At 26.8% G+C, this 72,089-nt stretch overlaps 3 protein-coding genes across 5 annotated transcripts in view; 2 read left to right on the top strand and 1 right to left on the bottom strand.

Annotated features, from left to right (window-relative positions):
• Nucleotides 1–9,782, top strand: part of LOC107440514 (hemocyanin A chain) — a 12,976-nt gene extending 3,194 nt beyond the window's left edge. Inside the window, exons 2-9 of the mRNA XM_043047556.3 lie at nt 434–657; nt 2,075–2,283; nt 3,449–3,845; nt 3,951–4,079; nt 5,124–5,258; nt 6,691–6,877; nt 8,007–8,230; nt 9,433–9,782. Of these exons, the coding sequence (XP_042903490.1) occupies nt 434–657; nt 2,075–2,283; nt 3,449–3,845; nt 3,951–4,079; nt 5,124–5,258; nt 6,691–6,877; nt 8,007–8,230; nt 9,433–9,621 (1,694 nt within the window). The 3' untranslated portion in view covers nt 9,622–9,782. The remainder of the gene's footprint in view (nt 1–433; nt 658–2,074; nt 2,284–3,448; nt 3,846–3,950; nt 4,080–5,123; nt 5,259–6,690; nt 6,878–8,006; nt 8,231–9,432) is intronic.
• An 8,530-nt stretch (nt 9,783–18,312) lies between these two features.
• On the bottom strand, nt 18,313–53,055 carry Atg16 (Autophagy-related 16). The gene is made up of 16 exons (XM_016053462.5): nt 52,898–53,055; nt 50,103–50,217; nt 46,868–46,958; nt 44,172–44,245; nt 42,672–42,762; nt 39,397–39,557; nt 31,438–31,509; nt 30,360–30,414; nt 28,594–28,699; nt 27,684–27,754; nt 27,297–27,368; nt 26,382–26,502; nt 24,827–24,997; nt 22,872–22,956; nt 20,826–20,972; nt 18,313–18,710 (listed from the first exon to the last, which is right to left on the bottom strand). The coding sequence occupies exons 1-16, from the start codon at nt 53,001–53,003 to the stop codon at nt 18,617–18,619; spliced, it is 1,632 nt and encodes a 543-aa protein (XP_015908948.1). The 5' UTR covers nt 53,004–53,055; the 3' UTR covers nt 18,313–18,616.
• A 5,349-nt stretch (nt 53,056–58,404) lies between these two features.
• Nucleotides 58,405–71,886, top strand: mRpL23 (mitochondrial ribosomal protein L23). Of its 3 annotated transcripts, none has more exons than XM_087156149.1 (4): nt 58,405–58,518; nt 61,340–61,462; nt 65,962–66,115; nt 71,626–71,886. In XM_087156149.1, the coding sequence occupies exons 2-4, from the start codon at nt 61,398–61,400 to the stop codon at nt 71,779–71,781; spliced, it is 375 nt and encodes a 124-aa protein (XP_087012275.1). In that variant the 5' UTR covers nt 58,405–58,518; nt 61,340–61,397; the 3' UTR covers nt 71,782–71,886. The 3 variants fall into 3 exon arrangements, with proteins under 3 accessions (XP_087012275.1, XP_087012274.1, XP_087012276.1); XM_087156148.1 differs by having other exon boundaries at nt 58,408–58,738; XM_087156150.1 differs by lacking the exon at nt 58,405–58,518 and adding an exon at nt 58,718–58,920.
• The last annotated feature ends 203 nt before the right edge of the window (nt 71,887–72,089 follow it).

Genomic DNA, 72,089 nt, shown 5'->3' with positions numbered 1-72,089 from the left:
ATAATAAACAATTTTGACCACAATAAACCATATTAACCATAATACAGTGTATTAATCATCAATAATCATGTTAACAATATTAAACATATTAAAATGAAACAAAATTTCATTTACTTGAAGTACATGTAATCAAAATAAGTTATTTTCGATATTCGATATAGTTCACCCCTTTTATATGAAGTTTAAGGTAAAATGGATTTTACAGATTATGCTCCCAAAGTGCCAGTACTTTTGACTCTTGATTCAATTTGCCTCTGACAAATATTTATATCAAAATTTTGGTCTGTATAGGCTGAGAGAAGGTTGTTACTCTGAAATAACTGAATTCAGACCCGAATCACCAGTCTCAGAAGCTTTCCATATATCCCTTAAGCTATCCCTATTAAATTTTAATTGTTATTAATAATTTTAATTAACCATGTTTTATTTTCAGGTGCAAAAGACTTTGATGATTTCGTTCTGTTGGCTGAACAAGCCCGTACATTTGTAAACTCAACTTTGTTTGCATATGCTGCTGAGGTAGCCATCTTGCACCGACTTGATAGTAGAGGAGTCATTGTTCCACCCATTCAGGAAGTATTCGCCGATAGGTTTGTACCAGCTGATACTCTCCTCAGAGCATTCTCCATTGCTACAACCAAGCCAGTTGGAGATGAGGTACGATATCAAAACAATATTTTGCTTCATGGTTTTTAAGATAGTAGTTTTACGGCTCAATACTTATGTTATGTTATATCACTTAAGTTTTCAAATTGAAACTTAAAAATTCTTAGATTTATATACAAAAATTATAAATATTAAGGATCACTCATACCATTGGAGTCTAAAAAGTAGGCTAATTTTACTATTTTTTCTATACAAAAGAAAGATTAAGGGTTGCTCGAACCATTGGAATCTGAAAAGTAGACTATTTTTACAATTTTTATTTACTCAGAAGTTAGGGCGCTAAAATTTATTTTAAAAAAAATTAGAAATGCGGACTGCAAGTATAAGCTTTTTTGGAATGTTTCTTAATAAATAAATAATTCTAAAAAAAATCACAATACATCAAAGGGTCGCTTTTACTATTAAAGTAAAAAAGCAATCTATTTTATTTTATTTTTATTTATTTATTTTGCTCCGAAAGTATAGAGTAAAAAATGCATACATATGATTCTTTAAAAAGAAGTTGAAATCATGGATAAATTAGGAATTTTTTACAATATAATCATATTTAAAAAAATACATCAAATTAAGATAATGTGCCTAATATATTTAAATCTTTTAGAAAGAAGGCTAAAAATTTAATTTTTAGCATACTGATGTTTTCAAAACTTGATTTCTCTTAATTCTTAAACCAATTTATGTATTAAAAAATAAAAAAGAGTGGGATAAATTCAAATTGCATATCAAAAATTATTTGATCTTTAATGTATACTACAATATAATAGATCGAAATCTGAAAAACAATTCGGAGGAAATATGTTATCTGTAGGCAATCATTGCTGTATAGAAGCTTAAACGTCTTTAAAACTTTATCTTACAATTAAAGAGTTCGATGGAATATTTCAGTGATTTTTGAAAATCCGATTTAGGATGTATAGAAGCATCAAGAAACTATTAACCGGAAGCATACGTTTTCATTTGAAACCAAACTACTTCAAAACTTATTAGAATAAATTCATCTTCTGCATTTATTGCCAGCAATATTAAAGGTGGTGATTACATGACACCCTAAACATTCACTGCTTTTTAAATAGAATGTTTGTTTGTTTTTTTGACTAAAATTGACGCTGCATTTTAAAATATGTTTTTCTCGAAAATATCAATCTAGAATAACGTCATCGTTGATGTTCATGCAATCCTTAACGTTTTGGATCCAGAATACAAGATTGCATATCACAGAGTAGATATTGGAGCCAATGCTCACCATTGACATTGACACGTTGTTCCCTGTTTTTAAATGGAACACGTTGACAGGAATAGCACGCTGTTCCCTGTTTTAAACATTCCCTATTCTCTTAAATGTAATGTTTTTTGTTTAAAAATACATTCTGTATTTTAAAATATGTTTTCCTTAAAAATATCAATTTAGAGTGACGTCATCGTTGATGTTCATGCAACCGGTAACGTTTTGGATCCAGAATACAAGCTTGCATATTACAGAGAAGATATTGGAGTCAATGCTCACCATTGGCATTGGCACGTTGTTTATCCATCCGTCTATGATGTCAAATTCTTTGGAAAACCAAAAGACAGAAAAGGAGAACTTTTCTACTACATGCATCAACAAATGTGTGCCAGGTATGAAACAACTAGACAAAATTTATCAACATAATTTTTTTCCCTTAAAAATTCAACAAGTGAGACGTTTGGTTCCAAAACCAGTCAAACTCAATTTTTTGAATCAAAAACGCTTAACTTCGCAACTAAGAAAAAAAAACTGAAAACTTTTAAATTGATTCAGAAAATTTTTGAAAAAAATTTTTTCTTTTTGATTTTCGAAAGAAATAAAGCCATTTTTTTGAAATTTAAATCAATTTGAAAAACTAATAATTTTTATATAGGATTTATTCTTTTACCCTTTTATTTTAACCAACTTTATATAAATTATTTTTACTTACTTAAAAATTAGCTTTAGATCTATTTTTATATAAATTAACCAAGGCTATTTTAAATTAATTCAATAAAATCAAAACATTTTTATTTTAACCATTTTATCCTTTTATATAATATAAAAGCACGTAAATAAATAAATGCTGAAAAATTAAAAATTTCAAAATTATTAATTTTGTCTTTTATTACTAGATGAACACCACCTAATTTGTTTCAAAAGTAGTTCACTATTTAATTATTATAAAAACTGATATCTTTCATGAAGATATCTAAGAATACTTATAAATGCTTTTCTATTCATAAACACCTATCAAAGTTTAAAAGTATTTATCACTGATAATTTTTGTTCCCTTATAAAATTTCTGAAAATGAACTGAGAGAGGCTTTCAAATAAAACATCTGAGATAAAAATGTTACAGGACTACAAAACAAAAAAATTATGCTTCAAAAGTGAATCTAATTACCATCAATATGTTACATATAAATATTAAATAATATTCATAACACCTACTAAAGTATAAAAGCAATGGTGATTGATAATTTTTGTCTACCTTATAAAATTTCTGAAAATTAACTGAGAAGGTTTTCAAACAAAACTTCTGAGATGAAAATGTTACAGGACTACGAAACAAAAAATTTATGCTTCAAAATTGAATCCAATTATATCAATATGTTACATACAATAATATAATAATTATTATAATATAATGAAAATGTTACAGGACTACAAAACAAAAAATTTATGATTCAAAATTGAATCAAATTATATCAATATGCTACATACAATAATATAATAATTATAATAATTATTATAATATAATAATTACTATAATATATTAATTATCATTTTTAGGTACGATTGCGAACGTTTCTCTAACGGTCTGAACCGAATGGTACCCTTCCATAACTTTGAAGAACCCCTCGAAGGTTATGCTGCCCATCTTACCCATATTGCCAGTGGACGTCACTATGCTCCACGTCCAAGTGGTTTGGCCATGCACGACATGAGACAAGTAGATGTCCAGGACATGCAGAGATGGACCGAACGTATTTTGGAAGCCATCCATCTTGGAAAGGTAATTGATGCTGAGGGAAATGATATCGCTCTTGATGAGGAACATGGTGCAGACATCATTGGCTCTTTAATTGAGTCTAGCTACGACTCCAAGAACAGGCACTTCTATGGCAACTTGCACAACTGGGGACACGTCATGATGGCTTACATCCATGATCCTGATGGTCGATTCAGGGTAAGATTTTCGAAATCAGTCTTAAATAAGCATTAAAAAGTGAGCACTTGATATATAACTAAGAAACCTTGCTTTAAATTAAATGTCATGAAATATTTTTCTTAGGAAACACCAGGTGTCATGAATGACACAGCTACCAGCTTGAGAGATCCTATTTTCTACCGATTCCACAGATTCATTGACAATGTCTTCCAAGAATACAAGAAAACTTTGCCTGTTTATGACAAGGATAACGTAAGTTATGTATTTATGATAAATCTTTGAATTACATAATTTTCCGGATCTGTTGTAAAAGTATCCAAGAAAATTTTATTTAAATCAGAAGTACTTACTTAAGACATGAAAAGAGTCTTAAGACTTAACTAACCGTACTTACAATAATGAGAAATGTCTTAACTAGCGCCAATGTTCAATTACTATCGCCAAGCTATAAGCTCTATCGCCAAAGAAAGTTTAAAAAAAAACATAATTTAAGTGCCTTACACTTGAAACAATGCGAGGAATTTAAACTATATACATATAATCTTACCCAGACGAATTATCTGAGCTTTAGAACAGACAAATAACTTAAATATTTTAGAAGTTATTAAACTTTTTTAAAAATCGCCAATTTGGTGATATTTTTCCACCTAACTTCCCTGCTATCCAGGAAAGAAACTGGCTCACAAGTGTTGAAAATAAAAAGCAGTAGTAGAGTGGCAGAAAATAAAAGCAGTGGAGTAGAATTTAAAAGAAGGCACTGGCTCACTCTGGGCTGTCTAGCCAAATAGGATGATATATATATATATATATTTAAATTTTTAGTGAGTAAATTTACAAGTCACTTAAAATATGATAGCGTTTTCTTATAAGTTTACGGATTATCTAAGATTCTAGTCAAAACAATTTTCTACCTAAATAAAAGTCAGAGTTTGGCTGCGGAGAATATTTTTGTGTGAATCAACTTGCTTTTAAATCAAATATTAATCAGATTTTTTAGAGTATATTAATTTTTTTATAGTTTTATAATGGTGATTTTACTTGCCTTTTAATCAAATATTAGTTTATACATTCAAAAAAATGTCTTAAATTATTTTGCAGACATTAGAAATAGTTTAAATACCATTATTAAAAGAATAGATCTTAAAATTTGTCTTCTATAACACTAGCTACAATTCTTTGACATAAACAATTTGACAAAGGTTTTCTATTTCATATTTACTCAACATTTTGACAGCTTAAAAGTTTAGCTGTGCTATATTAAATAATAAAATGAAATTTTGACTTCAATCAATCTAGCTGAACTTCCCAGACGTCTCCGTCACTGATGTCACTGTTAATGCTAAGATCCAGAATGTTATCCACACTTTCATGAGAGAAGATGAGTTGGAACTTTCTCACTGCTTCCAATTTGGAACACCAGCTTCAGTCAGAGTAAGTATCATGCGAATGTTTAATCCAAATAATCGATCTCGAAATATTTATATCGATCTTGAATATTCTATATCGATCTTAAAAGTTCTATATTTATACAAGCAACTACTCTCATGGAAAAATTTAAACTATAATATCGCTTCCAATTTGAAACACAGTACTTGGAACTTTAATATCATACAAATTTCTACAATTTAATTAAAGGGTATAATGAATCATGTTTCAGTTTTGATAAACCATTTATAAAAACGAAAGACGTATTAATCTGCATAATAATATGGTTCATTTTACTAAAGTTGCATAAAGTTTGCTCTAATATTTTTGATAATGTAATTTATACTTTTTGACTGAAATAATTTAATATGTGAAGGCAATTGAAAAAAACACTAAGGTACAACGCTTTCTTTCTGGTGCAAAGTATTTTAGTTAAGTCTAGAAGTCTAAGTCTATTATTATATATAAGTCTAAGTCTTGAAGCGTTTGACTACTCAAACAATAATTGTTAAAATATTTATCTAATTTCTTTATTAATATTTTCCTATACGATATCTTCTTGATTTCAAAGTAATAGTTACTAATTTGCTATTATTTTTCCCATTTATTTAATAATAACGTAAAGAAAAAGTATTTACGTTTATATTAATTACAAAAACAACTAATACTGTTATTTTTATTTATACAATTTATTAAATATTTAAAACATTTAACAGAAACAATTAAAAACAACTAGAAAAATAGAACAACTAATAGAAACAATGGTAACTACAAATATAAGCCATCTTTGGCCTTGCTGCAACTTCATTATTTTTTATTTTCCTCGTTTGTGTCGACTAATTTTCACTTCCTATATTTCTTTTTGTTTTGAAAGCTATTAATGCTATAGTGCTCTGAAATAGTCCGACTGAGTTTAATTTTTATTTCATTTTATAACCGTCGTTGAACAGCCGACCCAATTTTTTTGGGTTTAGGACTACTAATGTTCACCTACGTATCCTTGTAATTAAAAACCCAATCCAGAAGACAAGGGAACTCAAGGGATCAAGTATTAGGAGAAATATGTCTTCGTGGTGGACTTTTTGATGGAATTAACCTGCATTTGCTTTACATGGAGAGAAAAACCTCGAAAACCTCCCACGATTAGCCTAGCGAAAAGGGGACTCTAATCCATGATCCGTCAACCACTGAGGATCTTTTACGTCAGCACTGTGGTCGGAGCAAGCCGGATGTGGAATTCGTATAGACCAGTCATCGCTGGGATTCGAAGTTTAATTTTCGATTTTTTTTAAAAATAACTTTAAACAATATTTGGTTTTGAATTTAGCATGCATTGTTAATGGAAATAAATCGCTTTAATTCTCCCACAAACCGTATAATTAATTCCACAAAATGTTTTTTATGCTACAGCAAATAACAACATTTTCGTTTAAACTAGGCAAGGTACCACCATCTTGACCACGAATCTTTCTCTTACATTATCTCTGCTAACAATGCCAGCAATGCTGAAAAATCTGCAACTGTAAGGATTTTCCTTGCTCCAGAATACGATGAACTTGGCAACGTCATCCCATTGGACGATCAAAGGAGATTGTTCATCGAAATGGACAAATTCCACACTGAATGTAAGCATAAATTTCAATATTTTAATTATATAAATTATAATTTTCATAAAATAAAAGCAGTAATTAAATGCCAACTTCATGTCAAAATAAAAAAAATATATTTTCTGCTCCATTTTAATTAATCTGTTACAGTTTTAGTTCAAGATTCGCAATTTACAGTGGACATAATTTGATTGTTGGTAATTAACGATTATTGAAAATATAAAGAGTTTGTGTTAAGACAGGGTGTATCGAAATCCCCACCTTTAGTATCTATTTCTAAAACCACCGTCAAAAATAAAATGAAAAATAAATACGCATTGGAAGTTGAATATCACCCTTATTGACTATGATTTGTCCGTTTTAAATAACATTTTTTCACCGCTTATACATTCATTTGTGATCCCTAATGTATATACCTTTTTACTTCAGTTTTGACAATATTGTAAAGAAAGTGATTACAGAAAGGCCTGTATAATTTTGAAGTAGTATAAGAATTCTTATCTAATGAGGATTTTTGAATTTTTAAAAATATTAGAAGAAAAAGGATATTTGATGTATATTTAATAAAACGCATTGCAACATCAAAACGACACGATATTCTGGCAAAAAAAGACGGTTGCCTTGCTTTAAAGAGATCATCGATACAACGGGAAAATTTTGAAAAAACGGTTAATTTAATACTTAAAAGTTGATTTATCGCTTAAAAGTTTATATAAAACCTTATTATTATGAGCATAATCAGATTTAACGAAGAAATTTTCCTAAACTTCTTTAAAATTGCAGGTCCATAAACAATGTAAGTTAAAGAAACAATTAAACCACCGCCATCTTCATCCGAAAACACAGTGATAAACGAGATATTGCAAATTTTTCTAGAACCAATAAGTATTAATGATAATGTATATTGTATGTACCATGCATGTATATTACGTCGAATAATTGCCGAGGCTTGATCACAAAACGATACTAACGATATTCAACAACAAACAGTGGAAATAATAAAAAATAATAAAAATAAGCCATTTTTTTAACAATATATCTTTTATTTTTGATGATGTCGGCTGACTAGGGTCCTGTTTGAATTAGTGCATCATCACTGACCCTACGTTCTACTATTTTTCTTTAATGAATATATTTTTACTTGCAGTGCGACCAGGAAAGAACACAATTGTAAGGAGCTCAACCGATTCTAGCGTGACTATCTCATCAACCTACACCTTCAAAGAGCTTTTGCACGGAGAAGATTTGCAAGAAAATCGTACTGAATTCTGCAGCTGTGGATGGCCCCAACATTTGTTGGTACCCAAGGGTAACGACAAGGGCATGGTTTTCGATCTCTTTGTTATGATTTCTGATGGAGAAAAGGATAAGGTAAAAAAATATTTTTTATATATTTTGAAACTTTTATTGCCTCAATAATTTGAAGTAGTTAAAATAAAAAAGAAAATGGCTAAAAGATAATTTTAGCTTTATAGCAAAAAATATTTTTCTTAAAAGATGTTAAGCCGACAATATAGAGGTCTGGTAACAGTTGTTATGAACCTTTTCCGAGAATTCTATATATTTTGAAGCTGATTTTCGCTCCAAAATTATTAAAAAAAACGCTTTACATGTTTTAACAGAATGACTTACTGCAAGAATAAATGGAAAACTAATTTATTAAGTCAACTCTTTCAATCAGACTGTAAAAATGTTGTAAACCTTTTTTTGGAGATTCTATGCATAAGAAAACTGGTTTTCTCATCAAATTCCCTTACATGCCGCTCAACAAGTTTCAACAATATATTATGATCCACACTGCAAGAATAGAAGATTTATTTATTGAGTTAAATCTTTCAATAACACTGATTAAAATAAAATTTTGTAAAAATCTTACTAAAAAATGTATACATTCAATAAGTGATTCTTCCACTAAGTACACTAAAATGTAAATTAGCATATTTTTTATTCATCTCTTTAATTATTCGTTAATTAAACATAATATTAATGTTTTCATGTATTTTACGCATTGGACTAACAATTAACCTATAAGGAAATGATAAGAAAATGAGAAATCGCAATTTACGAATTGTAAAGATTCGATACATTTTACAGGTGACTTCCCCACCAAGCTCATTAAAAAGTAGCTTTGCATATTTTTTACTCATCTATTTAACTATTCATTAATTAAACATAATAATGTTCATGTTTTTATGTATTTTATGCATTGAAATTGCAATTTTACCAGTAAGGCAATGAAAAGAAAACGAGAAATTATAGTTTACGAATGTAACATCATGTTTAACATGATGATGTTAATTCCGATTTGCCCTTGCTATCTAACATGCTTCAATAATATAATTATAATCGATTCCAAGAATAGAAGATTAATTTATTCAGTTAACTCTTTCAATAACACTGTTTTAACAAACGAAAATGTTATTTCTAAAGATTGTATACATTCTACAGATGATTTCTTCACCAAGTTCACAGAAATTCAGTTTAGCATCTTTGTTACTCACCTCTTCAATTATTGATTAATTAAAAGTTAATTCCTGATTTAAAAAATTCACTTTATGTATTTTTGCTTTCAGGTCGCTGCAACCAGCACTGAAAAACTCTGCAATGATGCCCTGAGTTATTGCGGTGTTATGGATGAGAAATATCCAGACAAACGAGCAATGGGATATCCATTCGACAGAACCATCACTGCTGAAACCCATGCTGAATTCCTTCAACCTAACATGAAACTCACTCACATCACAGTTCGATTCCAGGATTAAACATACAATAAAAACTGTCTTCTCCTGCATAATTTAAGCAATATTTTAAGCATTGGACTTGTAATTTAACCAATAAGGCGATGAAAAGAAAATGAGAAATTGTAATTTACGAATTGTAACTAATTATCTTGAAAACATTAAAGTTCGAAACCCATAAAAAAGTTGTGTTGCGTTTTTTTTTAACTTACCATTTGAAATTTAAGCTATTAACTGCATTTTAAAAAACATGAAAGCTAGTTTCAACTTGGAAAATGTTAAGTTAATTTACTCTTTACATTTGAGAACAACGGTCAAGAGTTGGCAATATCTTGTAACCAAAACTACATGTTAGCAATTACTTCTGATTCAAGATTACATGTAATCAATTCGCAAGAGTAATCAGTTACTTGTAATCAAAGCTAAGTATAACCAACTATGATTAAATTATAACATAAAATTGCAAAATACTGGGCTGTAGTGCTGCTGAAGAAGAATGTGCCTATGTTTATTTTTAAATTTATTTAAAAAAAATTTAAAATATACAATATTCAGAACTGTGAAACACCTTATAATAAAATAGCAAAACTTTTGGAAAACGAAAAAAAAAAAATTATGAATCAAACATTTATTTTTCATAACAATTGTTGTACAAAGATAAAATTTGCAACAATTTTAGAGAAGTAATTTTCAAACAGGAAATTTTTCTTCTGTTTTTATAATATTAACATTAGATATGTTGGTAGAATTACAGATAAATAATTCAAATAAGCATATAAGAGAAAAGCAAATATTTAAAATGACTTTTAAGATAGTGTTACTATTTTTTTTTAACTTTTAAACATCAATTATTAAATTTATCACAGTATAACTTGGAGGGTATAATCAGTTTTAAAAAAAAAATATATGTATATAAGAGAGCAGTGACATAAATTACACAAGATTTAAAGGGTTTGTTAGCAATGAAATTTATACAGCCAAGTTATGCATTCAATAATTTTTACTCTTAGATGTATACTACTTAAAGAACAAACACAACATTAGGGAGGAACTATTATTATTTTTATGTTGAAGTTACAGAAACAATTTAATTTTTTTGTATCAAAAGATACAAGGCTGGTGAAACACTTTTTCAAAAAATACAATCCAAAATAACATGAAAATGGGGCATAATGTTAACAGAAAAAAAAATCTATGCACACATTAAATAAAGAAGTCTTGTGATAAACATATAAAAATCTATTTGTTCGTAATATTTTGCTGTTATTTAAGCATTTGAAAAAGTAAAAGAAATAATTAAAGTTTATAAACATAGTATGCTACACAACAAAGAAAACTGAAGTTAATGCTGAAAAATTAAACAGTTTTCTACTTTTCATATAGAAAAATATTGGTTAAAGCTATATGCTGATATTATTTTAGATCATTTGTTTTAAAGATGACTTTACTTTAACTTTAGGAAAAACTTTAGGAAAAAGGAGAAGTGCATTTGTGTAAGTATAATGGTTCTGAAAAAATTAAGATAGATTACTTTAAAATAATGATTCGTAACATAACCTTAAACGATAATTATTTTACGATGAATTCATTTTAGTTATGACAAAAAATTTTTAAAAAAAGGAAGTATTTTGGTTTTAGTTTGCTTAAAGCCGTCAGCTGCCATACTACTTGGGAAAATCAGTAAAAAGTTTTTCCATTGAATAATTTGTGGGGAATGGCCCTGGTTTTCCACGCATGAAAGCAACCAGGTTAGACCCCAAAACGAGTTTGAATTACACATTTAATAAGAACAAATTATAACTCGTTAAATGATTCAATAAAAATCTAATTTTTTAAACAGGATATGATTTTTTTTTAAAAAGTACAACTTTATACGCAGACAATTTAAAATCGTTTACCCATTAATGCATAGCAACTAATTTTAAGGAAAATTTTAAAATATGCATCATAAGTATATTTGCTTGGTAACTTTAATCTGCAAATAAAAAAAAAATTATTTGCATTCAACAAATATTTTGGTTAAAAACAATTCTACTTTTTTCTTTTAATCTTACATAATTTTAAGTTTTGAGAATTATTTTGGTATTTTACATTGTGTAGCTAAGTTTTATAAATTATATATCATTTTCAAAAAATGAAAAAAAAAAGCTATCAAATAGTTATTTTTAATATTCCAGTTGATTTTACAACATCTGATTTGAATATACTGAATATTATTTAAAAATTATGACATGAGCAGAAACAAAATAATCTTTTTTTTTTTTACATTATGTTTACATTTTCAGATTTCTTTTAAAATGAACGAAAAAAGATATTAAAACAAAAGCAAACTAAACTGAAATATATATATTGAATAGGCTTTGAAATATTATACTGCTAAACATAAACTATAACTCAAAAGGAATTATTTTCAGTGTAAAATATTTTTAACTTTATTGACTCAAACTATAGAAAATTATTTTAATAATATAACTTGTTAAACACTTATATAGTTGTTTCAGCAGTTATATACTTAAGATATCATTTTATTTGAATCAGAATTACTTCATATGAACTTAAAGCTGTAGTTTTAGGGTCTAATATTTTATAATTGTAAAACAATGCATTAAATTTTAAAGCAAAATTTATAAAATGAATAGTCTCTTTAATTACTTCAAAAGACAACCAAACAAGAGTTTAAAGCATAAAGCTTTTCTATATAATGTCACGTGAAGTCAAAATAGAAAACTATTTTGTTATCAGAACAAATGATGTGTTGTATAATTTGCCAGGTTAAAGAAAGAATTTACAATAAAATTTTCACAGACTTAAACTTACTCTAGTTATTATTTCTTACAACAACTTCTTGCTACATAAAACACATTTGTGAAGAATTTAAGTCATACAAATAAAAAAAAACTAATCTATACAAATTAATAAAATATTTTCTTTTATTTCTCATACACATGGAAAAAGCATAACCTAATTACTCATTTTAAATTATATATCTCAATAACACACACTCTATCCAGAATAACTTATTTCTTGGCTTTATTCTGGTTAGCTTTGATTTTTAATATTTAAATAATATACTGAAAAAGCATAGCCAAATTATTCATTTTAATAACTTGGATTACAATAACACAAGAATTGTTAGGAATAACTTATTTTCTGGTTTTATTCTGGTTAACTTTGATTTTAATATATAAATAACACACTATCACAATGTTTAAACTTAAATCAAATTCTTATACACAATTTTTTCCTAAAAACTAGTACTAATTAAAATAAAACTACTCTATGGCTAGATTCTGAAAAATTCACATTCTAAATAGTATATAAACAGAACAGAGATTTACTTTAATAAATCAAAATTATTTTACACCAAATTAATGTGAACAAATATCTTAAGTAATCCCATAATTAAGTTAGGATAGAATTTCGTATGGATAGTATTAAGATTTGTATTAGGATAGAATGTTCTATTCTAATAATTTAAGTGAACAATTTCTTCCATGGTTTCAAGAGATCATTTAAAAAATATAATGTTCTGCTCAAAAATTTTCATTAATGTTACAGCTTTAGACTAGGGATATGATAAAATAGTTTTAACATAGTAGGCCTTATTTCTTTTTTCTTAGATGAATGAGCTCTTTTTAAAAAAATATTGTGTTTACTATGATGCCTAATTTCTGTACATTGAATGATTTTTGAATTTTCCATTTAATACATTTAATACATGATACATGATTAATTTATTAAATTAATTCCATATCTTTTAAAATTAGATATTTTTAAAGAAATTATTTTGATGAAATAAAGATGAAAAAAAAAATTATAACATTTTGTACATTTCAGAAACACAATTTTAACAAGTTTAACTGTTAGTGAAACACCAAACTAGTAATTTAAAGCTTTTAGCTGATTTACTCGATAGCAACTGCAAAAGTCCAACATGTGATTATGTATATTTATCTTCTAAAAGATACTAATGTAAACGTTTGACCCTCAAAACATAAATTGTTCTTTTTTATGGAAAATGAGAGAACATATTATAAATATTAGTTATTCTCAGTTAATTTAACAAAAAATTAAACTAAAATCAATCTGAAGTCACACCCTGTAAATCTTATCCGGATTAGTGATAGGTTGCAATAATAACTAATTCAGACAAGATTGTTGATAAATTAAATTCTTATTTTTAGATCTGAATTTAATATTGCTAATAATGTGATTATTCATCATACTTTAGAGTCTCAACTTTAATTGCCATTTAACAAAAAATGGTACTTAACCCAACTATTCTAAACCTGACTATCTTTTTCACAAAAAGTCTGATTTAAATCAAAAAATTAATTGTTTAAAAAAAAAAGAATTGTTAAAAGTTAATAAATTTCTGTGAAGTAAGCTTACCAACAATTGAATTTCTTTAAAGTGAAATATTATTATCAAGACCTTCGTTGTGCTTTAATTTTCTTAAATTTTGTTTAATTCATTGAAGTAACCAAATAAAATTATCTAATAAAATTACTAATTTTAAAGTTCTTTAAGGAAAGAAAGCAAGGGTACACACTAAGCAGTTGCATTATAATTATAATATTAAACCAGTTTGGGCAAAAGTTTTAAAGAAAACAAAACTGCATAAAAAATATCCATGAATAGTTAAAAACCCTTTAACATTAATGCACTTCGGAATATTTTGAATTAGGTTTTGACAGAAAAAAATTATAATAAGTACTTGGAATAGGGTTGAGTCACACCAAAGCCATTCCTAAGTTGCCTATGATGTTGTAATTAAAAAAATGTGTAAAATAAAAGCCAAAATTGCTATTTAAAAAACAAAATTAGAAAACTACAATTTTTTAAATATTTAATTCATAACTGTAAGTTTATCAGTGCAATCAATCTCAATGCTCATATTGAAAGAGTCAACAGTAAATGAACTAGTAAGTAAAAATTATTTTGAATCCTTAGCAAAAGTTCATTAGTCTAGAGGGAGTGAATCGTACCATTTAAAATTTTTTTCATTAGTTGTTCAGTAATACTTCACTCTGTAGAAAAGTGTAATCTATATAAATACGTAAATAAAACTAAAAATTGCAAAACTGACGGATTCATAATATATTGAAAATGCTCTTGCTCATAAAAATATTTATAAAATAGAGAAATCAAATGAAAAAGTTTAGTAAATAAAATAACAGATGTTAAATATAGAGAGAAACTTGCTTCTGTATCAAAAACTACAGTAAGAATATACTTTGAAATGTTTGTCAATTGTTTTTGGTATTTAAGAGTAAGTTACTAATGAAAGAGACATAGCAGTTAAGCACAATCCCAATATTTAAAAAAAATGTGTTTTAATACTTAAAAAAGACAGGTTATAATTCTCATTTTTATAAACAACTAGAAAAAAACGAGTTTTCTGAATAACTCAAGTAAAATATCATTTTGAACTTCTGTAACCAAATCTTAAAGTCATGAAATTGTTTAAGAATGAAATTTAAGACTTTTCAAATGTGTTAATGTATTAGTCACAATTTAAAACACAGCGTAACTTTCACATATACCATAAAACGACTGTTTGATGATAAATACATACTTTGTAAATTGCAAGATAATGTGCATCCTATGCATTAATTAAACATAAATGAACTTTATTTCTGACTGCTCTTTTAATGAAACACATTTATGCTATACTATAAATAATCATTTAAGCTAAAATGAGGCTTACAATTCTTAAAATTAAAAATAAGAGAAATTTTATTACATTTATTGGCACTTTTCATTGCACTTAAAGTGATGATTGGCACTAAAATTTTTGAAGGATTATACAATACCGATAATAATAATAAAAATATAACAATATTTATATAATTTACTTCTGAAGTATTATGTTTTTTAACATTATTGACAGCTTTTTATTCAGAATTTAATTAATCATTACTCAATTAAAAATGCTGTTAAATGCTTAATAATTACATCAGATTTTCTAATAGCTATAAAAAGAATATTGCTTAGCAGTAACAAAAAAAGGAGAAAGAATGAAAAATGGTCATGATTATGTTCAAAGCATGCAAAATAAGCTTTTATAAAAAACTTGCATGTAATTTTCAGAGAACTTGCATAAAAATCATAAAATATACTTATCTGTTTAGATATTGAGTGGCATAACTACTTTAATAGATTTAAAATAGTAATAAGAAGAATTAAAACCAAATTATAATTAATTTTTTAAATATTCTTCAGAGTTAAAATCAACTTAATTACTACATTTGTAGAACCACATTTGTATGAAACACATTTGCAGAATTTAAAAGTAACATCTGTTCTTTATAGCTAAATTATCATTACAAATGGCAAAAAATTACCTTTTAGAACAATATTATTCATATTTACTTCAATTGCAGACTACATACAATTGTATAGGCTTTGGAATGCAAAACTTCTCATTTAAAAATTGTTACAATGAAAAAGCTCAAAGAAGTTTTTTTTTACACCAAATTATTTTATAATTTAGTTTTTAGCACAATTCAGGCATCTTTTTTTAATTATATCTATTTTCAGAATAATTATAAGAAATCTAGGATCCAGTAACCACTTGATATCAAATGTAACTGTAATTTTCAACATATCTAACAACTAAATATGAAACATTTAAGTGAAATTTAACGATCAAAGGTAGGGAAAGAGATATAAATACATTTATTTTAAATTCAATATTTGATTGACAATACATTCAATCAAGTCATCCAGAGGATATCCAATGAGGTGCAATTTCTGTTTAAAATATGATTTAAGAAAATATTATCCTCTGAAATGTGTAATACAAGCTCTAATCAATGAAGGAAAAATAGATCATATAAATGACATGAGCATTTTCTTCCCTTAAAAATGGCAAAAAAACATAAAAACAAAAATGTAAAGCTCATTTAGACAAGTAACACATAATTAAAAATCACCATACGTTATTTATATTTTGTCAAACAAAATGATGGAGAACCAAATATATATATATATATGTATATATATATATATATATATATATATAAATTTATATATACAGTAGGGAACGGATTATCCGGAACGATCGGGACCATCGCTATTCCGGATAACTGATTTTTCCGGTTTTTTGAATCACTACAAAAAGCCGTTCTTTTTATTGTTAAACCCAACTAAAAACAAATATTTGGAAATAATCTTAAAAAGAAGAAAAAACGATTGAGTAATACACTAATGATTATTTCCAAAATGATGGTAAGGTAAAAATCTTTCAAAAAAGAAATAAAAATCCTAAAATCTTATGAGGAAAAAAACATTTTTAAAAAAAAATGGTGGGAAAATTTATCGAATTTCGTTCCGGTTTTTTGGTTTTCCGGTTTACTGATTTCCGGATAACGGGTTCTGTACTGTATATATAAATAAATATATATATATATATATATACGTATAAATATATATGTATATATATATATACATATATATATAATACACACACACATATATACATACATATACAAGGCCCACGCTAAGGATTTCAAGCTACTAGCCAGTAAATTAGGCAAATATCAAAGCCAATTTTTGAGTCTTCACCAAATGCAAATCTTATTAATTTTTTCCCATAGATAACTATCTTATGGTAGTTTGTTTCAGGCTCATATTATTTGGACCCGATTCTAATTGGTTATGCAGTGCATCTATCAAAAACTACTGCAATCAAATAAAAACTACTGATTTGTTTAGAAAAATTAATTTTGACGTAATTTTAAGGATTGAGTTAAATATATATTTTTCTTCCCAGTTGAAAAAAAAATTATCTAATAATTTTGCCAAAATACAATAGTATTGTCCATATTTACAATTGTATCCCATTCAGCAAGGTCGTGAATGCTTAGCGCAGGTCCTGATAGATATATAAATATTAAAGAGTATGAAATTTCAGTTCAAAAGGTACTAACCTGACTAATATTTTTGACTGCCACCATTTTCAAAAAATTTAAATAGATTTCAAAATGTTAACAACTGTAGCATGAAGAACTATTTGGTAACCAAAACCATAAAAGAATGTAGAAAGTTTAAAGCACATTTATTTCAAAAAAAATAATTTTAGTAATTAATTAAAATAAGGTTGCCGAGAGGTTTCAATGATTCAAATATCATCCACATATCATTAAAAAATGAAAAATATCCAAAATGTTTCTATATTTTTGAATGTTTGCATACTTCTTGGCATAAAAATACCATTTGTCAGGGTAAAAATATGTAGAGAATGGTGAAATTCAGAGTCGATCATTCTAGTGAATATCGAGTAGTAAGGACCTATAGTTGCGCCCTAGTTGTATTCTGATATTTTCTCCAGACATAGCACATAAACGCTAACTCTGGGAAGAATTAGAATGGTAGTTTGATCTGAAACAAAACTTTCTACAAGACAAAACTTACTCAGCAGGCTTTAAGTATTTGGCTGTTAGTGGTGAGGGGAAATTTCACACGATGATATACATATATATATACATATATATATATATACATACATATATATACATACACATATATACATACACACACACATATATATATATATATAATTTTTAATCAAAAGAATTACTAAATAAAAACATTTCAGCTTTTATTTTTTTCCTGGCAGTGTTATAAAAAAAGCACCAAACTGGACAGAAAAAAGTAAAATACAATATAAAAAACTGCAATTCTTAAGAAAGAAATAATGAAAAAGAAATATTTGAATATAATAATTTTAATAAAACATTATATGACATGCTTTATACTTCAAAAATTGATTGAATGCACCAGCTATGATTAGTCATTGTAGACTATTTACAGAAAATATGTATTCTAAAAGCAATATGATTAAAATGTGTAGAATGATAATCAATATAATCATGAAAAACATCACATTAAAAAAGTAAATGATTTGTAACAATGCACTTTTACATTTTCGGCAACAAGACATTATTTACATGCAAGTTCAGATATTTTAAACATAGAATTTGAAAAAAATGAGATTTTATGACTAATTTGCCTCCTAAAATTCAGACCATAGTACAGCTTTCTTATTTTTATCACAACTTAGCAGGTAAGTTCCACACCAACTCCATGCACAAGAAATAACAGTAGAACTAAAACGAAAAAAAGTATGTAAATATAATTATATCTACCGTAAATAATAATTTTTTATGTTTTTACATGGTGGAATGAAAAAAAGAAACTCATAAGTGCAACAAATTTAAATTAGCAACGGGCAATAGTACAACTGAATTCATAAAACTTAATTTTATTTGATAGAAAAACAAATAAGTATTTTATATAGCGCATTTATTTTCAAATCAGCAACATGAAGATAATTTAATTGCAGCTTTAATTACCACTATAATATTCAGCCTAATTTGTCAATTACTAATAGCAGCAAATAAACAAATTGCTGATTTCAATAAAAATAATAATGAAAAACAAAGCTTTCAATACTGAACAAAGGGTTTAGTAGATTACAGATTGGAAGATTCATTGACATGCTTTGTATTCATGAAATGGATAACTGGAGTGAAACATAGACCATTCAAAATTTACAAACTGTGTTACAAAAGGAAAAAAATGCCTTATTTATTTTGAAAACTACAGAAAATATCTTTAACATGAAGACATAAAATTTATATTTTTTTCTCTTTTATGTACTCATTAAATAACAACAAGTTTTAATCAATCAAAAGGTTTCTAATCTAAATCATCAGGTTTAATATAAGTAATAAAATTTATCATCAATTATGGTTGGAACTCATAGAGGTGAAATAGAGGGGTAGAAAGAGTAGGATAACCTCTGGGCTTTCCCAAAATTTGATACTGCAACCTGGAACAGTTTCCTACTGAGGATAAATAACTATGATAAAAGTGTTGCAAATCTATTAGTTGCAATATCAAAGCTTTCATCTTCTAAATATTAAAACTGAACATTTCTTTTTTCCATAGTGAATTTCAAAATGTTGAACTTCATGAGCTTGATATGTCCATCTTTTTCTTTAATTTCTCAAGGAATATTTCTCAAGTAAACACGAAAAGATATAAAAGATTTTATTTTGAGAGGGCACAGGGTAAAAAAAAATTTTTTTTTGGAAATTATAATTTGTTTTAGCTTTCTGTGACAAAATTATTTGAGGAAAAAACCATCAATTGAAAAATTGTTTTTCTAGAATAATTTAAAGCTTTTAAAATTAACTTTAAGTTGCTAGACATTAAAAATAATACTTTAAAAAACATTTTGAAAATTGTTTTGGAATATAATAATAAATATTGGTGGGGTAAAATGTCATTTTGAATTTTTATAAAACATAAATGATGAAGAAATTTTTAAAATGATAAATGAATTTATTAGATTATTCATCTGGGAAAAACAAGGAATGAATTAATTTTAATATAAAAGTAGTATTTAAATTACAAATAATTTATTAAAAAAAAATTCTGTACACTTTTGAAACAAGAAACTTAATAATCCTAAAAAAAAATGCAATTAAAAATATAAATGTATGTTTCCCTCTTATTTCAAAAAGCCATAGTCAGATATGATTGACTGATTGCGTATTGCAATATTGAAGTAAAGCTAGTTAAAAAAATTTGTGCATCAACACTCCTACAGCAAATATTAGATACTTTTCATCATGTGATATCAGCCTTTAACTCAACTGCAGCATGTTTTTCTGGAGGGAATAAAGCATAGTTGATTTCTCTACATACTATCTCACCACTATGTTAGAATATAGTTCCCGGAACTCCAAATATTATTGTTTGTTATGGTGCTATAAACTTAGTCCTTAGAAGAACATACAACGTTCATGTAATTATATCCAAATAATTAAATTTTTCTGTAACTCTGTTTTAAATAATCCATAATTAATATTTCTTTGTAGCCACATTTGCTCTCATTTACCAATTTCTTTTGATTGTAAACAAAGAATAAGAAAAGGTTAATTTTATTTAATATTTAGTTAATTAGATACTTTTTCACAATTTTGTTAGGTTAGTTTTACCTCACAGATATACTTCATTAATTAAATATTTTCTTTTCACTGTTGTGCAGCTTCACCCACTTGAGTTTGAAAGAATGGAAAACAATAGAAAACTTAGTTTTGAGTATTGCTTATTATTGCAAAATTATTAATTTATAAAAGGCAATAAAACCATACTAAATTAAGTCATATTTGCAATAATATAAACTCTGAAAATAAATTAAAATAACAACTTACGTGTGTTCTCTTAGCACTTTTTCTATGGTTCCAGTTGATATTTTCCATATATAAATGCACCCATCTTGAGAGCCACATATACAGAACTGACCATCTGGACTAAATTTTGCTCTTGTCCAATCACATCCAATTAGAAAGGAATCAGCACTGTGAAGAAAAATAAAGTACTATATAAGTATGTACTACATAAGTATGCAACATTTCTAAGCTCATATGATAAAACTGTTTTTAACAATTTTAAATGTCACGGAATTTATTTTAACAGTACTGATCAAGGAAATTTTTAACAATTCCTCAATTACATATATGCCTTTAATTGGAATCAAAAAATAAAACTTAAGATAAAGTTTAAAAAGTCAAGATTGGCTTAGATAAGTTTGCAAATTTAAAATGCATAATATTTTAATGCTAGGCATTTTTTGACAAATCTTCTTGGCTAATTACTAAAATATAAGAAAATATTTTCCCAAAAAAGGAATAATGGCCATAAATATAATGAAATGTGAACTCATTTAAGTTGCATTAAATCCACAATAAATATTTATAATTTTTTTTGAGAATAATAAATTAAATACTATAAAACATATTTAATGTATCAATGACTAATAAATTTTATCTCAACATAATTTCTTTATTATATATACATATATGGTAGGAAGAAAAAAAAAAAATTTAAAACTTAAAAAATTTCGCATTTTTGGTGATTCTTGTCACCATTTTACTATGTATATAAAAGATGTTACAAAGGAACTAAATTACTGAACCTAATTACTCATTACAAATCAACTTCTTTTGCTTAAAAATACATTATATTTTGAAAAATTTGATTTGAGTGAAAAATTATATCCTGGCAAGATAGAGATAGGAAGAAACTTTAAAATTTAATAAGAATGGGTAATCCTGACATCTGAAAACTGACTGAAAAGAACTGATACAATTTTATGTATGAAAAAAAAAATTCTAAAAGATAATGAAGAGGCTAAAGAAGATCAAGATATCAAAGACATCTCATGTACTCAGAAAAAGATAAGTATAGAATGACATGCTTAGCATGGAATAATGATCATTGGAATTCTAAACAATTAACAAAAGAAACTTCCCAACTTTCCACACAACTTCCCACACTTTACCCTGATGGCTTTTAGTTACATCAAAACAACTCACACTTCAGGGCAAACCACAAAATGACTTGACAATATTGAAATAAATATTTTAAAGTGGCTTGCTTCATTCCTTCATGTCAGTTCTACAGAGACATAGTGCGGAAATCTGGACGAAACAACTTTCTACACTCTCAAGTTTTTAATAGAATCTGAGCTAAGAAGGCTTCAAATGGCTATTAATGCTAATGGAGAAAGAATTTACCAATGAGTTATCAATATAATGTTTTTTAAAGATAAAATATCTTGAAACGTATTATAAGTTTTGATTTCAATCCTTATTTACTGAAATAAAATATTTTTCGAAAATATTTTTTTTGCACCATACTGAAACCATTTGCACCATAATGAAATCTCATTTCTAACTTGCGTAACCTTAACTTTTACTTTTAAACTAGGACAGTCTCAGGAACAATTATTCTGTCATTTTCTGCTACACACTACTATCTTATTGAATAACATAAGAACGAGACAAACGTTAATACATATATTTTTAAATGCAAAATTTTAATCACTGTATAAAACAAACATTAATATGTATATTTTTAAATACAAAATTTTAATCAATGTATAAACAATTTCATACCAAAAATAAATTTTCTTAAAACAGTATTGCTGCAGTTACAAATCAATACAGCAGTTTACTCAAGCAAGAAACAAGAATTCAATTGGAAGTGTTGATTAATTTGGAAGTGCATATAAAAATATAAGCGCTTCCAAAGATAAATAATGGTACACGGACATAAACTGTCGAAATTAACATATTTCATACTGTATATTTTTTTTAAAGTTAAATCTCACAAAACTTTCAATTGGATTTTAAATAGTGTGTTAAATAAGTAAGTTTCAAGTAGAGTTTGCAACCCAAAAGTAATAAGATAATCACCTAAATGTATTTGTTACAGTATTCATTCTAAAATCAATAAGCTTGAGAGAATCATCTCTGACACAGGCAAGAAGAGAATATCCATCTAAAGGAAATGTAAAATTACACATGTATAGCAACAGTTTTAACATGTATATAACAGTTTTAAAATTACCATAAAATTTTTAATGTAGGTGAAGTAATTGGATAAAAACCTACTTTACATAATTGGAAGTTCAGTATTATTGACTTTCATCATTCTAATTTTCCCCTTTTATCACTAAAATCAAGCTTTTATTTTTTTTAAAAAGTATATAACTATCCACCAAATTTTAAGATTATTATGATCAATTCACAAATGTTTTCCAATCAAATACACATAAGCAACATATTGTGTATCACTTTAATTAGTTCCAACATTTTTCACAACAAGTAAAAATATTTCCTGTGCACTTCCAATTTATCCCATTTCAGTTTCTATATTAAAAAAAATATCCTTTTTTTAAGTATCCATAAAAAATTTTAAATTTGAAATAAATATCTTTGCACTTGAAGTAAATTATTATGGTTTTGCAAATATAAGCATATAGAGATACTTTAATTTAAAACTTACTCAGTGGTTTGAAAATAAGCACAAAATAATTGATTTGCAAAGTAGTCAGCAATTTTCAGAACAAGTAATATACAAAAGTGTTTCCGTTAAGGAATGTTCCAGATATGCATGAGTGACATCTTTATTTATCTCTACTAAAACCTATCATACAGCTGTAGAATTTTCTATCTGATGGAGTAGTCTATCTGTAGATTCTATATTATCAAGTGGAATGCAATGCTTATGAATTTATTGACAATGGGCTTCTTTGCTCTTACATCGCTATCAAAAAAGTGATACTAAAGGATTTAGTTAGAATACTTAACACAAATGGTAGACAAGGCTCTAGTTCGGGATACTGAGATGCAATGATAATATAATTCAAAAAAATTTGATAAAATCCTCAAAAAAATTTCCAAATGATAATCAGATTTGTAATATTTAAACAATTTTTTTAAAAATATGCTTCAACTACTTTGAGGGACAGGGAAATGATAAAAAGTGTAACTATGTCCACAGTGTCCATCTTTTCTAGATTAAATGAAAGCAAGCTTTAGCAGAAAATTATTTTATAAATTCTTTTTATTCCCATGAAAATGTCATTGAAAATAAGTATTAAATTTTTTTTTCACTTTTAAAACAAAATGCTTAGTAAATTTCTCTCCAAAGAAAAAAATAAATTTATTAAATATACTTTTATAATTTGAACATTTTATTCATTCTTTTTGTTTTATATTCTCTTGGGGAGGTTTATTTTTGAGTCAAAAGATGTGGACTAAACAGTTATCTGGAGGTACGCTATTGGCCAAAAGTGGTTGCCTATTACTTTTAATGTATTTTTTAAATTTATTACAGTATTTTAAATGCTTTTTTATAGCATAAAAAAGTTGAGTTAAAACTGATTTGTTAGCTTCCTAATTCTTATGAAAATAGTATAACATGCTTTTGTTGATATTAGTCTGGTATTTTTAATTTATGAGTAAACATTTAGGGTAATTTTGTGCACTCTGGACATAACAATATGAAGTTATATCTGTTTTGATAATAAAGAATATTATATTAAACATTGCTTGCATTTTATATACTAATAATTAATGTTGTAAAATTATCTGAAAAATTTCAGCCATAATTTTTAATGTTTTTCAACTCTTATACATAAAATAATCTAAATATAATCGTAAGCAACTAAACAAACCAAATTCATGTCAAATAAAATAAAAGGAGCTTTAAAAATACATAGCTAAGAAACTAATATTAATTTTCTATAACCACAGAACAAAGGTTAATTAAGATATAAAAAGGTTAATAGTGCAGTCATATAGCATAAGTCTTTATTTTATACAAACACAATAGCAGTATAGAAGGAAATACTAATTTTCCTTACCAACAGATAAATCGAGGCCCGTTATTCTTCCAGGCATCAGAATCTCATTTCTGCTTGATTCAGATCTGGTATCCCAAAATCTTATTTTCCGATCTACGTGTCCACTTATAATGTTGGATTCACTTGTAACAATATCATTTACACTTGAAGCTGCTAAAATAGTTCGAATACCTAATTTAAAAAAATAAAAACATGAAATTCAATTGAAAGTTCTTGAAGAAATACTTAAAACAAAAGGGAAGAAAAGAAATCGATATTTGCCATCAAAAATACTAAAACATACGAATTTTACAAAGTGAATTTTGAAAAAAAAAAAAGAAACACTCTAGCATTTCAACAAAATCTTGTTCTCGATTACCTGGAAGCAGTTGCTGTAGTTAATATATTGCTTGCATTTTTATATGCAAATAGAATGAATAAAAAATATAACAGTAAACTTGAAAAAGTAAAGATCTATGATAAAAATGAAGACAAACTCAATATATGTGCAGATTAAAATATAAAAATTTTACACCAAAAACTAACTAAAACAAATAAGTTAAAAATAATTTAATGTGATGCTTGATAAATCAAAGAATAAAAAAATGCAAGCACAAAATTTGAAAAATAGATGAAATCTGGACCTTAAATTTATATTATACCATAAACATAGTTTTTATAAATTTATTTAATCAAATTTAATTTTTCATGGTTGTTATAATAGTCTTCAATTTTCTACCCTGACCAATTATTCTGCACTAAATGTCAAAATAAATTATGTAATACTATTTAACTTAAAATTTAGATTAAAGTTACATACTAAAAATGGTAGAAATGATTGAAAATTACATAAATCATATAATTAAAGAATAAGGATGAAAAATAAATAGTGTTTGACATACTGAACATTAGGCATACACTTTTTCAAAAAAATTGTTTAATAAATGCGAAATTAAGATTGACAGATTTTGTTGAAATTTTGAACTATGTTGTTCTTTTGTATAAATTTAAACTATGTTGTTCTATTTACAACATGAACATTGTAATATAGACCTATTCAAATTATCGCCTATTTTTTAAAAAGTTGCATGCATAGAGATTATTTTTTCTAAGGAGAATGGAAACTAGTTCAAATTCCAACATAATTTGTCATGTATTTTATGGTATGAATATATTTTTTGACTGAAGAATTTAATTTAATTAAGATTTTTATATAAATTTTAGACTAAATAGTTGCAAGTAATTTGATTCAAAGATAATGTCTAGGAAACTAGTTATTAAGTTTTTAATTGGTACACAAAAATTGTATAATTTAATCTAATTGTTTTATTAGAATCTTAACAATTAGAAATTTTTTTAGATTTTATAATTCTTAAATAAAAGTTAAGAAACTTGCTGCTATTGATTAATTGTAAAACATATTAAGTAAGGGAGTAAATGAATTAAACAAATATCTATAATATTCAACATTAAACTAAGCAAAAAATCAATAGTTAAATGAATTTAAAGTCAACAAACATACCAATATTCATAAGTATTGCAATATAAAATATAATATAAGTAAAAAAAAGCTTACAAGCTCTTTTGCGTAAGTCCCATACTTTCAAAGTTCTATCATGACTTCCAGAAACAACTTTCGTTGCATCTCCTAAGAATTTAGCTGACATAACTTTATTAGTGTGACCAGTAAGTGTGTGCTAAAAATTAATAAAACAATAACAATTTGCAAAAAACAAAAAACAGTTTGTTATTTTTACTAGCATTATAAATTATACATTTACTATTACACTACAATGAGTAGCTAAAAGAGTAAGAGCCCAAATTTTATTAAGTTTCTACTAAATTATTAACAAAAATTTAAATGTACTCTAAATGATATGGATTTTAAATAATAGTATGTACAGTACAGAACCTGTTATCCGGAAATCAGAAAACCGGAAAACCAAAAAACCGGAACGAAATTCGGTAAATTTTCCCGCCATTTAAAAAAAGTTTTTTTTTTTTTCCTCATAAGATTTTAGGATTTTTCTTTCATGTTTGAAAGATGTTTACCATACCATCTTTTCAGAAATAATCATTACTGTATTACTTTATCGTTTTTTCTTCCTCTTTAGATTATTTCCTAATATTTTTTTTTTAGTTGAGTTTAAAAATAAAAAAACGGCTTTTTGTAGCGATTCAGAAAACCGGAAAAATCAGTTATCCGGAATAGCGATGGTCCCGATCGTTCCGGATGATAATTGGGTCCCTACTGTACTTAATTTTTAAAATAGAATGCTACTAATTACTAGTAAAACATATTAAATTATTTATATATTCAATAAAACAAATACATGTTCGCATATTAAATAAAGCTTAAAAAAAACGAAAAATTACATTTACAAAAACATAAAGCAATTAAACTTTTGGGATAAATAATTAATACATACATTAATTTAATAATTTACTAACAAATTTTGATACGTTAATGCATTTAAACTAAATACTATACCTTTATCTTCATGTCATGCACACTCCATATTCGACTAGCAGAATCGCAAGAGGCAGCAAGAACCAACGATTCCTTAAAATAAGATTTGAAGCAAACATTTTAAAACCGATAAAATATTATTTATTTCAGATATAAAATTTATTCTAATGAATGTTATGCTAAAGAAATAGAGAGATTAGAGCATAATACAAATAAAACAAATAAGGGCACAAGGAGAATTGTCATTAAGGAAAAAAAATGAAATTAGAGATAAAGTTGGAATATTATGAGATAGCAATATTTTAAGTTCTTGTTATTTTATTCAGTTATATTTAATCACAGCACTGCAGTAAAAACTAATCAAACACTAGCAATTTAGAAGGAATACAAGAGCAAAAATGCTTTTACCTCTGGGTCAAAATCAACAGAATATATAGACGAAGTACTATCATGAGCTATTGCTTTCACACATGCTTTTCCTATGCACATAAAATTAAAAATGAGGAAATTAAAAACCATCAGTTAAGTTACAAAAATAAAATTTGAAACATTAAAATAACAACCATACATTAGAATGATAGAAAAAACTCCCTAGAAAGGATTAGAATTAAACAGCAGCATCAGAATAAAACAACTCTTTGAATTTTTGCTTCTTTGATATTTTATCAGAAAAAAAACATTTATAATATGAAAATCTAAAATTTATTTTTCCACAGCTATTCTTTCCGAAATAACAATTAACTTAAGAAATTGCAGCAGTCAGAACATAGCTTCAATTTTTTTATTTACTATTTCAGCTAGCCAGACACTAGGCAAACCTATTCCTTTATCCCATGCCTTAACTTTTCATCAACTATTTCGGTTACTCAAAATACATAAACATTTAAAATAATAAAACTTAAGACACATCATTAATAATTACAGATATAAAAATTGCAGAAAATTATTGAATCCAGCCAAGATGATGTGTAAGAAAACATTTCACAGCTCATGACACTCAGTGCTTTCATTGCTCAAAGAAAAGCAATTGGCTAAATAAGTAACCATAATTAAAATTTGAATAATTCACCAACAGTAGCTAAACATATTAAGATTATAAAAAAAGTGGCGAATTAGTGTTCTTATGGATATTTTTCTTTAAAAAAATTTTCTTAACTTTTTAGATAAAAGTTCTTTTTAAAAAAATTTATAAATTATTTCCTAACATTTAATCAATAAAATAATGTAGCAAATTAATGAGTTATTAAATATATTTAATCCTTGGGAATGAAAATATTTAATTTCTAAATTAAAAAAAAGACATAAAAAGTGTCATTACCAGTTACAATATCCCATATTTTAACTTTATGATCACCACCTGCAGTAGCAAATTTAAAATCTGTATGAGTCCAAGCTACAGCATTGACTTCCCCATCATGAGCATCCTAAAAAATATTAGTAAACTAATAACGCAGAAATATAAAATCAAAAAGATTACAATAAGAATTAAAGCAATGAGAATGAAATATCTAATAAATGTTATGGAAGTTTCTCCTGCCTATTCAAAAAAGTTTTGTGATTAAATTAAACCCAGTAATTTAAGAAATTTCATTAACTTAAAACCATATTTTTAAAATAATAATGGTACAGACTTATGTAAAAATCACTCAATAGACAATTACTAAATCAGACAAATATTCCTCTATCATTCATTCTACACCATAACATTCTATAGTAGTAGATGCTTTATGAAATTTTACTTATAAATATTTTTCACTTTCTTACAAATAAAATTAAAAATGTAAAATTAATTTTAAAATTCTTTTTCTAAAAAACCAAAATTTTATCACATACCCATTTTAGTACATACCACTATTTTATTAATGTCCCATTTCATACAGATTCTAAAATTTAATGCTTAGTAAGAATTTATAATATCTCTTTGAAAGAATAACTTAAACTTCAAACTTAGAACTAAAGCTTAACTTAAGATAACTGTCAATTTTTTTAAAGTACATTATAGAACTACAATGACCAAAAATAAAGGAGCTACTACACCTTTATTGCTTGCTCTGGAAAAACTAGGAAAATACCTTCTTTTAACAGGCTAAACACTCTTACATACTTTTAATGTGTTCTTTATATTAGTGTTTCAAAAATTGTAAGTAAGTGAATAATAAGATCACAAACCAATGAAAAAATATTTTTTTCATAATAAGAGAATCTTTTTAGCAAAATTTCTTGGTAACAGAGATAAATTATAATTCATAGTTTATTCTGGAATACTATAAATTAAAATTCCACTTTTCCAGTAACAATTCAATAAAAACAAACACCCAATGCATATAAATGTATCAAAGAAAACAAAGATAAAAGAAGTATCAGGTGAAAAATGCCAATTCTTTAAAAAATTTTAAATTGGGTTAAAAATCAGATTCCTTTTACAAGTAAAAATAAAAATTCTATTGTCAAGAATATTTCATTAACATAAGTTTTATCTTTTACTGTCAGATGCTGCATTAATTTGTCCTGGAAAATTTCCATTTTAACAAATACATTCATCATCATTTGAAAAACACCATTAGCAAACAAAAATAACTAAGTTTTTAAAGGATACCTCAGTTATAAAGTAACGTATTTATAAAAACTGTCTGCAGATTAGTTAAATGAATTGTTTAAAAAAATTTAATAATAGTCCAAGAAATATTTTATTTACAATTTCAACAAAGAAAAAAAAAGATATATATATATATATACATATAATTTATAATGATTATAAATAATGAGATGAAAAATAAATAATAGATCTTCAAATTATTAATTTTAAGTAACTAGATAGATAAACTTGCATTTAGCATTATCCAATTAATGCTTTAGTCAAAAATCTGCTTGAGGAAGGTTTATTAAAAATATTTTTTTAATAAGCTCAAGAATTTCAGAATTATTTTTTAAAAAAATAAGTTGGCTCTAAAAATATGTGGTACTTATTATACACAACTGCAATAAAAGGTATTGAAAGTAAATTTCAAACAAAATATTCCATGATCAAATAAGGGTCCTTATTTAATTAAATCACATTTAAAAAGCAATCTTAAAGTTACTTACAAACTTTATATGAACTTTTCTTGGCACAATTGCATCTAAGCATATTTGACTTCTCCTGCAAAACAAAATATTAAGATTAGTTACATAATGTAAACTGAAACAAAACCTACTCTTAAACTTCTAATACAATAATGGGTAGAACAATGGTATGAAAATAAAAGAAAAGGCATAGAATTGCAGATAGAACTCTATACAATGAACTGAAATTGAAGAATGAAATAATTCAGAGCAGCTACACAGCTTTAAATGAACACACCGTAAAGTTACAAAAAATAATAAAGGCAAAGATAATATCAAAAAGATGTAGTCAAATTTAATAGCCTAATGATAATCAGAAATATATTTTAATAAAAGGGGAACTAATATGCCTCTAAAATTTTATTGCTGGAACAAGCTAATTTTCAAATTAAAAAAATGAACAATTTATGTAACCAATCAAATTTTATAATTCAGGTAATAATAATATTGAGATTATTAGAATAGAATAGAAAAAAGTATTAAAAACTTGTAAAAAGTTTATAGCATCAGAAATAATTTATATTAAACAATAAATATATTATATCTTTCTTTAAAAATTGAATAAAAACATGTTCAGTTTTCAGAAATATTTCTTACACATAAATGTAAAAGTGATTACTGTATATATTTTACATTATATTCCTTATTGATACTGCTTATATCTTTCAAACTAGCAAATAGTTTTAAATTTATTAGCTGATAAGCACAACAGAAATGTTAATAAATGGACAAAATAGTTAATTATATATTGTTAACAGATGGAAAATATGATGATTTAATATATTGTCTAACAGTTATATTTTATATATTGTTAACAGTTAAACTTACTGCATGTGCCAAGTTGACATGTTTGTGTTTATATGTAAGACATTTATTAACTTTAAGCTTAATCTTAAATATGTAACACACCAGAATTGCCCTTATTCTATTCTACGAACAACAAATACTGTTATAATTACATGTTTGACAATGGGTGTAAAAGTCTGCTATTTTAATAAGTTTGAAAAGGATATAACTTAAAAATTAAATAGGTATTGATTGGTGCAGAAACTAATACAACCTATTGGAATCAATCACAACTGGCTCTTTTGCAGCTTCTTCTAATTCCTTTTGTAATTTTGCTTGCTTTTTCCTGTAATAAAATCGGAAATACCATTTAAAGGTCAATAAAATGATAATAGATTAAAAATTAAAATAAAAACAACTATATAATAAAGCTCAATCTAGAATGAAATCTAAAAACATATATACAAGTGTTAGTATTCTATAATTCAATTTTGAACAACTGTATCTAAGTCGATGACAATATAGTAATGGGTCCACTATTTATTTTTATACAATAACTCATAAATTATAGTTTCAGAATATATAGTGATGGAACCAGACATTAGAAAACTGGTTTAATTTATCATAATGCTTTATAAAAATGTAAAATTCTTTTACATATCCATTAGTTAATGTGACTTAAAATAAACATCTTATTAAGAATGTGCATGGCTTTGATAATGTGCCTGGAAAAGCTCATCATATGAGACCCACATGGAAAAAAATGTTAATCCATACTTTTTGCTAATTTTAGAATTAATGCATTATGAAAGATTATTGCAAATTCCCCCAATAAAACTGAATTCGGCACAATGGATGGTGATTTCTACAGAAGAGAGCATTGTACTTCAGCAAAATTTTTGGGCTATTGTATCAGATCTACTCTCTTGCCATGAGGCTAGTGTCTTTTTTTGTTCACTGCTGTCAATTTGTTTATTGTTTGAGCTAGCAAAAGTTGTACTTCAACATTCTTTTACTAAAACAAGACAAAAATTATGTAGCTAAGCTATGTACACAATAATACAACAAACCAGAAATGAAACTTATCCAAATTAAGGTTGCCCAATTAGCGATTTCTTTAAAAATTATGTTATCATGTTCCTCCTTTTGAAAATCAAAATCTGAATTATTCTAAACAATATTGTCTTAATATTTAAGAGGAGTAAATTATAGAATAGATGTCTTATGAATCATTAATAAATTCAGTTAATACTCTTATTAACTTTTAAGTTTCAATGAAAAACCAAATCGAGTGTTTGAAAATATTGCCTAATAGGATAAGTAACAATAAGCTAGCATTGACTTTCTAACCCGAAATGTTTTTGATCAGTCTCCAGGCAATTGTTTATGCCTATTTCTTCAATAAAACCCCCATCCTTATGAAATTTTTTCAAAACTGCTAAGATAGAAGAAGACAAAATTGTCACTTTTTAAAACCTAAATATTTATAAAATAAAAAAAAGCTTGACAGATTTTATGACTTTGCATTACAGTGAAACCTTCAGGGAAGACCACCTCTGTGTAGCAACCTCCTCTATTTACAGCCACTTTTGGGAAACACTGAATTTTTTTTCCATAGATTTTATGTTAAAGAGAACCTTTGGGAGAGTCCATCAAAAATTCTCCCATAGATCAAGCAAACGTCCACACCAAATGCGGAAAAGGTCAAATGAGGAAATACGAAAAAATATTGAAAAAAAATATTAACATATTAAGAAGTAGATTTAAATGTCTTAAATTATTAATGAGTGGCTCTTATTTAGAGAATTCTTACTGGCGATCTCTAAAAGAGATTGGAAAACCTCTTGTTGCAGTCAGAGTGCACTAAAGACGATGCTATCAAAGATTTAATTTCAAAGATTTAATTTCAAAGTTGAAAGTTAAATTAGAAAAAAACTTAATTTTAGGATAAATTAAGCATCTCAAACAAATAAACATCTTCTGATTTTTTAAATCAAACTACTTTTTATAATACACAATTAAATACAAATTTAAACAAAAGCATAATTGTTCATTCATTTAAAATAGCTCTATTAATCATAATTGGTACATTTCCTTTTATTATTTTGTTTTTAATATTATATCAGTAGGGGTCATTTTTATCGACGCAAAATTTTATTCCTTGACGCCAAAACAAGTGATTTTTCCACAGCAAGGAAATGACAAAGTGTACAATTAAAATCATCAGCCAAAAATCATTTACCTTTGATAACATTTTTAAATCAATGAAGATAACCCCTAAGAATGACCAACCTCCATTAATGACCATTTTACAATGGAACAGAGAGTGGTCACTCTCGAGAGCTTTCACTGTATATATGATATTAACAGATATAGTCCTAAAAATAAATAATCATAACAATAATTAGAATCTTCTCAATTTTGTAACGAACGGGCAATTTTGTTTCCTCAAGCTTTCTAGTGTTAATGCTTGATTCATGTGTTGTTTAATTTATGTGATATTACTTTTCACAAAAAGGGAATTTTTTTTTTGTAGGACCTAATTAGTATCCAATTACAAAGATTATTATATCTTTGTACGATTTTTCATTTATTCAAGCATATAATACAATAATAAACTAGTTTAATATGTGACGTTATTCATAAAATGAGTTTTGCGGCAAACAATTATATTTTTATTTAATTATCAATAAATAACATAACAACTTATATTTTTATTTTTCATTTACAATTAAGCTCTTTAATTTAAAAATGTTTCATGTTTATATTTTAAGATTCTCTATCTGTTTCTATTAAATTATACTTCAGGTGGTAAACTTTATTTCCTGTGTTATGAAATTTGAAAGCATCTGGAGTAGAGATTCTCAGTTTAATAGATATAATCAGTGCATAGAGGGTAAATTAGTACCGGTAAGAAAAATATATTTTCTCGATGGACCACTAAAAAAGAAAATAATAAAAACAGAACTAATTTTATTACAAAAAGTAGGATTCAAACAAAGGTACTTTGTAACGTATTTGACAAGTAGATTGAGGCTTTTACATATTCGTAAACAAACTTTCCTATGCACTTTGTCAAATGATGTTGCTAGCAATAACATAAAATGGGCCTGAAAATTGTTTAAAAGCTTCTGTGCGTTGACCAGGAAGCTTTCCCATTCAGACTAATGTGCAATTGTTCTACTTCATCATTAATGTCAGTTAATTTATCTGCCACTGACGAGAAATATGTCTAGACACTATTTTCAAGGTCAAAATTATTAGACCAATAAACTTGAAAACCATACTTAGATTCATCTGACATTACTGGAAAATGGAAGAATCAACAGCCACAACAAACGTCATTTGATTGAAAGCCAAGACATTACACCAAAACAACTACGTTCATCTTGCAAAACTTATGCTATTGTTTTCGAGAGAAGGATGAGAAATTTTGTTTACAGATCTAATTGCACTTGATTTTCACAACAATTAGTGGAAGAATAAACGTTCTTTGATTTTTCTAGAAATTTCACTCTGCCAATTACTCTTTATTTTTGTCAATGAGAGAAAAAAACAATGATTTAAATTCAAGATGTGATATCTAAAAAATCCAAGAATCTGCTCTAATTTTATATTAATTCTCTCAAATTAAAAATAAAAAAGATCTAGGAGTTAAAACTAATGAAAACAAGATACTAATAATCTGTCTCCAATGTTTAAAAAATTGTTATTAATAGGTTTTATTGGGAATTAGTTTTCTAGTAATGAGGACTTCATAACTTCACATTGCTTTATGATCATCTTGTATTTTTTTAAGTTCAATACAAAGGCCAAATTATTTAGATTCTTGAAATAAATATGCTGCATATTTTAAATGAATGGGAATTTTGCAGCTTCATTGTAAATAAATTAATATAAAAACTTATTATATTGAATCAGACATGCATAAAATACAGAAATGTAAGAATTCTGTCTATAGAGTCATTCACTTTAACAGAATTTTTTTAGCAGTAGTTATTAAAGAAATCAATTTAAATTAATTTCTTTCCAAATAAAAAGTTTAAAAAAAAACGTAAGTCAATATTAAAAAAAAACAGCTAAATTTCAGGACAATTTATTAATATGCCTAATTATCAATTTAAAATTTTATAAAATTTAAAAAAAAAAGCACTAACTATTGACATTTGAGCAAATTTTGTCGAAGATTAAGATTACTTTTAGAGCAATTTGTTGGAGTAGAAATTGCTCTAAAATTCAACAAATTATTTTTAGTAAATTTTTACACTGAGATTTTGAGTTCAAGTTTGTTTTATAAAAACATATATTTTTAAATATGGATAAGTTTGTTTAATCTAGAACAAAAAGTAAAATAAATATTTGTTTTCTAATTTTTAATAACAGAATTAATAACAGAAGCTGAACCAGTTAGCATTTAAAATTGCAAAAAAATTAATTTAAAAATAAGAACATTTTACAAAAAATACTGCTTATAATTTAGTTTAACAAAATAACTTCACAAATAAAAAACTGATATACATTTTGATGCTCTAGAGAAACAATTTACGTAAATATAATATAGATAAAAAAAGTGAAGAGATAATTAAAATCAATTTAACTAAAGGAAAAATCTAACTGATACAAGGTTTAAACTAAATGACAAATGAAATTTAAAAAAAGCACGACTGAAAAAAAATGCACTTTTCTGTTAGTCCTCTTGTCTAAAAATAGTTAGCCAAATTCCAGTTAATCTTTTCAAACCAGCACCAAATAAATTTTAATATTAGATATCTTCTAACAGAAATTTTTAATGCAAAAATCCTAATGTGATAGATTTGTTTAGCACAATCTCAATATTTTCAATTGAACAAATATGGTTTAAACCTCTATTAAAAATAAAAAATTTAAGAGACAAGATAACCATTATAATTGTATGAAACTCCTGAGGTTAAACCTGACTGTCAAAGATAAGGTAACTCAAAATGAATAATGGCCATTTCAATACATTTTGGAATTAAGATGAAATAGGTGATAATTTTAAGCGACAGAATTTTAATCTAGAAAATCAGAATAAAGTAGGGTACTAAATAATACACAAAAAAAGTGCTCACAAAGTGTCTTTATTGAGAAATTAATTAGTTACAGTAACATTTTATAATCTTTTAAATAACAATAGTCTGGCAAAAATGGCATAATAAACCATACATACTACATATTTATAGCTATAATGAAAAGAGCTTTTTTGGCAAGATTATTGTTATTTGTATTTTTCTATTAATGTCAAGGTATATTTTTCAATTAATTTTGAAATAGCTGAAAAGAATAGTTTATCAAAGATTAATTTTAGACATAATTTGAAAATGCTTTTATGAGGGTGACTCAAATAATATAAAAAGACTTTGGGAAAAATCTTTAGAGAAATTTTAGTATGTACAGAGAAAATTTTAATAAAACAATTTCTTATGCAACTTCCCTTTAAGATCCATTAGTTCCCTTAAGATAAGCTAAATGTGTATGAGGCAAGTTACATACATATTATCACTAAATTCAAATAGGTTTTAAAATTTTAATTCACTATGATACAGAAAAAAATGGTTTCTTGGGCTGTATTAAATCTGTCAAAAAAATGTGTGCACATTTATTCTTCTGAAAAAAAGTCAACTGGAATGAAATACTGAACAATATGAATAGCCCAGTGCAGAATGAAGAATTATTTAAATATTGGATTAGAAGTTTGCTAAAGAGTTTCTAGAATTCATTCAATTTTAAGAAAAATCTATTGTTACTAGGTAACATTCATTTTCTGAGGATTGAGCAACAGTTTTCGTAAGACTAAAATGTGAGGTTTAAAAAAAATAATTAAAAAAATTTAAAAATAAGTATTAATTGCATTTAAAAAAAAAAAAAAAAACTAAGGTGTGTCTTAAAATCAGATGTGGTAAAGGGACTGGAAAGTTATTTAAAAGGTTTAGCACAGTTTCAGTAACGTGGGAAGGGTGTCCATTAACATACAGTGTAACGTCCCTTTTCCGGAAGGGTCGATTTCCCGGACACTTTTTAACAATCAAAATAAACAAACATTTCTTCATCTTCCCTTCTCCTTAAAAAAAAAAAAAAAAAAAAAAAAACGAAGTCTTTTGACAGGTTTTTCCCCTTTTCAGCTTCTAGAGATCTATGCATTGAACCCATAAATCAACAGAAAAGAGAACAGAAGATCTACTAAGACCATGATGCTCCTCCTCTGGAATGCAGGAGGGGGGGGGGATTTGTTTTCAAAAGAGCACAACTGAGTTCCCTCCCTCCCCCTTCTTTCTTATGCAGCTGGCTAGTAAAAGAGGCATTTTCTGGAACCTTTTTATTTGAGTGTCAGGGGAAGAAAAAATACTGTGAAAAAGGGTAAACACAGCAAATGTTTAAGTGGAGGGGGAATCCCCTTTAGTCACACAAGAAAAAAATAAAGAGAACCCAATCAGCATGCCACGCCTTTATGCTTGATTGATAGCTAATGATGGGAGAGAAAATAAGAATTTGTTGCTACCCCACCCTCAACTTGAATGACAAGTAAAGAGGAAATGAATTTTTCTTCTCCATCTACCCACCTTAATGAACGACGGGAATTTCCCCTTCTTGCTTGAATCGTTCTAGTTCAAAATGGCGGAGAGAGCAATTAATATTTTCATAACTGTGAATTTTTTTTCGTTTTCTATATTTATTTTTAAAATAGCAATAATTATTTTTTTTTCTAATATTTTGTTTATAATTGATTAGATATCATTCTAATACTAAAACATTATTGCCCGAAAAATAATGTTTATTTATTTTCTGCTGCTTAGATTCAGCTTTGTTTAACTTGGACGTCAATTATACGGAAAAATCAAATATACGGACTTCGGGAAGTCCCGCCGATTCCGGATACGCGACTTTCCACTGTATATACTTTTTGTGCTTTCATTAATAGAAAAATTTCAGAAAATTGCAAAAAAAAGTAGGAGATAATGTGATGAATGAGGAAAATATTGCAAAATATTATTCTTAAGAACAGTAACAGGGTGATAATTGTTTATTTAAAGTAATATCCTTGAGATTTTCAGAGAACAAAATTTACAAGATAAACCGATTTTCATGATCAGTTTTTTTTTTTGGACAAATTTCACAACAATTTTAAATATGTTCTGTCATAATTAGTTTAAAAGAAATAGATGTGATCATTAGTTTAAAAGAAATAAATGTGATTATTAGTTTAAAAGAAATAAATGTGATTATTAGTTTAAAAGAAGCATATGTTATTATTAGTTTAAAGGAAAACCTTTTTCATTTCTTAAAAGTAATATTATCATTCTATTATAATATTATGTCTAAAAAATTATCCAAGATTTCTACATCATTTTCCGCCTCTTCAATTTTACATAATCCAATGTTCAATTAAGTAGAAAATGGAATGAAAGATAAAAATAAAACTTATAAGTCTATATTAAGAGATGCATATATTTAAATAAAGACATGTTAAAAGCACAAGATAAAGATATATTAAATTTTGCAAAACAAGTTCAGAGATCATTACATCTCTATTATACTAAACATTTGAATGCAACAGTTTGACTTATATTACTTTGTATTAAACAACATGTTGATTTGAAGCAAAGCACGGTTACTCACAAATAATCATGATTCTGGCATAATGGGAAAACATAATTGTGATAGACTAAGACTATAAATAAGACTGCATATGTAGTTTAAATGTAAGCTATATCTAAACTTAGTCTTATTTTTTAATCTCATTTACAAAGTCTTTCTAAAGGTTCTGATCTTTGCATTCATCACCAGCATATATATTCTTTTAAAAAAATTTACAGGAATGGTCAAAATCAACACTGTGATAGTAAAATTATTTGTGATGGTATACTTTATATTTTCATAAAATGTAATGTAACATTTTCGAAATACATACAATATTAAAAATATATATAAAAAAACTCAACTATATAACCTTTTTAATAGTTAAGTTCTCAAGTAAGCTAAAAAATAATTATCAATAAAACCCTAGTAACAAATACAATGTATTAAAATTTGTCACTAAAATAATTAATAATACACATCAAGGAATTAAAGTCAAATTAAAATTATAGCTGATTCTTGCAATAGAATGGATTCACATGCAGAAATAAATACATAAAAAGTCAAATGGAATATTTCATTCTTAAAAATTGTTGTACTGAATTAACGTCTGAAATCCTAACTTCTAACTTTTCCAAACCTTTGAAAAGACTCTGTCTCAGCATTCAGTTTGTCAGCATCTAACGCCTTCAGTTGAATGAAGCGAGCAATCAGTTCCTGATTTTCCTTCTCCAACTTAGTCTTTTTTTCTTCTACAGTTGTGTATGTTATAAGTAGAGCATCATATTCATCTTTCACAAACTAAATGAAAGGAGAAAAAGTTCATTGTAATACTAAATTTTCCATGCCTCTTTCAAAAAGTAATATTACATGTAAATAAAATATTGAACTTAAACTAAATCAAACTTAACGGACTTAAATTATATAACACTATATATTAAAAGGATCTTAGAAATTCTCCAATGTAAATTACAGTAAAATTTTAAAAATAAATAAATAAAAGTAAGAAAATAACTATTTAAAGTGTGGTGATTAATTTTAAAAAAAAATAGGGAATTAAAAAAGGGGAAACATAAATTGATATTTTTACAATTTCATGTTTGTCAGGACTCTAGATTCCACTCCCACACATCTGAACGACCCCTGACCTGAGGGTCAGTGGGCAAAGAACATGGGATGCATTGTTGCCCTATAGTGGGGGAGGAAAGGAGTTAAAAAGAGAAGGACTCGCTTGTGAGAAAGGATATTATGGACATGATGCTGATAGAGTATAGATGAGGGAGAAGGGAGCAACATAGCTGCAGAAGTAGAACACTGGACTTTTTTTTTATTTATAAATATGTATAATTACAAATAATATATGTAATAATAACGAGAACCTAAAATAAATACAGATATATGATATAAGTCCTACCATCTTTCCGAATATATCAAAACAAACCAAGAAAGGAAAAACTATTTCACAATGTTTGTCATTGTTACTTGTTAGAAATTTGCTTTGTGAAATTATTTGAAATTTATGGGTATATCCTGCCTTAACTAATTTTATTTTTCAAGTTTACTAAGGCATACATGGCAGCTTGTGAAATACTTTTTTTTAAAGCTTTTTCAAGAAAATTGTTAAAAGTTTTAAGGTCTGGAGGCTTGGTAATATGTATGGTAGCCAATTTGAAGTTTGTATAAAAATTATTTCTTAACCATGCTTGTGCTGATTTTGCTTCATGTAAAAGAACTGCAGTTCAATTTTGAACTTCAAAGAAAAATTCTGACTTTTACTTTCATAAGCTTTTTAAAATCAGTGTTAGTGTTTAGAATCAGTTCATGTTTTTTGCATAAATTTGAAATCCTAAGAAACAAATCTAAAATTTTGTTTTGATTTATTAATAGTTATCCAAACTAAAAAAAATAGTGTTTTTATAAAGTTATATACACATATATATTTAAATTAACTGAGGAACATGATTGAGCTCATGTTTTGTAATGTTGTACTTTATAGCTATTATTATACTGAGAAGATAGAATCAGGTCAATATGTTTTTCTTTTGATTTCATTCATTAAATGACAGGCCTTGAATCTTTAATTGAAGCAATTTTGCTGACACTAATCTTTCCGCCGAGAAAGTTTCTATTTTTATATTGAGCTAAAAATGTCAAAAAAAGCATATGATTTTAATGTTTTTGTAAATACTCCATGTATATCCAAATGAAGATAGAGTATACTTTGTTCTACATATGAATAAAGCAAAAATAATGGCACAACATAATAATATTTTTTGATCAAAAATTTTTATTCTCTAAAGTTCCTATTAATAGAGCCCTTGCTTGTTTAAAGGATATAACAAAAATTTAATTTCAGCAGTGTTGAAATTACAAACTATTACATCTTCCCCACACTTGTTAATAACAATTAATTTTCATATTTAATGATAAAATTGATTGTTGGATTCATGGCTTAGCTATAAATAATTCACTCACTCTCTTCATAAGTGTCCTGCATACTGCCATGGAAGAAAATCAGTGTAAGCCACAAAAATTCAAAATTGAGATTTTTATATATTTGTATCATAAGCTACAAACTACATAAGATTTTTCCAAAATTAAATTTTGTTTTATCAGTATTTTAAAATTCTATTTTAGTGTTGATAGTATTAGCAATTGAAACAAAACAGTTGCCAAAGCCACTTTTCTTAAAATCTACTGTGAGACACTTAAGCTGTTTTTCCATTTGTATGGCAGTATATGCACTACTTTGAAGTGAAACTCTTCGATTTATTAAAGTTTAGATGATATTTTATAACTGCTTCATGCAAAAGGACGATGTTGATATTATGTTTTTAATAATATGAATTGTATATATCCTTGCAATCAATCCATGTTTGAACAAAAAAATAATATGGATTAATTTTTCTTAAAACAGCTCTTAATACTTTGAATTGAGATGAGTTTCTTTCCTATTCAACAGATAGATACTGTTTGGATTCTTATATACCATTACAAAAAAAATTTGTTCTAATAGTAGTCTCTTCAATGTAGGCTTTTCTTACCTTAAAGTTATCACTATTGCCTATGGGTTTCATTCCAAAATTGTTGATTTCATTAATAGAAAATTAATCAAACAATCAACAACAAAAAAGAAACACTCTATTTCCAATTTTAAAAAATTCATTGTTTCATAAATTCATTAAAATTCATAATCTCAGAATCAGTCTCTCAATTGCTAAGATTTTGAATAAATTCGAGTTTGACTAAATTTCACAAATTTGAGTTTAACTAAATTTCACAAATTTTAGTTTAACTAAATTTCACCAAACTAAAGACCATACAGCTAATTTATCACATTTTTTATCAGAGTAATCTTACCTATATTGGACAAACTAAGTGTATCCTTAAACAGGATCAAGAAAGATGTATTAAAATCAAAATATTAAATGACAATCCATCATCCTATATAGTTGGAATTCAAAATATGGGTTTAGTTTTCTACTGCTAAAATCATTCAACATTGCGTTTTAGCTGCTAACCATATCTGGGAATTATTCATATTTTAAAAAATTCTTATCATTTAGTTAATGATCTTTCAGCTAACCCATTATTTCCTAATGACTGGAAATACATTTTAATTTAATATCTACATCTTGCACACCTAGATTCTCATCCCCCCACACACCTGTATCTTATACCCCTTCTTTTATTCTTGTTCCTCTTCCCTTATTAAGTAAACAAGTTTCTTCTTAATTGCAAGGTGTTTGTTTCATGTTTTTCTGTCTGTCATTTTGTTTAGGTTTATTCCCTCCATGTATACTTAAATACTCATCTTAATTTAAAAATCAGAATATACTAAAAATAAATATAACATTAAATGCAAAATATATCCTAAGTACAACATAGATCACACATTAAATATTTAAAACTTACTTGTAAATTATGGTCAGTTTCCTTTAATTTTTGCTGAACTTGCTGCAATAGCTGCTCCGTTGTTCTTAATTGAGTTTCCAATTCTTGAATTCTAAAATAAAAAGAAATAAGCATAATCTGACTGTTTTTACAATAAAAGATAAATAAATGTAAAACAAGTAATAAATATAATACCTTTTTAATGGTTTTTATTCAACTGTTTAAATTATATATATATATGCATATTTAGAACACATTTGTTGAGTGTGAAACCAATACCTGCATTAGTATAGTAAAATTCAATGTGGCGTATTCGACGGTGTAGCATATCCAATAAAAATATTTTAGTCAATTTTTGCAGGCACAGCGTACATACCTACGTGGCGCATCTCCCCGAAATTACAGTAATCGATGCAGAGAGTTTATCATAATATTTCAAGTCAAAAACCTATAACTTACCTCTTATAAGCTTATCTGCAATTATAAGTTAAGATATTAGATAGATAAGAGCATTTTAGATTTTCATTAAACCACCAAATACAATAAAACTGATATCTTTATTAAGCTTAATAAATAATTACACACATTGAAATTTATCAATAAATATATTAAACATTGATTTCTTAAGCATTTATTACTACAGCTCCATTATTGTACTGGTTCCCATAAAAACAATTAAGTAAAACCAGCAAAATTTCTATATAATAAGCATTTTTCTAAATGAATTTTAAGAAATGAGATAAAATGAACCAATATTTTTTAGGTTTCAAATATTTATCTTAATTATGAAATATCTACCAGATTTATGTGAAAGATACTCCTTTTGTTTTCATTAAAACAAGATATTACAGAGAAATAAATGGTGCTCAAATAATTCACATTCAGTACCATTAAATAAATATATCATTTCGATTTTATACCGTGTGACATTTACCTAAATAATTTGGCTTTTTCTAAAAAAATGAAAGTAGTGCAGGTTTTCCTATCTGCTAAAACTGCTGGCATTAAAAAATATTTGAAAAGTTAAATTGCTTTTAACTAACAGAGATATCTTCTTCCATTTTATTAAAACTCTATTAATGAATAAACATGAATTATAATAAAAAACATTATGTAGCAATGTGCAGACACATTTATTAAAATAAAGTTCATACAAATCTTGCATTCTACTTTCACTCTGAGCCTAGTCCATGCATGTTACACTAATTAGACTCTCAACCACATTTTTTTTAGAAGTTCAAATTTCGGAAATAGATGAATTAAAAATCTCTTTGTGAATTGCTTTATTAGACTTTTATAGTTCCTTTCCCAGGACTGTTTTAAATGTTGTGTCAAAATTGCAATCAAATAAAGCATTATGAAATTATTACAAAACTACAAACAGGGTTATTCAAAAAGTTGATTGTTGAATATACAAATACAACATTAAAGTTAAAGTGATTCAGAGAGTCTTTAATTTTTAGAGAAAATCCAAAAATTAAGTGCTTTTAATAACATAAATGATTATTATATTTCACTTACTCTAGGGTTTTGGCAGCTATTTCTTTCTCTTTCTCATCATTAGAACTTCGTAAAACAATGACTTGCTGAGCATACTAAAAAAAAATTTAAATAAACTTTACATTAGTTTTAAATTTTTTTCAGAGACCACTCAAGTATATATAGTACACTGCAATGTTGAAGAAACTTGAAGAAAAAATGAAACTATTTGAATTATTGTTGAAGAAAAAATGAAACTATTGGAATTTTCCAATAAAAATGCATAATATATAGTGAGCATAATAAGAAAAAAATATCACCCAGAATATCTTTTGTTCGAACAATTGGATTTTTTGAACTCTTGACTACTTTCATGACCAAACTATTGAAACATTATTTTCCAGATTGAGAGTATCTTCAATATTTTAACATTTAAGAATCAAAATCCATAAAAAAAGATATGTTTAGCCAGAGAAAGCATCTTTTTGTGCCTGAATCTATAACTTAATTAATAGTTAGCACTTAGTGTGTGAAAATATATTCATTAGAATAAAAATTATTACGGGTATTATCATTATTATTTTTTTGCTTCACTTCACATTATTTAAGGTTACAATCAACAGTTATACAGAAATTTAGAAATAAAACTTTTTAAAGTTTTGTGGCAAAGAAACTATTGTTCAATTTTGTCAAGTTTAAAATTATATAATTCAAAATGATAAATGAATTTATATATCTTACATGCATTAATTATTATTAAATTATAATGCATAAAAATTTCATACAAAAAATTAATTTTACATGGAGTCATCTTAAAATAAAGGTGTTTTATAATTAAGTTCAAAACTTAATTGATTTACTTAAATAGTTCATGAGATAAACAAATACACTTTAACAAGGGCATCAAACTTATGACTGCCCCCTTGACTAAACTATTAGGACCTTTTTGTCCAGATTGAGGGCAAAGAAACCAGAATTTCTCAAGAAAAAGGTATGCTATTCAGAGAAAGAACGTTTTTTGCCAATCACATCTTGTAGCTTGAAATGTCTGCCTGAATTAATTAACCAGTTTAATGAAGGTATTCTTCTAGAACCATTAAGATTGCATTTAGTAAATAAAAACCTGATAGTTACATCGAAAGTTATTAAGAGTGTCTCTTTTTCGTGCGAAATACACACTAGTTAATTAGTCTAAAAAAGTCATTTTTGGATTACTTTTTTTGTTTATTTATCTTATTTATTATTTTTATGTATCTTATTTATTATTTTATTATATTTTATTTATTATTCTCTCGGGGGAGCCTTTTACCCATAGAGAGCGCGTCCCCAGGTGGCGGATAGGGGAATGCCTCCACTGGTTCTCCAGTGGGTGGTAGAAGGGAAATGCAATACCTTCCGCTGACCAACAGGTAGAAGTCCAACCTTTCGAGGCTCTGGTAACCCTCCTTTTCCATGGACAGTGCAATTTTGATCTCTAGTCATCAAGCTACTGCGTCCGGGGCAGCCAACGCGATACAACCTGCAGTCCGGGGTTGCTTTGAGAAATATGCTACGTGGACAGTGAACTTTCTTCAACTAAAAACAGATGTATTGGAGCTTGCGGATGCAGTTTTGAAGGCTAATGAGGCCATTTAATTGTCCATGGACACGGTAAAAAAAATTTTTTATTAATTTACCTTTTTAAATCTAAACAAATTGTAAAGTTTGAGCTTTTCTGAAAGTTTTAAGTTTAATAATTGTTGCATGCAATAGTAATCTAGGATTTGCATGGCAGCAGTATATGCTTCAGACACACAGTTTGAAAGAGACAGTAATAAAGAAGATTTTAAAGAATATGAGAACAAAAAAAAGGAATCAAAATTTTTAAAAATATTAAAAGAATTGCTTTTTTAACTTCCTTTTTTTCTATTTTTTCCTTACTCTGTACTAAATACATAAATAATCAAAGTATATCCTAGAAGGCACTATAGCATTTGGAGAAAAAAAGAAAGGGAAAAAAATTACAACAAAGTTAACAAAATCTACAGCACATTTATTCAGAGTTTACTTTAGAGCCTATTTCTACATTTTATTTAATTATGGATGTGAATAAAAAACAGAAGAATTATAGAAAATTAAAAAAAAAAGTTTTCTTAATATGATTCATAGATTATGAATATTGTGTGTGCACATATAGAATTTACAACAGTATAATGACAGAAAGTTGAGGCTAATGCCTGTCAAAAACCAAATCTACAAAATCCATTTAAACCAACTTAATGTAACCTAAGCCTCAAAGCAAAACAAATATATTGGTAATAACCAATAAACAAAGTAAAAGGTCAAATTATAATAATTGCAAATACTTGTAAAGAATTATAATAAAATACAAACACTGGTAAAAATTTACATCAATTTCTCAGATATGTAACCTGACATAAGACCAAAAACTTAAAAAATACTTTACAATATCAGCCCATCAGTATACTCCCACAAATCTAAAATTGCATAGAATGCTTACAATTCAAATTAACTTCTCAAAAAATAATAATAATAATGATAGCCCAACAGATTTCTAATACTCCCATACATCTAAAATCAAAATCTATGAATGGTTTTCACATATTTTGATAACAAAAAAATAAAAAAACCTGTATGGTCTGTCGATATAAATAAATTCCACGATTAATTATTTAATAAAGTTCATTTAGCATCTTTGTTCAATGATAACAGAGAATATGTAAAGCATAAACACTTACCTCTGCTTTTTGCTTGAGTAGTTCTGTGAGCTCATCTTGTAAGAGGAGAAAGTTTTTTCCAGAATAGGTCCTTTCAACCGGTCTTGGCACACTAAAATAAAATGAAAAAAAAAAAAAGAAGTTAAATGCACTAAATATGAGTACAGTTAAAATAAATTAATAGTTAATTAAAGCATTTTAAACAAAAAATTTAGTTTTATAACTTTAGCATTCTTGGCAACAGATTTAAAAAAATATATGCAATAATGTTTCGTGATGGTCAAATAAAATGAAGTGTCCTAGAATAGCAAATACCAGGTATCTTGTAAAGATACAAATTTCTAACTTATTACACCAACTTTCGGCAAGGAATCTGTAGTAGAATAATTTTCTTTCCAATAGATAGATCTAGTAGATTAAATTCAATGGCTGTATACAGAAGGACATACAGTGGAAAGTCGCGTATCCGGAATCGGCGGGACTTTCCGAAGTCCGGATAATCGATTTTTCCGTATAATAGACCCCCAAGGTAAACAGAGATTAAAATGATCTAAATCTAAAAAGCAGAAATTAAATAACATTATTTTTCGGGCAATAATGTTTTAGTATTAGAATGATATCTAATCAATCAAAAACAAAATATTTAAAAAAAAATAATTATTGCTGTTATAAAAATAAATATAGGAAACTAAAAAAATTTACAGTTATGAAAATATTAATTGCTCTCTCCGCCATTTTGAACTAGAACGTTTCAAGCAAAAAGGGGAAATTCCTGTCATTCATTCATTAAGGTGGGTAGGTGAAGAAGCAAAATTCATTTCCTTCTTACTTGTCATTCAAGTTGAAGGGGGGGAAGTGAAAAGTTCTTATTTTCTCTCCTGTCATTGGCTATCAATCAAGCATAAAGGCGTGGCATGCTGATTGGGTTCTCTTTATTTTTTCTTGTGTGACTAAAGGGGATCCCCCTCCACTTTAACGTTTGCTGTGTTTACCCTTTTCACAGTACTTCTTTCCCTAACACTTTATCAGAAAGGTTCCAGGAAATGCCTCTTTTACTAGCCAGCTGCACAGAAAAGAAGGGGGGAGGGGACTCAATTGTGCTCTTTTGAAAACAAATCTCCCCTGCCCTTTCCTGCATTCCAGAGGAGGAGCGATCTTCTGTTCTCTTTTCTGTTGATTTATGGGTTTAATGCATAGATCACTAGAAGCTAAGAAAGGAAAAAACCTGTCAAAATACTTTTTTTTTTTTTTTTTTTTTAAGAGAGTGGGGAAGGTGAAGAAATGTTTGTTTATTTTGATTGTTAAAAAGTGTCCCGGAAATTGAACCTTCCGGAAAAGGGACGTCCGGATATGGGACGTTACACTGTATTTTGTAACTGTATAAACTGAAGCTTGACAATCAATGAGGAGGACAAATTTCTTTTCAGGCCTCTCCAAAATACAGTATATGGGATGAATTACTAATCTACTGACATTAATTTTTGAGAATTATTCCATATTTTGAAAAATTCTAATAATTTAGTTCTCTCTCTAATCTCTATCCTAATTAAATTTCTTCGTCTTACACCCTGGGATTTTCACCCAAACCTCCTGTTTATCTCATTACCTTGCCCAAGTTTGTTCCTCTTCCCCTACAGTTTAAACCACTTTTCACATGTTTGTCTAATACTTTTTCTACTGTTATTTTGTGTTTCGATACAAAGGAAGGTTCTTGTTAATAGAACTGAAACTATAGTATGTCCATTTTATGCTTTATCCAGGTTGTTTTGCTTTACCGATTCAATTTGAATTGTAGAATCAAAAAATTTTCATTAAATAATTTGCTCATCAAAACTTTTAAAATCAAGCCCTAAAATCAAGATTACATTTATGTTTTGGAAAACGTAATAATCAATGAGCTTTCAACTAGTTACAACCGTCCAATCATTCTTAGAAAAGCAGTACCAAGGCATTAATCAATTTCTCCATTACAGATTTTTAAAACAATATCATCAAATCTTTTTTTTTCCCTTTATATTTTCTATTTTTGTTAAAATACTTAAATAAAATTTGAACGCAACAAAAAGAAAGAAAACTATTCAAGTCTTTCATCCTACTCTGCATAGTATGCTTCACTTTAAATTATAGGTTAAAGGAATGGAATGGAATGCTTACATAAAATGATAATGTTATCGTATTACACAGAAAAATAACAAACTCTGAATGTCTCAGAGTGAGGAAAAAAGCTGAAAAATTGGAGAAATTGGCAAGAAGGAAACAGAAAGAAAACTTGAATGGTCTTAACTCCTACTCTATAACTAGAATCCTGGCTATTTAAGATTCATTCTCCACATTACTGTTTAAACTTTCTGTAATGTATCAGTTATTGTACAGAAAGAAGTTTAATTAAAAGAAAATTTAAATTGGAACAAATCAAAATGTAATATGCAAACTTAAAATTTTCTCCTGTTTTGCTTTTTTTCTTCTGGCTATTTTTTTCTCACTTTTTAAGGAGAGGGCAAATTTTTTCCATTCACTTGCAATCTTACATTGATACAACTGCCCTTTAGGCAAAGATTGAACTTGTTCTTATTGCTTATACAGTGATGACATTTTTAGTGCTAATTGCTTGTGTATTGATAAAAACGTAAGTTATAATTATATATTTATATTTGAGCTGAATTAAATACTGGTTAATTAAACTCAGAGTGATTGCTCAGTACTTTACAGTAACTAATGAAGAGCAAAATATTGAGCATATTTACTACTAAAAAACAATTTTTATAGCGAAAGAATCTACTCTAAAATTAGCTGTGAGAAAGTTTATGATTTTCAAAATCTCCAGTTATTTACCTTTTTTGAAAAAGAAAAGATTTAAAAAGATTTTCTAATAAGGTTTGCTAAAAGTTCTCACAACAAGAATTCCAGAAAGTCAAGCTTTATTTAATATAAATTTTTCAAATGTAACTAATCTTCTGAAAAGAAAAAAAAAATTGTTTTTTTTTTAGGAGCTTCAGAAAATTTTGGAAAATTGAGTTGAGTCCGGTCAGTGGAACTCCAGATGGTTGGGCTTTTACTATAATTAAAATTTCGAATGATGTTTATTATAAATTTAGCATAAATGAGAAAACAAATTCGAAAAAAAAAAATCATGATCAATAAATTTTAAAAAAAAATAAAAAATCCTTTATATACTTACTGCTATTACCAAAATTATACATAGTTTAATATTAATTATTTTTAAACTAAATTCAATAGGTATGTATAATAGACAAACCTGGCATCAGGATTTCTTTGAAGATCAATTACATCTTGCTCAAGATGTGCTTTACTAACACGTAATCGAACATTTTCTTTTAGGTGATAGTCCAATAACTCATAAAGATTGTTTGCTATAAAGAAAAAATAAAAGTGTTTACAGCAGTGACTAGTACAGAAGTCGCAGATAAATAAATTATATGTATTTTAAAATAGATCAGAGTTAACAAAGCAAGAAACAAATTGAAAATCACTAAAAGTGCTCAAAATTTTAATTTATAAACATGCTATTTCCACGCTAAATTATTGCAATCCAAAAGCTCAGAAGAAAGGATAAATTGAAATAAAATTTGAATGTCATTAATATTTAAAATTTTATGTTTATTTATAAAACAAAAGTGTGTTTATGTTGTAACATTCTGTCAATTGACAACATTAATTTGGTCAACCAATCGATATTACTAGCCTAATTCCAATGTTTTGCTTAGAATTTGGGTTTAAATTTTCTCCTGTTTAAGTGATCAAGTGGTCTGCAACAAGAAAGAGGAGTTATTAAATGCAACGTCATATCGGATCTTTTTACTTCAAGGTTTGAAATTTGCATATATTTTTAAATCTGGTGCAATTATAATATTTTACTTTTTCTGAAGATGTGTCAGCATCAATATTATATATACGTAAGAGTTTAAACAGAGCTATCCCTTTTACTTAAGGACTAATGCTAGCGCAAAATATTTATTTCTAATTGTTGATTTGTGTTATCATCTTATGCACATTTTGAGGCTACATTAATGTGCTACCCTTTTGATGTTCATCATGTCATTTTTCTACTATGTGGCATTTAACATTAAAATCAAATTTGAATCAGCTTGTCCGGAGTCTTGATTTAGATACAATTATGCTGGTCCCCAGCATGAACGGTACATTTTCTTCACAGTTAGCATGTTTCTCTGGTTACGCTTTTGAAAAAAGCATGTGGCGAACCAGAAACTTATTTTAAAATAGCTGCATTGCAGTGTGTGCTTGAAAAGGATAGTTTTTTAACTACCAACAAGTAAGCTTCAACACATAAGTAAATCTAATTTTTTTAAATTTTTATTAAGGGTGGATACTGAACTCCTCTTCTTTGCATTGGAAGATGCCGGAAGAGTTGCTCATTTAACGTTGCCTGATAGGCACATGTGAACCTAAGTCACAGACCCTGTAAAAAAAAATTTTTGAGCTATCTGCAACAAAGCTCTCGAGCACTAATATATTTCTGCAAGATACATTTAATACTAAAAAAACGTATATTACTAATTTAAAATAACAAAAGTTTAGTGTATAACATGTAATAATTTTTTATTCTAATATTATAGGTGATATTCTTGCATTTGTTGGGTGGGAGGGAATGCACAAATTATTTCTTTCTTTTCATTTTGTAAATAATCATCACAATAAAAGAATATAAAAATCATGAAATCCACGTAGTAATTGCCGAAAAAAGATCAACAACAAAATCACGCGAATTGGGCTCCTCAAATGCGTGTTTCATTTTGAGATTGGGTTGCTGTAATAAATAATATTACATAAAAAATATCGGATTTAAAAACTATGGAGAAATTAATACCAATAGCTGCCAAAAATTTAAAAGAATTATTGTCTTAAAAAGTAAATACTAAAATGCACGATTTAAATTTTCCATATTGTTTGAAATATATCGAGATACTTAAAAACCATGTAAATCAAGTATAGACTTTGTTATTGCTTAGTACTGTTTCAATTTCATTTGTCTAATTACTAATAAAAAAGAGCAGGCCTAAGACCCTCTTTAATTTTGAGGGTCTTTTTAGATTTAAAAATATTGTATTTGGAATATTTATGAACTATTCTGAAGATATCATACAGCAAAATAAATAAAAAAGAGTAAGACCTGTCGAGAAACTGGTAAAGTGAACAATTAAAAATGACAGAACACACACACAGAAATAGATAACCAAATAAATATTTCAGGAAAAATGCTGAACATATTTAAAAAATTTTCTTATGACCTTATTACAAAATGAAAATAAAGAATGGCAGTTGTATTCATCATCTAATATTGCTTCTTAAGTAGAGTAAATAAATATTTATATGTCTCATACCAGTTCTGTATTCTTCAGTAAATGTAATTTTCTATAAAATTTTTTCAATATAATCATGTAAATAAACCAAATATACATCAAAAATTTAAATAAATGTTAGCTTAATTGATCTTTAAATATCTTAATTCTCTTACATTTTTGATTATATATTATCACTTAGAAGCATTTTGACACAAACAAGTGATTCAATATTGCAATCATCGAAGCCTCTGATTGGTGTGCCTACAGCCTTTGGATCTCTAAATCAGGCTTTATTTACTTCTCTGCAACTTAAAAATAAATTAAGAGAAATTAAGAATTAAAAAGAAACAAATTACACTAATATTACGTAGTTATAGAATTTATTTCTCCATTTGGAAATGTAATAAGACAATAAAAAGGATTAACTTAAAAATATACAGATCCTTTATAAGCCATTGTTTACATTCTACTAATCTGAAAACATAATTCTTCTTGTAATACTTTAAATGATTTCACTTTCCCTTTTAGAATAAAAGCACAAGAAATTTAAATAAAATTTTAAAGGAAATACATAGTTATTAAATTCTAAGAGACAAGGCACTGTAACTAAAACGTACGTATGATTTTTAATTTGATAATCAGTAATGACTTAGCGAAAATGAAACAGAAGCCACATCTAAGTTATAGATAATATTTTAAAATTCCGATGTACATGAAGAAATAAACTTACTTAAATTGACGATAGATTCATATCTTTTTCTTTCGTTTTCATTCCTGTGCCTGAGTTTTGATAAAACTTCTAATTTATATCCAGAATATTTTTCCTGACTTCCCATTGCAGCACATGATGGTTTATTTACAAATATTGGAGTCGATAACAATACTATAATGGGCACGTTCCAATATTCGCACCGGTGTAACCGGTTGCACTGGTTTGCCGCATCGACCGTTCCAATATTAAAACCAGTTACACCAGTGCACTGCACCGATCGTTCCAATATTCAAACCAGTGTCACCAGTTACGCACGAAGTGCACCAGGTTTCTGGTCGGTTTGGTCAGTTCGCATGACGTCATTACCCTTATTTGTTTACAAACTTTATTGTACTGCTGTTGAGATCGTCATAATTTTGCTGTATTTTTGAATGGATTTTAATATAAATTTGTTATAAAAACTTGTTTTATCATTGAAAATAAATTTTCTTGTAATAAGTTGAAATATAATAATTATTATTGGAAATGTATTCTGTAGATGAATCGTCTTGATGTTGTTTATAGCAATGGATATCATTCATAAACGTTTTATTTCTGATATTAGTATGTTTTTGTTTTCAAGACTAAGAATTCATCTGAATTTTGATACGTGTGGTGATTAGATTTACTTGATAGATTCACATCGAAAGAATTTTGACTTGTGATTTTCAATAAACATATCGTTTTGTAAATCAAACAACTATCCAAAGCATTGTTAAATTTGTAATAGCGATAGAACTTTAAAATCAGTAAGAGATTTATTGCTTCATATGCATTCATAAACATTTTCGTCCAATGTATATTGTTTTTAAAATAAACAAATCCAATCAATATTTGACTGTTAAATACATTTCTTTTGTGTTATAAATTTTTCTTATATCCTTTCTATATTCCATAACAGACCTGGAACGATGAATATTATCCTAGCTTAATAACAAATTTTGCTTTTAGTTTTTACTGTATTATACATCATATGAGTGTCATTAAAGGGACTGACCTAAGTTGTTAAACTAGGCCTTCAATCTATTATGCTTATAATTAGTATTGTATGTATTTCTATTTCTTTTTTTAATATTAAATCATTTCTGATAACCACAACATAGTAGTAATGATATGGAAATCTATCCTGATCTGTACCTCCTTCAGCACACATGCAAATCAATGTCTTAGATTAATAACAGATGATATTATATAAAAGTTTAGTTTTTGTAAAAGGATCTTAAATAGAGCCCAACGACAAAGGTCGTTCATTGGCCTGTGTTATTAGAACTAGACTTTTAATGCCAAAGGTTTTTAACATTTATATTTCTTTCATAATTGTTAACTAAAATAAATTCTGAAAATCACAATATAATAAACATTTTAGTATTATATTATGACATTATAATTTTGAACAATATGAAGATTTTATATGTTATTGGTAAATTTTTAATTTAAGCTTTGATTCTGTTCAAAATTTTAAAAAAATCGGCTTCTATTTAAATTTCTTATTAGTTCATTACTTTTTGTTTCAAGATTTCTATTTCTTAATGATAATTATTTTTTAATTCAAGGTATTTATTACGTGATTATTGATCTATACGTAATATAAATATTTATTTTTTATAACACTAACTTGAAAATTTCTGAAACACTTTTTAATAACTGTTGTTTTGTATACTTTTTTTTTTGAATTATACTACTAAATCTAACTTTTGGCAAAATTTTTTTAAAAAAAGACTGAAATAAGTGAATTATTGACTAGCTTGTGTCATCTTAAACTTTCGGGTTAATATTTGAACTTAGTTTAAAAGTTTGATTTAAAACATTTCTGACAAATACAACTTAATAGTTATGACAGGGAGATTTAACTTTATGTGAAACATCTTTGTATACATCATTGTTTTACACTAGTTGCAAACAATAGTTAAGTTTATCTGAAACGATTTTAAACTTGATGGCAAAGGTTGCTGTCACTATGTGTAATTATATTACTACAAATTTAAATATTTCTGTCATGGGAAATTTTTTATTACAACAATATCTGCAGATTACAATATTAGTGAATTTCTTATTTTTGAATGTAAACAAAAAAAACACTTTAAACTTTATCATTACTAGTTCATTTCTTGTTTTGTTGAAACATTTTTGTTTCTTAATTTTTTTAAAAAATTTAAGTTTTATATATATATTTTACAATAAAATGATATTGTTGTGTTAAAACATTTTTTTTACTTAAATACTATAATTGTATAGTTGTGATGGAATACTAAAGCTCCCACTTGTAGCAAAATTATAATAATATCTTTCTCTCTTTTTAACACAAACTTATTTCAGGTAAGTTTGTTATCTATTTATAAATATTTCTCCCCTGTGGCACCATGGTATTTCTCTATATATTAGCAACACTGTTTAGTGTTTCAAAGTAAATTTTAAACAGCATAAGTGCTTCACAGTAGAATTCAAGAAAAGTGACTTGACAACTATTTTCTTTCTATTGCTAATACTATTAATGCTAATATAGAATTTCAAATAACTGGTAAAATAAAAAAAAATTTTAAAAAAAAAGAATTCAACAAGTAGCTTTCATACCGAAATGTTAACTATATAAAAACTTGCAGTGCCTACATCGCCAAGCTACCACAGCACCTCCACATACCAGGCTAGTGATTCTCAACCTTTTTTTTGTTGCGGCACACTTATAACGATTTCGAAATTTGACGGCTCACAATGAAAAAAATTAGATTAAAAGTTGTTTAATTACCTATTTTACTCTGTGTTAAATAGTTTGTGATAATAATTTTGAATGTGAAATAAAATATTATGTGCTACAAAATCACATTTATTAAGGGATTAATTATTTCTTTCGACCAATTTTTTATTATTTAGTAACAGTTTTTTATTTTTTTGCTAGTTATTAATTGTTTGCTTGTTTTCTATAGTTATTAACTGTTATTTTTTTGTGGTTTCTTGTGAACTAGTTTTTTTGCTAATTGTTAGCTTAATATTTGTTAGTAATCCTTTGTTAATTTTTTTTATATGTTTGTTTTTTTAGTTATCCTTTGTTAATTTGTTTATTAATTGCATAGCTTACTTTAATGATTAGCTCTTACTACATTTTTTAAAATCACGTGTCATTTACAATTTAAACACTTCCATCTTATTTTAAGATTGTCAGAGACAATATAATCACCGACAAAGATGATCACACGGTTAAAGCGTGGAAAAATTATAAAAAGTATATATATACACTTTTCTTAAATTTAAACTTTAGTCATAATAAAAAAAAAGCATTATAATTTTTATTGTATCATTTCTAATATTAGGCGGCACATTTTAAGAATTTGGCGGCTCACAAAACTGCCGCGGCACAGTGGTTGAGAATCTCTGTACCAGGCAGTGGATGCTCAGACTTTAGACCGAATGGCCCTTTTTTTTTCTCCTCGTAATTAATCAAATTTGTTTGTCCATGTGCTATTTGCAAATTAATAAAAATATTTGGCACTAAGCTTTACAGTTAGTTATGCATTAAGTATTTATTTAGAGTCATCTTGTAATTTTATAGAAATAAACACCATAAATAAAATATGGTTTTATAATATGTAATTAAGTTTGGTAAAGTTTAATAATTTTTTCATGATACCTTAGAGCATGGCCTAAAATTAATTTATTCACTTAAACCCGCTTTTCAGTTAAGTATTTTTTTAATTTGTGTGTGGGTAATTTTGAAAACCAGAATTTTCAGAAAATCGTTATCTTGTGAATGGGAAAATTGAAGTGAAATATATAAATACTATATATTTTGGTTTTATTATCCAGTATTTGGAGGGATTTTTTTTACCATACAGTAATCTAATTTTTTCCTCTGTGTTAACTATTTTGCTAAAATTGTGATCAAAGTACTTTCAACTGGGGCAACAGCTAAAAGGTGAAAAAAATTTGGTTAATATATTTTTTAAAACTAATTATGCTGTTAGGATTGGAGGTGGGTTTGAAGTATTAAAATATTTAAATACTGATGTGCTCTGCATTCGACTTGATTACCCTTAAAGTTTATATATTGTACAAGATAATTTTGAAAGGTGACATAGCTTCTCGCCAAAGGTGGTTAGTATAAAAATATCTTACAATATGTTCACTAATAAAAATTACCTAACTTCTTTTTTTTTTTTTTTTTTTTTTTTAAACTGCAGCTAAGAAAGAAATCTTACAACTGGATTTTGATCTTTTTAGTGTTATCTAACATATGGTTATTTTTAATTTCTGTTAGAGGAACTGAGGAAGTTTCACTTTAAAATTTCTTCATGTAAACAAATAAGCTTTCGTGAAAAATTTCACTATGAAAATATATTCATTACACAGTTGAAGTCAATTTGCTCATAAACATTGCACCACATACCATCTCTATCAAAATAGAAGCTGTGTTAATTTTTCTGAATTCTGGCAATCAAATTTTAAACTTATTTTGACTGTTTGTCATTGACATTTAAGCTTACAATGAGAAACATTTCAAAGATGCCATCTCATGTATTTGAAATGCTATCAAATTTACATTTTAAAAGATCTTATTATATTAAGATAAAGTTTCTCTCTTGAGAAAATTCATTATGAAAGTAAGTTTATTATATATTTAAAATCAATTAATTATGCTATTTACATGAAAAATTAAGCTTAAAGCAAGCTAAATAATTTTTTTTTTAAATTTAAAAAATCAAAACTCACTCTGGGCAAGGAGGAAAAGAATAGTGTATAGCGATTAATTTTTCGAAAATATGATTTCCAAAATATTTCAAAGAAAAACAATAAAAATTGTACTAAGCAGATTTTTATTTTTCTCTTTAATTTTGTTAAATATTTAAATGTAAAACTTACTGAAATGATGGATGCATTTTAAAATAAACATTTAAATAGGAAAAATATGCAATAAGAAACAGAAGTTCTACTTTCTATCAACTAAACTTAAAAAATAAATAAGATAAACTGAAACTAATCATGATATTTTGCTTTATTATATGAAACAGCTTTACAAGTCTAGAAATATATATTCCTTAACAAGTAATGCAAAAATAGAATGGTCAAGAAATAAATACAATAGAACAAAAAATGAATTTGTTATCACTAATATATTTTTCTCAAAGATTCCGAAAGAGGAGAGCGTCTGCTTCTGGTTGCTAATGGCAACCAGAACTGACCTAACCGCACCGATCGTTCCTAAATTACGGTGTGAACTGAGATCACGTGACTAGTTCGCTTTCGTGTAACCAGTGTCACCGGTGCGAATATTGGAACGCAGCCAATGAATCGATTGTTAGTTAGTAAAATTCCTTGTGAAATTATTATAATTTAGTAATTTAAGTACTAAAATAACATTGTTTCTGATTTATCCGGCAAATTTTTACACTAAAAATATTTTAAAAATTAGATCTGGTCACTAAAAAGCCTGATGAATAAACCCGAACAGAAATTTTTTGTTTAAAATCTAGCTGCTCTACAACTCAGCTTAATAAATCAATCGGTTGTCGTTCGTTAAATGAAATATTTTCAATTTTATGATAACAACAAACTGATTCAGATTAAAAAGTAACTTAATAATAATGAAAAGGAATCTCACACGAACGAAAGTAAACTCAAAACTTGAAACAATTAATAAATTTGAGTAAACATAGTCAATGTCGGTGTTTTTATTGTGAAAATAATGAAATTTTTAGAAAGTAGAAGAAAAATGACTTTCCTTGATGAGTAGCTGTACATTTGAAAGTTTCGTTAATTTCCTGAGATTAAATTTTTTCTTAATATTTCATTGAAGTATCAACTTTAGCCAGTTATAATGTCCTCTAGAGTGTAGGCATATCCTATTTTTGCAATTATATTCATGACTGCAATTTTAAGAAGTGTATAACAAATATTACGCCAGATTATTATTTAGATAATAGCAGTAAAATTTCACAAAAAATTCAGGGAACTTATTTTTTTTTCTTCCGGAAATGCTGAAAGAGCTATTTAGTTTTGTGAAGTTATCTTAAGTAAAAATTTTAGTGTAATATTACTGGTATCTCTTCTGTTGTGTTAATTTTCTTTTCTTTACAATTTACTTCATGAAATAATTAAATACTTTGTTAAAATTAGAGTGATACTTTTGTTTATATAAGCTGCCAATTGCAGTCATCATTTAATATCTTTGCAGTTAATCCTGATTATTTTTCTTTTGAAGCAGCTTTGAATATTGTTACCTTTTGTATTTACTTTAGAAGCTTTTTTTTTTTGTATACATTATTTATTCAATGTCAGACGTGTATTTGTACAGACATTTTCATAGTCCAATACTTTGCTCCCTAATGATTAAAGCTTACAATGTTAAGAAAAGAAGGCATGAAATGCTTGTTTAGTTGTTAAATGTTGTGTTGAACATTAAAAGGGCAATATATTTGTCCAATTTCTTAAACACTATTTTTGAGCTGTGTTCATTTTCATAAAAACACACATCAAGAATTAAAAGCTCTCCGTCAAGATTCTGATTGATTAATCCTTCTGATTATAAAGAAATATTATTTGCCCTTTTGACAATAAAGTTTACCAAAGAATGGCTATTGTCATATGTATGGGGAAATTTCCGTATCCTGATCTGTGGCAGAATAATCGCCAAGTCTCAATTTCTAGGAATCGGCCTGAGAGAAACTTAAAAATAAAAATCCCACAAATGCATTCTTTTAATATTATTTTATCCTAAGCATTGAATTTTATCACATTCATATATATATATATTATATATTATATATATATATATATATATATATATATATATATATATTGTTGTTAAACTTTATTGCATAAAATTACCTGTATTTGTTACTCATTTATCATCTATTCAGTATTAAAAATTAATTTGTAGTTTTCACCAAGCAATATGAATGTGATTATCAATAGTGAGCAGGGTTGGCAGGTTTTTGACATGTGACAGTTTTTAACAGTTTAAACCATGGTTTAAACCGTCACGTCAAAAACCTCACTGTCAAAAATGTCGAAAATGTCAAAAACCTATATTCATATGTGAAATTTAATTAATACATAAAATTTATATATTTTTTAAAGGATAGTGTTTCTAAATATGTTCTAGAAAAAAATAAATTTAAAATTTTGAAGAAACACTTATATTTTGAATAGTAACCAAAATCTTGTACTTTTGAAAACTCACATCTTTTGTAATATTATGTATTCATTTTCATGTGTTATTGAAAATCTGCAGTGATATTATTAAGAAATTTATTTTTAACCAAATTTAGTGTATAGCATAGATTATACTAAAAATTAGACATTTTTAAAGAATAATACTGTTAAATACACAGAGTAGTTAGTGTCGATTTACAGTATATTCAGCCTATTCATTTACTATGCTGAAAATTTAGTTTATCCAAATACTTGTGAATTTCATTTTGCTGAATACGATATAGTTTTGTTGAATATCTAAATATTCAGCTGTTGAATAATTACTTCTTGCTTTCAAGATATGCATTATTTGTATTCTTAATACAAGTGGAGAAAAAAAAAATTTAGAGATAAAAATTATTTTAAAATGATAAGTGTAATAATTATAAATAAATATAATAAAAAAATATGAATTATATTTATCATTATTCATAAATATAACTACTTTTAAATTCAAATTAACATATTGGATAATAAAGATACTCGGTATAACATTAAAAAAAAATTTTTATACACTTGTATCTTGTATCAAGTTTGTATTTATACAACATAACTTGTACGTTCCTTATAAATATTAGTTATATGTTCCTTATATGTCAAAAATGCATAGTAATAAACTTTTAATTTTCTTAAGTATCAAAAAGAAAAAAAAAATTTTTAAATATAAATATTTAAACAATTTTTGTGCAAAATTTTTCTGCACATGCATTTGAATATAAATTTCTGAGATTTTAAATCTGTTATTTTACCTTAATTTTAATTAAAAAATATTTTAAAACCTGCTGATTACCTATAGTATAATTAAATTTTAATATAATGCATGGCAACTGTTGGTAGTTTTGAAGTTTATATATTTTCTTGGCAAACTTCAGTTTTTGACATTTTTGACGGTTTAAACCAGTATTATACCCTCGTCATGTCAAAAACCACTTTTTGACGTCAAAAACCCAACCCTGATAGTGAGTAATGTTAAAAACCCTTATCCAACTTACTCAATCTAGATTTAAATAGGTTTAGATTTTAGTTGTAAATTTGCTACTTCATTGTTTTTTTTTTTTTTAATTTTTTGTAAAAAATTTTGCATATGGTCTATTATTTATAACAAGGAAAATAAATATTTATCCTAGAAATAAGTTTGAATGTTAAGAGCTATAAATATTTTTTATTTTTGTTTTTTTATGGAATGCAGAATACATGATTTTTGAATAACATGCATATAAAAAAAAATTTCTGTTTTAGGTATCCACAATTTATCAAAGGAAATCCCAAGTTGAGAATATTTTTGCCTAACTTTACGATGAAATTAATTAAACCAAAAATGGCCATACCTGAAAATCAAGTGCACTTTATAATTCCTTTGGCGTATGTTTTAGCTCTTGCTTGTTTTTACTCTTATTTTTATATTCTAAAGATGTTTTGATATTTTGTATTGTAAAACTGCTTTGTCTTTTAAGTTATGCCTTTTTAATTTATATTTTCATGATTCTCGAATTTAAAAATAGCTAAATGAACTTCAAATTTGTGGGGTTTGTGTAAATTGTAAAATGCAGTTTGTCTGATTTATGTTTCCCACTGTTTACTTGTAAATTAATAACTTTAAACTTAACATTTTTTGACATAAAAATTTATTGTACATTAAATATGTACTACACCTTAAAAAAGAAAAAAAAAACTTTAACCTAATATTTTGATTTGATTTTCCCATCTAAGATATGCTAGGTATTAAATTTAAATAAGTTGAGAAATCTGACCTAAAATATAAATAAAATATAGTTTAGTCTAGAGAGTGTTCAAAAATTTTATTCAGCCATATTTGTAAACATTTTTTCCACCAAAGTTGTAACTAAACTTACATTATGGTATATAAAACACTTTTATGCCCACAATTAGTTTCTTACAAAAAATAATTGTTAAACAGTTTGGTTATGTTCAAAAAGTGTTATTGAAATTAGTTTCTAAATTACACAATCTAACCTTTGTTGTGGCATAGCACTATTAGTAGTGAGGGGAGTCCAACCATTATTATATAAAGCAATGTGTGAGTAAGTAAGCTTCCAGCTTAGCTAGTGGTAGCCTCACATTTGCTGAACAAAGCTTCATGAAATATATGTTCCAATTAAATATCTATCAAGTGTAAGACATATAGATTTTTTTGAAACACAGTGATGAAACTGAAAAGATTCCAACCAGATCAAACCACACTCTTCCTGATGTTTGGGGTTGTGTAGTGTCCTAATTCAAATGGAACCTGTTTGATCATCAAACTCTGATTACCTACCACCTGTTCATTGTCATGAAGAAATCACTTGAGGGTACAGCACTCTGCTGATGACCAGGTACTTCAAGCCACTGTGAAAATTGTTCTAAATGATAGGCGGCTGAGTTTCATTCACTATTGATTCGTTAGTAAAACACTGATAGTTGCTTGAATGTACATGGAAATTATGTAAAAAATTAGAGGTCTGTTGTACCTTTCAGATGTAAATGAAATTTTTTTAAATCTATGCAAGTTTTCTATTTACAACAAAAACTGTGGTTAGTTTTCTGAGTTGCCCATAGATTTATTTGTATTCAGATTTTCTTCTTTAGTTTAGTTGAGTAAAAATACACAATTTAATATTGAAAAATTCTTGCACCTTTTTATTGAAAGATTCTTTAAACATTATCAGATTCACTTATAAACAAAGACAATCTGCTGTGCAATTGAAATAACAAAGTATGTGCTTCACAATAGATTTCGGAAAAAGGCTAAAATATAATTTCAAAAAAATTGATGAAACAGAATTAATTTTTGAAAGAAAAAAAATAGGTTTTTATTGGTTAACAAAACTGCCAATTATATAAAAATCACAATTTTGAATTTTTTGCTGCTTGATTTTTCTATTGCATAGCTGAAATTCTATCTTAAGCTTTTGTTTTGCACAATTAGTTTTAAAGATACATAAATAAAAAAGCAAGAAAAGGATTTTAAAAGTAACTTATATCAAGTTTGATATGTCAAGACAAGAAAAAAAGCATGCAACAAAATGTGAAAAATAATAGTCATTGTTAAAAAAAACATAAACATTAATATATGTAGAAATACATGTTATTGAACCACCGATAGATGGCGGAGTTTATCATTAGATTGTAACCGTAACTGCAAACTAAGATTTTGTAAAAAAGCAAGAACATCTTCATTGTAATGTAGTAGTAAAGTCTACCACTGTACCGTATTGATCATGTTAACTTTTTAAATATATTTTTGTTACTTACCCCTTGGTAATTATTATTGAGTAGTTTTCCTGTGCCATCAAGAAAACGAGAGAAAAGGATATATTCACTAATAATAGTAATAAATCTTTGGTGTATTTACCCTATTAGAATTGCTTTAAGTTGAAAAGCGAAAATATAAAACAGTATCAAAAACAACTTTATTTTTAACAATATTTTTTTTCTCTTATGTTCATTGTACACCTTAAACGAGGAACCTGCATGGTATTTTTTTTATTTTTTGATATAAAACTTCAAACCATTTTATGTTGATAGCCACCAATTTCAGTTTAGTGGGTTAACTAGTTATTTTGTGATTAATATTTAAAATTGCTCGATTAGCCACACCCCCTGAAACGCAGTTAGTTTCTCCATCTCGGCTGATGACGTCAAAATATAGGAAAAATACGACTCTCATCACCTTCTGATACAGTAAAAGCGCTTGCCGTCGCTTGTAGAACAGTGATAAACATTATCAAAAATAACTCCAAGCACTTACAGCATGTATTGTTTTATTGTATCACGTTGTAATAGCCTTACATTTAACACACCGTATAAAATTTAATAATATAAACATAAATATAAAAGTACCAAAAGGCGAAAAATGACAGGATTGGTGCAAAGCCATCAAACGTGATGACCAAAAAGAGGGGAATAAGAAATTGGGAACTATCTGAAACTTTATTATTTTGTTATAAAACCATTTTACAGTACTTAGTAATATTTTAATTTTATAAGAATGTTTTTCTTTTGATTAGGCTGCTCTGAAGAAATCATTCTTTATGCTGAATTAAAATGGTTATGAAATGATCTTTTTGAAATATGCCTTTTTCTTATTTTATTCTTTGAAAGGATTTTATTCTTAAAGAGTAATCGTGTACAGGTTATTCCTTTTTATAAATATTTTTCTTTAATTTAAATGACCTATTTCGTTTCATTCTGCTTTAACTTTCTTATCTAAAACATACGTCCTTTTGTTTTTTGCTTTATTGAAATCGAAATTTTAGAGATAAAAATAATTCTTTTTATTTTTGTGTAGTTGGGCGAAGGGAAAATGTAAAAAGAATTAAAATAAAAAATGGTAGTGGCTTAAAATCTTTTGCATCACTAAAAATTTCGAAACAGTTCTTATTTCTTACAACACTTTACAATGACAAAATTGATATTTTTGATTAAAAAATATCAATTCTCAAACCAAACATCCTTCTCTCTCTGCATTAAACCAGAAAGTTAACTCAATTTTGGCAATAATAATAAAAATATAAAAAAATATTAGAATAAAATTCCTTTGTAGACAACATCACCATACCTTATGACAAATTTAGGTTCGGCCAATTCTGTTTACCCAGGTACTATATACTGACGTCATAAGCGATCCCTGCCTCTTTTTGAGTCACATGAAGTTAGTTTTGTTTTAAGCTAATTTTGAGTTATGATTTTTAAAATTACAGGTCAATTTTGAACATACTGATTTGAATTTTGAGATTTTTATGTTATAGACTATTTAAAATAATCAAGATAATGTGATTACCCTACGCATGCAGGTTCCTCATTGCAATGAATTCATAAACAATGCATATTTTTTTTCTTTAAAATTAAAAATCTTGAAAATTTTAAAGTGGCTATGTTTTTTCAGAAAATGTAAAAAAGTGTAAAATTGGAATATATAATTTCTGGAAAATCTTGTATATTAGTATATATTAAAGTTAGTTAAAGTTTAACAGTTAAGTTAAAGTTTAACAGTTAAGTTAAAGTTTAACAGTTCAAACCTTCAATAAAACTGTTAGATTGAAAACCTCAAAAGTTGTATTTTTGTAAACATTTTCATTGATTTTACTTAACTTATATCTATTAAAATAAGAATTAAAATAGATACTTAACCCTCTAGTAGTCATGCTCATACAATGAATTTACCTATTTGTGTGACTGCCAAAGGGTTAAAAAAGGAAATGCTTTCAACTTTCCAAACTTGCTTCACTTTGAAATCCCATTTCAGAGAAGAATTATCGTCATAAGTGTTCTCACTGCACAAATAATATTTGGATATTCTTGATTTTTTAGGCTTATTTTTTTAAACTTTATTAAAACATAGTTTAAGCATAGTAAATAAATTGTTCACCCTTACTTATCATTTAATGGTTTAAAAAACATGCTTAATGTAATGAGTTTTCATGGCAGATTTGTCGTGATAGGCGTTTAAAAATTTAACTTTTGCATCTAAAACAATTAACTAAGGCCATATTTGTGGTCTGTTCCTAAATTTCTGCTGCTTAAATTCATTTAATAGTCATTTCTCTTAGGGTGTCTCGTATTAGTTCCACTGAAAGGGGTTAACACACCTAACCATAATACTCTAAAAACAGATCTTTTTTTACCAATCATCTATTTGTGTTCTAATTGATTGGTTTCTAGTTATTCTTTTGTTGTTGATCTATTTCTTTAAAAAATATTTATTCATTTGTTCTATCTTATGATGACAAATTTTTCTCAATTTAGCATCTAATATTTATGACATTGCACTGTAAGGAAAATCTGTCACTTATGTTATAGATGTTTAAAAGCAATTGATCTGTATTCTATTTGTTTTCACTTTATCTTCTATTTTTCAGAATGACTGGCCATGATTGTAAAAATTACCTCCAGCAAATCTACAAAGTTAATGTTGCTCAAGTTCATACCAAAATTATAACTGGAGATTTAAAACGAACTCACAAAAACTATATAATTAAAGATCCAGATTACAAGTTAGCCATTGTTAGTTTAGTAAGTTTAATTTTTATACATTTTCTGTGTTAAAAGCATATAATTTACATTAAATTTTGGTCTGAATCTAGGACAAACTTTGCCTTTTACAAAATTTGATGGCGAAGAATTCCAAAATTTTGTACTATGCTTTTTGTTCAGTGTCTTGACAATTTTTTCCATGTAGTAACTATCTCGTGATATTTTATCTTATTGTGATTCATGTACCTATCCAACTTCATATCAATATAAAACAGGTTGCGCAGTTCTAAATACATAGCCATTGGTCCCAAAATTTTGGAGCCCCTTCCTCCTTAACCCCTTTAGCCAAGAACTGGTTGATGGAATACTTAATTTTTTTTTTTAATGTTTGATTCAAATATTTTCAATGAATCAGTGGAAACCTGAAATATAGTCAGAGAAGTGATTTTGGTAAAAATGCCAGGCAGATATTTCTTTCCCGAAACCTTGAGAAATCCTTCAAGATTACTAATTTTAAAATATGCAGTTATAATAAGTCTAATTAGAAACTCTTAATGAGTATTTAAAGTTGCAACTTTTTGTTGCTTGCCCTTGCATCTAAGTTTTTCAAATTATGATGTAAGCTTTTCAAGGCATAATGGAATGAATTGAGACTGAAAGTGACATTAATTTTTATAATTGTTTTGACTACTCTACAAGAAATAACAAATAGCAAAAACTTGTTCCATGCATAATTGCAGTACTAAAAACTTCATCTACCACAGTCCTAAAAACATTCAACACCCACTACTTAGAGTGTTATAAATGGATAAAATATAATTTATAATGCAGAGTGTTTTCATTGGAGAGAAGGGGATGGAAAAGAGATCTTTGAAAGTCCAAATTACTGTCTGTAAAATTAAAAGGATTGCCATTAAAGTTAAATTTGTAATTTGAAAAATGTTGACACATAATTCCCCCCCCCCCAAAAAAAAAAACTCTTGTGGCATATCTTGTAGCTCTAATACCTCAAAATTTGACACTTGGAACTGTCCATTAACCATACAAAGTATTACTGCATCTTATATATATCTTAGTATATTTGTAATTAAATGAATTTTCATTACTCTTGATTTATTTTATGAAGAAAAAAGAAACAGTCAATATTTTCTTAATAGTGAATTTAATAAAAAGTATGTATTGATAAGCCCTTCAATTATCTAATACTTATTTTTAACAAATGCTATTAAAAATCTTATATGAGTTATATTTGTTTTCAAAGTTTAATTAATAATATTAATTTAATGAAAAATGTTAAGAAACTAAAGTTAAGAAACTTTTTGATAAATTTCTATCTTATAAATAGAATCCTGTATCTAAATGAATTCTGATTAACTGATTTTTTAAAGTTAAAAAAAATTAATAGAATCATTAAACTGAATATAAATAATTTTAATTATAAATGTAATAATTTTTATTAATAAATCCTCTAAAGTCATCATTTTAAACTTGAAATAATTTCCCCTTTTCTTTGGCTGAAACATGTTGGAAACCCCACATATGTAGTAATAATTGATATTTTTTATTAGTAATTTACTTAAACTAATTAACTAAAATCAAATAAAAAGGTATAACAGAATTTTTTTATATTTGTTGAAATTTTGGAATTCATTAAACAAAGTTTGAAATTTATTATAAAATTGCAATTTTGCATAAATAATAATAATGTATAATCTTTTAAAAAGGATATTTTTTTTAAAAATTAGTTTTAGTTTCGACATCACTGGAAAATTAAATTATGATAAATTTTTTCTCAGTTTTAAATTATTATTTCATTTTTAAAGCAAACATTTTCTATGGATTTAAATTTAGTTAATAATAGAGTGTTAGTTCGAGGTTATATTTATTACACTTAAGCATTGTACAGATAAAATTGTTACATGATTTGAGTAGTAGTATTTTAAACATGATGGTTTAAGCCATGGTGTCGTAAACCTTACCTATCCTGTTTGAAAAATTTCAAGCTCATACTATTTGTGTCCTCACAGAATATCTACGGTAGTAAACTGACGAGATTTAAAGCTCATTTATTTTTAAATAGCTCCAATTCTGAAAATATTTTTGTTTTGCTACAAATTATGTTTTACTAAGTCAATCTGTATGTTTTTAACCTATATATTTATCAGTGATTAATTTATTTTTTTTTTATTAATGGAAAAATAAAATTAGTATATTTAATATTGCTGTTTATTAAAGAAATAAAGAAGTTTATAACTTAACTTTCTAGTAAGCACAAATATTTTATACTTGTAATTAATATCATTCCTATAGCCTTTGTCCATAAGTTTCAGAGTATTAGGAGTGAACTTACTACTGATGTACTCCAAAATTCTTTGTTTTGTGTTTCATACTTCCATCTTTAAAAACCAAAATTTACTTAGAGTACTTAACTTCTTTGCTGCAATATGGTCAGAGGAATGGAGCAATGATACTTGTGGGGTTAGGAAAAAAGTAAAAGGCAGTGTTAGCCCTTTCTCTTATTTGTAGGAAAAGTGTACCATTGCAGTTGGGTATGAAGCTAGAAACCAAAATCATACTTTTACTGCTTGGAAAAATGTTTGGACTTGACTTGTGGGAGATGCTGCAAGGTTGTAGAGATTTGTCATACTTCACTAGAATGAAATGTTAAGATGTGTTATATTTTTGCTTCAATAATATTGTTCATGGAGAATACGAGGGTTGCTATTTATATTTCTGGCCTAATAATGAAAAAACAAATATGTAGGATCAAAATTGGTTTTATTGTTTTTCAAAATATTCTCCATGATGATCAATACACTTTTGCATGCGTTTGAACCAATTTTCAAAGCACTTTTTCCAGTCCGATTGAGGTAACTCCAAAACATGCATTTTGAATGCATCAACCGCTTCTTCGGGGGTCGTAATTTATTTTTGATGTGTGGGAATAAGAAGAAGTCATTGGGTGCCAAATCAGGCCTGTACGGCGGATGACCCATCAGTTCGATCTTTCGCTCTGTCAGAAATGCCTTTGTTTGAGTCATTGTGTGAGAGCTCGAGCTCGCATTGTCATGATGAAGAATGATTCGCCTGTTCTTCTGCTTTTTTCGAATTTCTCCGATGACTTCTGGCAAACAAATGGTCGTGTACTATTCAGAATTGACCATCCTGCGTTGCTCTTGTTACCACATGACCGTTAATGCCGAAGAAACAGGCAATCATTTGTTTCGATGTGCTTCCTCGAACAACTTTTGTTGGTTTTGCCTCGTCTTGGAAGACCCATACAGTTTGCTGCTGTTTTGTTTCCGGCTCATATGCATAGATCCATGATTCGTCACCTGTGTAGATGTTATACACAGTCTTTGATGTACCTTGAAAGTATTTTTCCAACATTTCCTTGCAACAATCGACACGAGCCTTTTTTTGAGCGTTTGTCTGATTATGCGGGATCCAACGTGAAAAAAAAATTCGCTCAAATGTTCATGCAATATTTTATTGATGCTAGTCATACTAATGTCCAAAGACGCCTCTGTCTCACGGTATGTCACATGACAATCTTGCTTTATCAGTTCACACACAGCATCGATCTTTTCTGGCACAACGACGGATTTTGGACATTCTGCACGGGATTCGTCCTGGATCGAACATCGACCACAATTAAATTCCTTATACCAATTTTTTACAGTGCTGTAGGATGGCGCTTTATCGCTGAATAAAGAATTAAGTCCATCGAAGCACTCTTGTCTTGACAATCCACGTCGAAAGTTATGAAAAATAATGGCACGAAAATGTTCACGATTCAATTCCATTTTTTGAAAGAGAAGAACTTTTCAATTTACTTTCAACAACACAAATGAAGCTATAATGGTAAATGGTCTGCTGAATTTATGTTTAAAAATATCCAACTTTCGATTAAAATCGTCTGCGGTCGCCTAGCAACACTTACTGTTGCCAAGGCCAGAAATATAAATAGCAGCCCTCGTATATCTTTTGTGTACTAATTTAAATTTAATAAAACTAAATTTCTTTTATCTAATAATTATTTGAATTAAACATTAAACTGAAAAATTTATTAATACCTACTCTATAAATAGAGCTGAATAACATGAGTAAAACACAAATATTCATACAAAGACAAACATACTATAGTTTTGGTTTCTTCCACCATGAAAAAAAACTTGACAACTCTGGTTTGAACTATATTTTTAAACAATTATGGAATAATTTTGGACAGTAAGATTGATTGTTCAAAAATTATATTTCTGTGCTATTATGTGTTACTGTAATTGCCATTTATTATAGTCATTTTTAGTTTCATGAAGATAAAGTATAATATATTATGCATATATTTATTAATTTGTTTTGCCCAAAAAATTTTCAGGACTTTTACTTTGTGTCACAATTACCCTTAAAATTTAATATATTGCTTCATCAGGAATCATTGTGAAAAATAAAAAGTATTAAAAACATATTAAAATTTTCACATACTCTTTCTAATAGGCGAGTTTCTTGCTGAGGAATAATGCCTTTTAACGACCAAGAAAATTAGACATCCATTTTAAGACTTTTTTCATGGATACTTTTTAGAAGTTGAAGTTATGGCATTTGTTTTACATATTTTATGCTTGAACGGGGATTCAAAACCATATCATGACTCCCCCCCCCCCGGACCACTTGAATCAAACATGCACTTGCATGGCCTCAGTTTTTGATCACATGCTCAGTTTTAAGACATTATGGTTGAAAAGTAATTTTGTTAGGTCATAATGAACTTGTCCAAACTCTGTCAGCATAAATAATAATCCAATATTTAATGCTGGGTGAAGCCTTATTATTATTGCTGTCTTTATTCTATTTATTATTCAAATCCTTTTTAAGTTTATGTGTCCAATTTATTTATGTTGTATTAAAAGACCATTTAAAAAAAATATGTTTTAAAATTTTGTTGGGGAAAAATATTAAATAATATTTTTCTTCATAATTTTTTTAAAAAGTAAATTGAGCTAGTTTTGTAACTAAGGAACTGGTTTTGCCGCAAGTGACTAAGGTCAAAAATATATTTCCTTTTGCATGTTGATTTTTTTTAAAAACTGACTTTTGCACTATTTTTTTTCTTTTTATTATTTTTGTTGGAACAGGAAATATCTAAAAAAAAAGTTCTATTATGCATCTTATTTAATTAACATTAATTGAGCTATTGCATCTGAGAATGAAAGCAATTTTGTAAGTAAATAATGTATTAATTTATAAATTAATAACATTCAAATGGAAATTAAATTGTTTAGTTATTTCAGTGTCAGGTATTCAGTTAACTGAAAACACAAATTAATTCTTATTTGATTTCTAACTTATAAAACATGCAATAAAATACATTACCTTGAAACTAGATTTTTCAATTTACGCCAGTTATGCATTCAATTGCTTGATTATTTGGCCTCTTATTTAACTATATTTGGCATTCATTTTAAATTTTTGCATTCATTTTATTTTTAACATCAAACATTTAGATCAAAATACTTAGTCAAATTAACCATTATATATTTATCTCTTAGCCACATGGACAAGTTTTTAAGTTTCCTGATCTTTTTCCTAAAGAAAAGCAAGAGAAAAAAGATAAAGATCAACAACGTTTAATGGATCAAGCTGAAGGCCTCGTGAAACAACGTGAAAGAAATTCAGATCGTATGGATGTACCTTCATGGTTTTAAATTATAGTTATTTTTATAATAATTTCTTTGTGTGTATGTATAATTACAGAGAAGAATGGTGTTAAATTGTACTAGATTTGTTTAAATAAAATAGTTTTTAATCAATTCGTGTAATTTTTAAGAAAAAAAACTTTCATGTTCCTTTTGTTGTAATATTTAAAATGCGAATAATGCCTCTTTTTCGTGTGTTATATTTGGTCTTAATTTATTGTCCATTGGTGCCTTCAAGTTTCATTTATCTATTTTACTTTCCTTCATATCATGAATTAAATAAATTAAAAATTTTACAAATTATTAAGATTAAAAAA

This window comes from Parasteatoda tepidariorum, chromosome 12, assembly GCF_982258835.1.
Source record: "Parasteatoda tepidariorum strain Cologne lab strain chromosome 12, Ptep-v5.0, whole genome shotgun sequence".
In the NCBI taxonomy this organism is placed as follows: Eukaryota; Metazoa; Arthropoda; class Arachnida; order Araneae; family Theridiidae; genus Parasteatoda; species Parasteatoda tepidariorum.
This window is presented reverse-complemented; position numbering and strand designations above follow the sequence as displayed.

Excerpts from the sequence above, each read along its gene's own strand:
- mRpL23 (XM_087156148.1), top strand. Across the intron at positions 61,463-65,961 it reads CACTTTATAATTCCTTTGGC|AATGACTGGCCATGATTGTA; the intron begins GTATGTTTTAGC and ends TCTATTTTTCAG. Across the intron at positions 66,116-71,625 it reads AGTTAGCCATTGTTAGTTTA|CCACATGGACAAGTTTTTAA; the intron begins GTAAGTTTAATT and ends TTTATCTCTTAG.
- Atg16 (XM_016053462.5), bottom strand. The coding sequence starts at position 53,003 with ATGGGAAGTCAGGAAAAATATTCTGGATATAAATTAGAAGTTTTATCA. Across the intron at positions 31,510-39,396 it reads GAGACAGAGTCTTTTCAAAG|GAAAAAGCAAGCAAAATTAC; the intron begins GTTTGGAAAAGT and ends ATTTTATTACAG. Across the intron at positions 26,503-27,296 it reads TGCATGACATGAAGATAAAG|CACACACTTACTGGTCACAC; the intron begins GTATAGTATTTA and ends ATTAATTTTTAG.